Genomic DNA, 72,089 nt, shown 5'->3' on the forward strand with positions numbered 1-72,089 from the left:
CTTGCGCTCCTCCACCTTCCACTTGAGGATGCCCCACAGGTGCTCAATTGGGTTTAGTTCATCACCTTTACCTTCAGCTTCCTCAGCAAGGCAGTTGTCATTCGAAGTTTTCGAAGGGAGGGGATCATGCTCTGCTTCAGAATGTCACAGTACATGTTGGAATTCATGTTTCCCTCAACGAACCGCAGCTCCCCAGTGCCGGCAACACCCATGCAGCCCAAGACCATGATGCTACCACCACCATGCTTGACTGTAGGCAAGAGACAGTTGTCTTGGTACTCCTCACCAGGGCGCCGCCACACATGCTGGACACCATCTGAGCCAAACAAGTTTATCTTGGTCTTGTCAGACCACAGGGCATTCCAGTAATCCATGTTCTTCGACTGCTTGTCTTCAGCAAACTGTTTGCGGGCTTTCTTGTGCGTCAGCTTCCTTCTGGGATGACGACCATGCAGACCCCCCACTTCTTTAACCTCTGCAGCAATGCTGGCAGCACTCATGTGTCTATTTTTTAAAGCCAACCTCTGGATATGACGCAGAACACGTGGACTCAACTTCTTTGGTCGACTCTGGCAAGGCCTTTTCCGAGTGGAACCTGTCCTGGAAAACCGCTGTATGACCTTGGCCACCGTGCTGTAGCTCAGTTTCAGGGTGTTACCAATCTTCTTATAGCCCAGGCCATCTTTGTGGAGAGCAACAATTCTATTTCTCACATCCTCAGAGAGTTCTTTGCCATGAGGTGCCATGTTGAATATCCAGTGGCCAGTATGGAAGAATTGTACCCAAAACACCAAATTGAACAGCCCTGCTCCCCATTCACAAGTGGGACCTTGACACATGACACCAGAGAGGGACAACGACACATTTGGGCACAATTTGGACATATTCACTGTGGGGTGTACTCACTTATGTTGCCAGCTATTTAGACATTAATGGCTGTGTGTTGAGTTATTTTCAGAAGACAGTAAATCTATACTGTTATATAAGCTGTACACTGACTACTCTAAGTAATATCCAAGTTTCATTTCTATAGTGTTGTCCCATGAAAAGATATAATGAATTATGTGAGGGGTGTACACATTTTTGTGAGATACTGTAAATTAGCAACTAAAGAATTAGGGCCACCCAGACCAAATTTAAACATCAAGCAAGTATCTACAAAGGGGGGGGAAATCATATACTAAGTTACAAGTAAATTACAAGTAAGTAATGTAATTTTTAAATTGTGAATTGTAATTGCACTTATTGTATCTCCCCAATTGTTTAATTGTACTTCTTTATTCATTGCACATCAGCCCCGATGCCAATCTTTATTCTGGATCTGCTGCACCTAAAATAAAATGCTATCTGATGAAGAATGAATTAAACTGTTAGTGAGAAGGCTTTACTTAATTTTATGATTAATGGTAAAGCTGGTCTCTCTCCATGTTCAAAGTTATTTGTGAGGACAAACTGACAGATGACTTAAGATGTTAATTATTTAAGCTTTAATTTACCCATTGAACGGGTCACCTTGGCCATCATCGCAACAATTGCCCCCCCTGAGAGATTTGGCAGGAGCCGCCACTGCCTGAATGTCATGAATGTAACCAAAGTGTGTAAAACATGGTGTTAAAATCGTAATAAATAATACAACTCTTTTGGGCAGCACAAGTATAAAATAAACACTGCTTAGTCAGAAGGAGGGTTATTTCTCTGTTTGCACACTGGAGTTTCTCCTAACCAAACTTGCCAAATAATGTGCTTTGCTTTATGCACAGAGAGACAGTATATTTGAAACAGGAAAGGCCTTTTCCAAACTTAGTTTCTTGGTGAACCATGAACCCTCTGCCCTGCAAATACCTTTGTTCCTGCCACATCACCGTACAATGCAATAAACAATTACAATCATAACCTGTAATACAATAAAACTTTACTCTCATATCTGTCAATATTTTACTAGCAATTTTTTTTACCTGTTAGTCATGTATGCATACATAAAAAATGCTGGTAATTGAGGAAACATAAGTGTAGATTGAGTCTGCTTGTATTTTTAGAAGAAAGGGTCATGGACAATCAGCGCAAAGTTATCTTAATGACCTAATCAATATGATTAATTTATATCCTGATGCTTGATGTCTATCATACTGATTGTGCCTCTATGTGCAGGATGTGACAAATCACTGATAAGTTTAATAAGTATTGAAATAAAACGAATCACTTAATATGGTAGCACAATGCTAATATGAGAATGACTATAGTTTTAGAGGGCTTTGTATCATGAATCCAGCCTCTGTGTGCTCCTGCTGGAGCTCCTGTGCACCTGCCATGCCCACCTTTCTAGGAGCACATGGTTGAAGAGTGTTTGTTTAGGGTGATGAGCCAATGCCCCTTTTATGATTGGTCCCCTCTACTAATTAGCCCCAGCTGCCCCTCATCTGAGGGTATTTAAGAGGGAGCTGGGGAACAGTCTTTGAAGACTATTTTGCCTTGCTTTTGTTTAGCCTTGTCTAGCTCTGTTTAGCCCAGTTTAGCTCTGTCTAGTCCTGTCTAGATCTTTTTTAGCTTAGGGTATAGTATAAGCATAGCATTGTTTGTGTGTAATTAGTTTAGATTAGCATTAGTGTTAGCATTAAGCTTAGTTCCTCTGTGTTTAGCTTTAGCAGTCTTAACATTGTTTGTGTGTGTGTCTTGTTCTAACCTGTTTTGTGTCCTTTATTATTATTAAATATCTTTTGTTATACATCTCTGCGTGTGTCCCTTAGACAAAGGTGTTTGCGTTCCAGTCATTTAGAGAGAAAAGAACTATTGCAGGAATCCTTGAAATCTTAAGACTGACAGTATGTCAATATTTATTAAGGTGTAATAGTAAGGTGTTTGATACAGATCTATCATTTATCTGTACAGCCTTAAACAACAAGTTAAAAAATGAGTTGACACATCATCTACATAAAATGAACCTCTGCATATTTTAAATGCAATATTACTGTTCTTCGCTGACTTTAAAATATTGGAAAAAATTGGAATTGGATAATGGGTGTCAACTTTTGCATAATACAGTGTCTGTATTTACTGTGACTAGAATCTGCCATCTAATGTACACTGTATAGTATATGACAATGATGCTCAGTGAGTAGATAATGTCAAGTGTGAGTATCTTCAGTTGTATCTAGAGACATGTGTGGACGGCAGGCTTGGAGAGGCAGTTGTCAATATCCAGTGGCATTTCTGAAGCTTGCCCATGTGCGTACAGCTGGGTGCCAGGCTGTGAGGAGAGCAAGGAATCTAGAGAGAAGAGAGAACACTGTGTTTAACACTGTAAATAAAATCCAATGACCTACGGCCATGCAAAACATGGAACAGAACTTCAGCAAAAGAGACAAAAATATTGGTCTTACTGAGCGTCTATATCACTCCTACTAGTTTGTTGGGTAAAATTTGAGTCAAAGTCATATTTTTCCATTTAAAGACCTAGAGAAAATATTTAGGCAGGGTGAAGTTTGCACCAGTCACATGTGTTGTTTGGAAGCTGGTTCATTAGCAACTATTAAGTCAGCTTGCCAGTTCACTATGTGCTTAAATTATCTACTTAATTAATTTTGGCTATAATAGTAGTGAATAAATAATGCTCTTGTTGCAGTGCCTGTGTGAGATTCAGTACACCTTGTACATTTAAAGGTCACATCATTGGCCCAAATCAACCCACAACTCAACTGACTGGAAACACCCGTGTACTCATGATTTGGCTAAACCAACATCACTCCAGTCCGTGAATCTAAGTAATAAGTTAAATATTCCAATAAACAAGCAGTTAAACACACTGGTGTTCGTTATGTGGCTGATTTTATGCACATGCTATTATTATTATTATTATTATTAGTAGTATTATTATTATTATTATTATTATTATTATTATTATTATTATTATTATTATTATTATTATTATTATTATTATTATTCATCAGTAGTAGCGGTATAGATTAGTAATGCAGCATATTTTCTTGTAAGCAAAACAACAACAAAATATAGTTATATATTTTATTATAACCCATCTGATTGGTAGGTGAGTCCACCCCCTCTCCCCCATGATCAAGATTCCACTTCCAAAAAGTGTCAACTTGTCACTGACACGAGAATTGTGAGGTGCCAAGAGAATTAAGAGAGAAGGATTTATTTACAGAAGATGAGTGCACGGAAGACAAGTGATATTTGGATGCATTTTCATGCAGTAAATCAATCGCAATCAAGATGTCAGTACAAGTGACTCAAGTAAACCGGATCACATTACTAAGTGACTCAGATTAACCCGAGTATCATAACTGCTGTTCAATAAGCAACTGAAAAAATTATACAATTTAAAACTTTATTCCACTGATTTTATACAAGGGATATTAAAAACATTTTCCACACTTTTATGTTTTCACTGGAAACAGTGAGGGTAGGAGGAGTAGTAATTGGTCGTGTCTGAGAGGCCGAGAGAGAGCTTATAGTCCGGATTTAGCGCCATCTGATTTCCACCTTTTTGGACCGCTTAAAGAAGCTTTAAAGGGGAAGAAGATTTTCATGTGATGATTATGTGAAAGCAGCGGTGCATCAGTGGCTACACGCTCAACCAAAAACAGTTTTTGCTGATGGCAGTGAAAAGTTGGTACAACGCTAGGAAAAATGCATTTGAAGGTGATTATGTAGAAAAGAGATATATAGTAAATAGAGTTAAAAAAGTGCAGAAACTTTTTGAAGAACCCTTATATCATTACTTTAACCTGACCTTTTGGGCATACTTTAAATATCTTAATCAATTTTTAATTTCAGTAAAAGGCATATTTTTTATAAAAAGGTTACCTACAGGTTGGTACAGGTAGAATAACCGATGTGAGGTTAGGCAGTGAGACGTGGTCTGGCTGTGTGTTCCCGTGCAGAACTGCTTCTGGAGCTGGGCTGAAACTCAGCACTTCCGAATTTAAGCCTGCAACGAATTACAGAGGTCAATTCATTGTCTACATTTTGACACCCAGCCAGTTATTTAAATAGCCAATTAACAAAAATATTCTTTCTAGTAGGCTGATGTGCGCAGATGTGAACAGATAGCTGTAGTAGGAGTAATAGGAGCTGGAGTCTATTATTATTAAACATAAAATATTTAAACTCTTTGATCTTAAGCCACAATCAAGGTTTTATTAAAATAAACCACTTATCCTTTCCCAAACCTTTTTATTAGTTTTAAATCTCTGGATTTTTTTAAGTGGACAAGATACATACATTATGACCACCTTCCTAATTTTGTGTTGGTCCCCCTTTTGCTGACCCATCAAGACATGTACTACACTAGACCCCTGAAGGTGTGATCTGGCACCAAGATTTTAGCAGCAGATCCTTTAACTCCTGTAAGTTGTGAGGTGGGCCTCCATGGATATGACTTGTTTGTCCAGCACATCCCCCAGATGCTCGATTGGATTGAGTTCTGGAAAATTTGCAGGCCAAGTCAACACCTCAAACTTGTTGTTGTGCTCCTCAAACCATCCCTGAAGCATTTTTTGCTTTGTGGCAGGGTGCATCATCCTGCTGAAAGAGGTCACAGCCATCAGGGAATACCGTTTCCATGAAAGAGTGTACATGGTCTGCAACAGTGGTTAAGTAGGTGGTACGTGTCAAAGTAACATCTACACGGATGGAAGGACCCAAGGTTTCCCAACAGGACATTGCCCGAAGCATCACACTGCTGGCACACTCTGCTGGCTTGCCTTCTTCCCATAGTGCATCCTGATGCCATGTGTTCCCCAGGTAAGCGTTGCACACGTGATGTAAAAGAAAACGTGATTCATCAGACCAGGCCACCTTCTTCCATTGCTCCGTGGTCCAGTTCCGATGCTCACATGCCCATTGTTGGTGCTTTCGGTGGTGGACAGGGGTCAGCATGGGCACCCTGACTGGTCTGTGGCTATGGAGCCCCATATGCAACAAACTGTGATGCACTGCGTGTTTGGACATCTTTCTATCAGAACCAGCATTAACTTCTTCAGCAATTTGAGCTACAGTAGCTCGTCTGTTGGATCGGACCACACGGGCCAGCCTTTGCTCCCTACGTGCATCAATGAGTCTTGGCCGCCCATGACCCTGTCGCCGGTTTACCGGTTTTAAATGATTTCTGTCACTATAATGTTGTGTTCAGATTTGATGACACAAAACGCTGATGGATAGTTGATTATGTGCCTTTACTTGTGTTGGCTTGTGAAGAGGTAGGTGCATGTATTTATTTTCTTATCCTTTCCATTCATTTTTGCACCAAGTTTCCAAACTCTCCCCTCAGTATTTTGGAAATGTGGTTTGGAGGACTCTGTAATGGCTGTGTCTTTAACTGAAAATACTAGTCTGGTAACCTTTGCCCTAAATAAAACCCCTAAACATTTAAACGGACCCTGGATTTAACAGCAGGTGTTATGCATATGTGCTGACATCTGGTACCTGTAGCTGACTCTCCCAGCAGCATCTCCTGCAGTAGGCTGTCCATATTGGCCTCTCCCAGGAGCCGGGCCAACTGGAGCTGCTCCACCATGTGCAAGGCCATGCTCTGTAACGGGGGCAGGAGCAACAGCAGCTCTCCGAAGCGTCCACGCTGCTCACAGGTTGCTTCATCCAGCAACACATGGGCTTGGAACCTCAGCCTGCGCACCATCTGAGAACACTCCAGCCCTGGGCAGTCTGTTGGAGTCCCAAAACACACCCAAGACAGATGAAGCACACAGATACTGAGAAGCTGCATGAGGTCTACTGCTAAGCATTACCAAATGCTTGACCGTGACACGATTTGTATATTGAAAATTTAAAGCATAAAATGAGCTGCTGTGTGAGTTTATGTAAGCGGTTCTCTCAGACAGAACCTGACAGTCCTCAGCTGTTTGGCTGGACTCTCCTACTGACCTGGCTCGGCTAATCAAACCTTATGGTCCAGAAATCTCCTACCTTTGCCAGACCCTTGACAGATAATAATAGTTTTCCACTGGACACCATAAACCAGGGTGTTTAAACTAGAAGGAATACGCTAAAGACAATGTTTTGGAAAAATGTGGTAATGGGCACATGACATTAACCTTTGACTGACCTGGGGCGAAGAAGATGATGGCTTTTAGACAAGCAAACTCTGTGTCAGTGATGTCCAGCTCTCTCAGGGGCCTGACCAGTTCCTCCAGCACACGCCCTGCAATTTTGGACATCTCCCGCTCCGGGCCACTCACGGGAATAATGAAATTATTGCCTGAGAGAAGAGATAACTGTCATTTGTAATGTTTTTGATCGAATGTGACATCACAAAACTAATAGCACAACTTTCAATTGTCCTGCTATGCTTTCTTTAGTGTGTAATGCACATGGGGTTAGAATTTAAAGGCTGCATTCCGCATGCGTAGTACGACTAATGCCAAGTTCACACTATACGACTTTCCAAGTCGTGGACGATAAGATCACAAAATACCATAAAGCTTGTGTGTGTGCTGATGTATTCGGAAACTATATTATGCCCCTGTCACATGTTTTTACACTCCTTCCCTGGGTTTCCCCTCACCCCGTATCTTGCATTCTCATTGGCTGTAGTTCCACATAGCACTCGCTGCCACTCGCAACCTGCTCACAACGCCTCCTTTCACATTACACGATTTTGAGTCTGCAACAGGTCCAGATATTTAACATACTAGATATTTTTCTTGAGTCGCCGAGACTCGGTAAGCTGATCGGATAGAGTTGTTGAACAGTTCACACATAGCGATCGAGAGCCGAGTTTTGATCCCCGATGAAATGCTGAGTTGCCAATAAGCGAAAGTCAGGGCAAAAATCGTGTAGTGTGAACTAGGCATTACTGCTAACAGCCTAACATCTGAAATATCCCTGACCGTGACATGAGGGGTTTTGGTCTGTTAGTCCTGGATTCTGTAAAGTTGCTTTGAGACAATGTCTATTGTAAAAAGCGCTATATAAATAAAGTTGACTTGACATCACACACCCTTTTGGCCAAAATTAATAGTATAAACTGAATCCTATAAGAAAATAATTAACGAAGCAGTTAATAAAATCTTGGATTTTGGATATCACTTAAAGAATATAGTTTTCAGTTTAAAAAACAATAAATTTTTTGATACTGAGCTTTTTCGCGGGCTCTCCTGTATTTTGGGGTCACCACAGTGGATCAGGTCCACATACCAGACTTGGCACAGTATTCATGCCGGATGTCCCTCCTGATGCGACCCTACTGTTTTTATCCAGGCTTGGGACCAACACTCTAAAGGTTGACCTTCCAATGTGTAGGCTATTATGGCCAAAACCCAACCCCCCAAACATTAGCCTATTATGTCAATGCAGATGTCTGACAGGCCGATAGCACCGCTGAGATTTGAACCCTTGGTCTTAGAATGGATAGGGTACTCAAAATCATCCTGCATTTTAGTATTAGGTATAAAAATCATAAATATACATACCAATACTCACACAAAGCAGATATTCGTTTAGTCTAAACTGTAGACATATATTGATACTAAATATTGATATTGGGGCCAATGCTGTCCTAAAACACTATATTAGATTAAATTTGCCACATTTCTCACTCACATCCTTTGAAATATCTCATTTTGGTAAAGGCACATCTTGTATGTACAGAATTACATCTCATTTATGGCAAGGATGTGGACATTGTATTAGTATCGTAAACAGCCAATGCTCAGACCGTATCGTTCAGAAATCTATACTTACCTAGCAAGATGACGTCATTGTAGGGAAGTGAACGACGAGCCACTCCAAGGATGAGGTGCTCAGCAGAGTGAGTTCGTAACAGGCATACCTACATGTAATAATCACACAAGCAAATAAATATTTATTCATATATATTTACCCATCTGTAATTAGTGTAAAAGCAGCCAAGAATGCAGATTACATAAATGCTAGATGTGCTAGATATCTAGCCTAACCATGTAACTGAGATGGAAGATAAATCAACAGGTCAAAGAAACACAAATATGGCATACCCTGTCCTCCACAGATAGCTCACAGAACTCAGGGATGTGTTTTGCCCATTCCACCAGGAGGAGCAGCTGCTGCTTTATGGATTCGCACACATCAGCTGGGCGTGCAATCTTCTTATTGCTAATGTTACACACTGCGGGAGCCAGGGGGGAGTACTGCGTAAAGCCCAAATACAGTGGGTTACCATCAGCAATTACAACATATGATGACAACAACTAACCTATTGTTAACTGGAGCATAAATCAGTTTTTTATTTCATTTTCATCAACCGATTTATCCTGGACAGGGAACCACCAGCCACCCCCAGACATTGGCAATTAAGTCTGTGTAGACAGTAGGCTGGCCAGTAGCGTGATGTCTTTCGTAATAGACCGCTGTCCAACTAGAACACTACTTAAATCAACTTTATAATATAAATTATACACAGTTTCCAAAAAATAAACCTTTGTACCTTTGCCCATATTTTGCTACAGCGGTAACACTGTTTCACAGTGTATGCTTCCAGCTTTGAGGCAACAGTCTGGCAAAGGTCCTTCACTGTTCCAAAGAAATGATTTGGGGAGTTTGGTGTGGAGAAACAGTGAACTAAACAAACACTGCTGATGATTTGTGATGAGCACTGATTGCGAGCCGGATCTTCAACATCATTGCCTGGCCTAAAAATTTGTCCTTTTGATTAAATGGTCCAATATTTCTACAGAAACACTTTAATATGTTGTGAAAAGCCTTCTCAAAAGAGTGGAGGCTGTTAGGGTGCATTCACGGCTGTGCCTTTGTTTTTTTATGGACTGTGGCGCAATTTTGCTGCATTGCACTCAAAGTCTTTGACCTTTTCACAGCGCCCCCAATGAGACGAACTGTTTGATACAATGTGGTAAAAGCGACCCAGTGACCTATTGTTTTAAAACAACACCCAAGAAACCACTGGTTGTAGCCTAGTGGTTAAGGTACTGGACTAGTAATCAGACGGTCGCTGGTTCAAACCCCACCTCTGCCAGGTTGCTGCTGCTGGGCCCTTGAGCAAGGCCCTTAACCCTCAATTGCTCAGACTGTATACTGTCACAGTACTGTCGCTTTGGATGAAGCTGATTCTCACAATTTCTCAGCATCCCGAGCTACAACACAAGTTTAAAAGTGAAACAGTGAGGAAAATACAGCTAAACACAGATCAGGTGGTGCTATTCATCTCAAATTCGCTCCAGCCCTGAGCAAAGTGGCAATTTGTGTCGAGACTTGTAGCGAGCAAAGCGCAAAATGCTTCTCATGTGAATGTGTCCTTGTGTCATGTGAGTTGCAAGAGAGACCACTATTAATGACACTGGTTTTAAAATAAGATACTATTGTCCTCATAGTATAACAGATGGTGCAGAAGGTTAGTCTAGTACACAGAAGGTTGCTTCTGCTTCTGAAGGTTCAAACCCCACCACTGCCAGGTTGCCATTGTTGGGCCCTTGAGCAAGGCCCTTAACCCTCAATTGCTTAGACTGTATAATGTAAGTCGCTTTGGATAAAGGCGTCTGCTAAATGCTGAAAATGTAATGTAAAATGTAAATGCAGGATTAGGTATGAGCTTGTTGTGATATAAGTTGAACCTGAGTCTCTATTTATTTCCTTGGCTGCTCCCGTTAGGGGTCGCCGGCAGATCGTGATCTGCATGATTGATTTGGCACCGTTTTTACTTCCTGACACAACCCTCCCTATTTATCCGGGCTTGGGACCGGCACTACAATGCACTGGTTTATGTATCCTAGTGGCTAGGTACCTATAGGACAATTCAGTGTCTCCAATTAGCCTGACTGCATGTTTTTGGACTGTGGGAGGAAACCCATGCAGACACAGGGAGAACATGCAAACTCTGCATAGAAAGGACCCGGACCGCTCCACCTGGGTATCGAACCCAGGACCTTCTTGCTGTGAGGCGACAGTGCTACCCATTAGCCACGTGCCGCCCATAAGTTGAACCTGAGTAGACCTTCTCATAATCTTGTGTGGTCTGTGTATAACAATTAGATCTCAATCTGTCTGTGCACTGCTCAGATAAAAAGACACACATGTGAACTAGACCCTGATGGGAAACATCCCACACTGATTTTATGCCTCATTAGTCAATCTTTCAATTAGTTTGCTTAGTGCTCTTTATGTGGATGCCTGGTTATTACATGCATAAACCCCACTAAAATCTGGCATCAGTTCTAAGCTTATCCACTTTAATTAAATAGACTCTGATTATCTGGAGTCCTGAGGCAATTCCACTGTTTACAGACGTAACCAGAAGCAGAGAACAGCCCTAAAAGCTGCTTCTTTTTCAGCTCTTAAATCATGATTTGGTATAATCAAGTCATTTTCTAGTGTTTCAGTAAAACAAACAAATGAAATTAGATGTTGTGTTATCTACCTGATGTGTGCTCTCCTCTGCTTTCAGTAATACGCCGATGGTCAGTGTGCCGACTCCCTGGCCTTCTCTACGGCAGCTGATTCTGTCTCGCTCATTCTGCACGGCTGAGTTAAACAAAAGAGACATCCAAATCTTAGGGCCATAATCCTTGGCTGGTTTTCTTTTTTTTATCATTAATGTATCCGAGTAAATAAAATGAAAAATGCAAATAATATAAAAATGCAGTGTTCCTTACATTTACTTTGACGTTTATTTGATTGCAGACAGGATGAACCTGAGATATTTCATGTTTTGTCTGCTCAACTTCATTTCATTTGTTAATATACCTCCATTCCTGCATTTAAGGGCTGCAACACATTTAAAAAAAAAGTTGGGACGGGGGCAATTTAGGGCTGGTAATGAGTAAAAAGCAATTTGGTAAAAAGCAGCATCCAGGAAAGGTTGAGTCTTTGATGAGCAAAGATGATCAGAGGATCTCCAGTTTGTCAACAAATGTGTAAAAAAATGATTGAAATGTTTAAAAACAATGTACCTCAAAGAAAGATTGGAAGGGATTTGCATATTTCTCCCTCTACAGTGCATAATATCATTAAACGATTCAAGAAATCTGGAGGAATTTCAGTGCGTAAAGGCCAAGGACGCAAGCTTAAGCTGAACGCCCGTGATCTTCGATCCCTCAGACGGCACTGCATCAAGAACCACCACTCAACAATAGCTGATATAACCACATGGGTAAGGGATTACTTTGGCAAACCTTTGTCAAGCACTACAATACAGAGTTACATGCACAAATGCCACTTAAACCTTTACTGTGCAAAAAAGAAGCCTTATGTTAACCATGTCCAGAAGCGGCGTCAACTTCTCTGGGCTCGGAGGCATCTAGGATGGACCATCACACAGTAAAAACGTGTATTGTGGTCAGATGAATCAGCATTCCAGGTCCTTTTTGAAAAAAATGGATGCTGTGTGCTCTGGACCAAAGACGAAAAGGACCATCCAGACTGTTAGTCCAAAAGCCAGGGTCTGTCATGGTATGGGGCGGTGTCAGTGCCCTTGGTAAAGGTCATTTACACTTCTGTAATGGCAGCATTAATTGAGATCTTAGAGCAACATATGCTGCCTTCAAGATGTCATCTTTTCCAGGGACGTCCATGCATTTTTCAACAAGACAATGCAAAACCACATGCTGCACACATTACAAAGGCATGGCTGTAGAAGAAGAGGGTACGGGTACTGGACTGGCCTGCCTGCGGTCCTGACCCGTCCCCAATAGAGAATGTGTGGAGAATTTTGAAAGGAAAAATGCAACAACAACGACCCAGTACTGTTACACATCTTAAGACGTGTTTGCAGGAAGAATGAGACAAAATAAAAGCTGAAACACTAAATCACTTGGTCTCCTCAGTGCCAAAACATCTTTTAAGTGTGGTGAAAAGGAATGGCAACATTACAAAGTGGTAAATGCTTTACTGTACCAACTTTTTTTTGGAATGTGTTGCAGGACTGATGCTGGAATGTTGAGCAGATAAAACATGAAATTTCTCAGGTTCATCCTGTCTGCAATAAAATTGCAAGGCATCATTAAACTGGCATGTGGGAGGTGAGATAAACTTCACTTGACATGGGTGTTCTAACACTGGAGACTCATGGATTTCTTTACCCATATTTCCAAGAAGGTTTTAGGATTTATTGAACACATCTGATTTGAATTAAAATATTGATTCGATGAACTATGAATAGAGCTGGAAAAACTGTGTAGAAAGTATTTCATAAATGACATACCACACTGCCAGATCTTTAGCAGAGGTTGAGGTATTAGGTGACTGAATAGTTTCTATGTTTTCTATGTTTCTAGTTTTCAATGGTTTCTATGGATCTATGTTTTCCCCTCTATGTTTACTCAAAAAAAAACAAGAGGATTTCCCTGAAAACTAATAGCCATTCCGTGGAATTGTAGTCACCTATAGAGATAACGGTCAAAATGCTCCAAGCACGACAGTAATTTAATAGAATTCTGTAGGGAAATATTTTGTATTCTGTTGAATGACCAACATATATTTTGTGTCAAACTCTGGGTTCTAAAAATCTAACCAAAATCTTTTCCACACTTAATAATTTATAAACTTTAGATAAGCAGCTATTATAAAATAACATTCTACCGGACAGTTTTCCTCAGACATGCTTTAGTAATCATTTGACTATGCTCAGGCATGTTAATTATTGATTTGAAAACATATGCTTGGCATTTGTTTATGTTCTGATGTGTTTATCTCACTGTCTTATCAGTAGCAACCAAAGATTGATAAGACTTGGCCTAGACAATCACAGATAACATGTTATTTATTCAGTCCTCCTATCACTATTATAAAAGTATACACTGATCAGCCATGACATTAAAACCACCTCCCTGTTTCTACACTCACTGTCAATTTTATCAGCTCCACTTATAATATAGAAGCACTTTGTAGTTCTACAATTACTGACTGTAGTCCATCTGTTTCTCTACATGCCTTTTTAGCCTGCTTTCACCCTGTTCTTTAATGGTCAGGACCCCAACAGAGTAGGTATTTTTTGGGTGTTGGATCAATTTCAGCACTGCAGTGACACTGACATGGTAGTGGTATGTTAGTGTGTGTTGTGCTGGTATGAGTGGATTAGTCTCACTCACTGTCCACTCTATTAGACACTCCTACCTAGTTGATCCACCTTGTAGATGTAAAGTCAGAGACGATCGCTCATCTATTGCTGCTGTTTGAGTTGGTCATCTTCTAGACCTTCATCAGTGGTCACAGGACGCTGCCCACAAGGCGCTGTTGACTGGATATGGTTTTGGTTGGTGGACTATTCTCAGTCCAGCAGTGACAGTGAGGTGTTTAAAAACTCCATCAGCGCTGCTGTCTTATTCACTCATACCAGCACAACACACACTAACACACCACCACCATGTCAGTATCACTGCAGTCCTGAGAATGATCCACCACCTAAATAATACCTACTCTGTGGTGGTCCTGTGGGGGTCCTGACCATTGACGAACAAGGTGAAAGCAGGCTAATGTATATGCAGTATATGTACAGTATGTATGTATGTAAGTGTTTATATATACAGTATATATATATATATATATATATATATATATATATACAGTGTATCACAAAAGTGAGTACACCCCTCACATTTCTGCAAATATTTTATTATATCTTTTCATGGGACAACACTATAGACATAAAACTTGGATATAACTTAGAGTAGTCAGTGTACAGCTTGTATAGCAGTGTAGATTTACTGTCTTCTGAAAATAACTCAACACACAGCCATTAATGTCTAAATAGCTGGCAACATAAGTGAGTACACCCCACAGTGAACATGTCCAAATTGTGCCCAAAGTGTCAATATTTTGTGTGACCACCATTATTATCCAGCACTGCCTTAACCCTCCTGGGCATGGAATTCACCAGAGCTGCACAGGTTTCTACTGGAATCCTCTTCCACTCCTCCATGATGACATCACGGAGCTGGTGGATGTTAGACACCTTGAACTCCTCCACCTTCCACTTGAGGATGCGCCACAGGTGCTCAATTGGGTTTAGTCCATCACCTTTACCTTCAGCTTCTTCAGCAGGGCAGTTGTCATCTTGGAGGTTGTGTTTGGGGTCGTTATCCTGTTGGAAAACTGCCATGAGGTCCAGTTTTCGAAGGGAGGGGATCATGCTCTGTTTCAGAATGTCACAGTACATGTTGGAATTCATGTTTCCCTCAATGAACTGCAGCTCCCCAGTGCCATTAACACTCATGCAGCCCAAGACCATGATGCTACCACCACCATGCTTGACTGTAGGCAAGATACAGTTGTCTTGGTACTTCTCACCAGGGCGCCGCCACACATGCTGGACACCATCTGAGCCAAACAAGTTTATCTTGGTCTCGTCAGACCACAGGGCATTCCAGTAATCCATGTTCTTGGACTGCTTGTCTTCAGCAAACTGTTAGCGGGCTTTCTTGTGCGTCAGCTTCCTTCTGGGATGACGACCATGCAGACCGAGTTGATGCAGTGTGCGGCGTATGGTCTGAGCACCGACAGGCTGACCTCCCACGTCTTCAACCTCTGCAGCAATGCTGGCAGCACTCATGTGTCTATTTTTTAAAGCCAACCTCTGGATATGACGCCGAACACGTGGACTCAACTTCTTTGGTCGACCCTGGCGAAGCCTGTTCCGAGTGGAACCTGTCCTGGAAAACCGCTGTATGACCTTGGCCACCATGCTGTAGCTCAGTTTCAGGGTGTTAGCAATCTTCTTATAGCCCAGGCCATCTTTGTGGAGAGCAACAATTCTATTTCTCACATCCTCAGAGAGTTCTTTGCCATGAGGTGCCATGTTGAATATCCAGTGGCCAGTATGAGAGAATTGTACCCAAAACACCAAATTTAACAGCCCTGCTCCCCATTTACACCTGGGACCTTGACACATGACACCAGGGAGGGACAACGACACATTTGGGCACAATTTGGACATGTTCACTGTGGGGTGTACTCACTTATGTTGCCAGCTATTTAGACATTAATGGCTGTGTGTTGAGTTATTTTCAGAAGACAGTAAATCTACACTGCTATACAAGCTGTACACTGACTACTCTAAGTTATATCCAAGTTTCATGTCTATAGTGTTGTCCCATGAAAAGATATAATGAAATATTTGCAGAAATGTGAGGGGTGTACTCACTTTTGTGATACACTGTATATACAGTGTATCACAAAAGTGAGTACACCCCTCACATTTCTGCAGATATTGAAGTATATCTTTTCATGGGACAACACTGACAAAATGACACTTTGACACAATGAAAAGTAGTCTGTGTGCAGCTTGTATAACAGTGTAAATTTATTCTTCCCTCAAAATAACTCAATATACAGCCATTAATGTCTAAACCACCGGCAACAAAAGTGAGTACACCCCTAAGAGACTACACCCCTAAATGTCCAAATTGAGCACTGCTTGTCATTTTCCCTCCAAAATGTCATGTGATTTGTTAGTGTTACTAGGTCTCAGGTGTGCATAGGGAGCAGGTGTGTTCAATTTAGTAGTACAGCTCTCACACTCTCTCATACTGGTCACTGAAAGTTCCAACATGGCACCTCATGGCAAAGAACTCTCTGAGGATCTAAAAAGACGAATTGTTGCGCTACATGAAGATGGCCAAGGCTACAAGAAGATTGCCAACACCCTGAAACTGAGCTGCAGCACAGTGGCCAAGATCATCCAGCGTTTTAAAAGAGCAGGGTCCACTCAGAACACACTCGCGTTGGTCGTCCAAAGAAGCTGAGTGCACGTGCTCAGCGTCACATCCAACTGCTGTCTTTGAAAGATAGGTGCAGGAGTGCTGTCAGCATTGCTGCAGAGATTGAAAAGGTGGGGGGTCAGCCTGTCAGTGCTCAGACCATACACCGCACACTACATCAAATTGGTCTGCATGGCTGTCACCCCAGAAGGAAGCCTCTTCTGAAGTCTCTACACAAGAAAGCCCGCAAACAGTTTGCTGAAGACATGTCAACAAAGGACATGGATTACTGGAACCATGTCCTATGGTCTGATGAGACCAAGATTAATTTGTTTGGTTCAGATGGTCTCAAGCATGTGTGGCGGCAATCAGGTGAGGAGTACAAAGATAAGTGTGTCATGCCTACAATCAAGCATGGTGGTGGGAATGCCATGGTCTGGGGCTGCATGAGTGCAGCAGGTGTTGGGGAGTTACATTTCATTGAGGGACACATGTGTACTCACTTGTGATACACTGTATATGTGTGTATATACTGTATATACTGTATATGTATGTTTATATATATATGTACCAGTATATATATATATATATATATATATATATATATATATATATATATATATATATATAAATATGTATATACTGTATATATACAGTATATACAGTATATGTGTGTGTTTTTCTCCATTTTCTTCCAATTTAGTGTGGTCAATTTTTCTTCTGCTGCTCGGGATCCATGATTTTTTGCAGTTGAGGAGGGTATATTGCTGCTCACGTCTCCTCCAATCATATAATGAAGTCGATAAGTAAAAACACTGGGAATCTTTTCTTTGCATTTTTATCAGAATTAAGAGAGTAGAATCTACAAAACACAGATTATTCTTTTTTATTGTATTTTACAAAACGCCCTACAATTAATTCTCATTTTATTGAGCTCCTCACCTTCTTTCCTCATGCCAGCCCTGAAGCATTTGCGTAGCCTGCAGTATCGACACTGGTTTCTCTTGTCTTTGTCCACCACACACTGCCTGCTGAACCTTCACATTAACACACATACACATTCAGCAGAACAATAGATGATGGTTCTTAGCTCAAGTGCTTAGTAAAGAGGTGGGTCTTAAATCATATTTGAAAGACAGTGAAGGACTCAGATGTTTAAACAGACAGGGGAAGTTTAGTTCCACCACTTATGCCAAGTTCACACTACACGACTTTCCAAGTCGTCAGGTCGCTGTACAGTTCACACTACACGACTGAATCTCTTGCACTCGGGAGTCTTTCAGTCGGTGTATATTTCACACTACACGACTGATCGGCAATAGGGGCTTTCACATTACACGATCCATCACCAACTGGAATCACAGGCGAGCTTCTCTGGTCTCCTTTTTTTTCTTCTTTACAAAGACACACGTGAGAAGTGACGAGGGTTTTAATGACACCACGTCCAAAAATGCACGTCAGCAAGTAGCGAGTGATCAAAGTGTTTGTGGTCTGATGTGCAGCGTAAAATCAAAGAGGAAAAATAAATGAATCTGAGTGGATTTGGCAACACAAACAGTATATGGCTTGTTCTGTAGTAAAGTGGATGTTAATTAATAATTTTGTAATGCAGCGTGGGTGTTATGTTTTGTAGAGGACGATCAAATCAGAAATACTACGTGTGTGTGCCGGTGTATCCTGATATAAACTATATCCTCTTCTGCATTTCCCTTCACGCTGTATCCTGCGTTCTCATTGGCTGTTCGACATGTCACTCATTCCCAGTTGCCCATCTGAGATCAGATATCTGACGTGCTAGAAATCTCGATCCGGTCGCCGAGCGGTCGGCGAGCCGGTCGGGTCGAGTTGTTGGATAGTTCACACTTAGCGACTGAGAGCCGAGTTTTGATCGCCGAGTGAACGCTGAGTTGCTCCCGACCCGGAAAATCAATCACCGACCAGTCGCCGAGCGAAAATCAGGGCAAAAATCGTGTAGTGTGAACTAGGCATTAGGTGTCAGTACAGAGAACAGCCCTGATGCGTGTTTTCCTTGAGTTCTGGGTGGAGGATCAAGACGAGCAAGACTTGTGGCTCGGAGGTTGTGTGGTACAGAGCTCAAATCTTACAAATTTTAATTCATAACTCTCACTCTTATTCTATTGAGGGTTTTTTTTTTTTTTAAATAAAAATATGGAACCAATTCCTTGTCAGTGATTACTATAGCTGTGGCATCTTTGTGACTTCTTTGTGACACTCTCCACAGTTAAGCACACTTTATATTGCCAGCTCTTACACTTTTTGTGAGCATAAGAACTGACCAAAGACCATTAGAACTGACCAAACGCCAGTCTTACCAGTTGCAAATTTAGAATAATGTATAAAAAGTATTGGGCATAAAGCATATACAGTGTAAGTATGAGATGCAACCCTTGAGAACCCCTGACGTAGAGGTGTGGTGTGCAAAAAAAGAAACCAACTGAAAGTCACTGACTCACTTAACCTCTTATCCAATTAGGGTCGTGTGTGTGTGTGTGTGTGGGGGGGGGGGGGTTGCTGGAGCCTGTCCCAGCTTTTCAATGGGCACAAGGCACACAGTAACACTCTGGATGGGGTGCCAGTCCATCGCAGGGCAGACACACATACACACACCCATTTACCTATAGGGCAATTCAGTGTCTCCAATTAACCTCACTTGCATGTTTTTGGACTGTGGGAGGAAACCGGAGCACCCAGAGGAAACCCACGCAGACAGGGAAGAACATTCAAACTCCGCACAGAAAGGACCTGGACCACTCCGCCTGGGGATCGAACCCAGGACCTTCTTGCTGTGTGGCGACAGTGCTACCCCCAACTGATACTTGTGAGTTTAATTAGCAAAAACCATAAATGTCCGGTTTCAAAGCAGGGGTTCTTTTCTTGCATGGCATCCTCTAAGCTTGCCTGACTGCGGACAGTTCCATCCTTGTTCTAACAGCAGGCGGCACAGTGGCTCGTCTTCTCACAGCAAGAAGGTCTGTGTTCAATTTTCAGACGGAGGGGTTCAGGTTCGTTCTGTGTGGAGTTTGCATGTTCTCCCTGTGTCTGTGTGGGTTTCCTCCCACAGTCCAAAGACGTAGTCAGGATAATTGGAGATATTAAGTTGTCCATGACTGTGTTTGACATTAAACTTGAACTGATGAATCTTGTGTAACCAGTAATTACCTGTCCTGTCATGAATGTAACCAAAAGTGTGTAAAACATGACATTAAAATCCAGCATTAAATTTCAGCAGCTGGATAACATCTGTCCATCCAGACAAGTTTCCTTTCAATACAAAGTAATCGCTTTGGTTTTCTTTCTGACCTTGGCAAGACACCACTGTTCCATAAGTGTTTTAAGTGTAGCCAAATTAGTGTTTTTTATTTTTGACCCAGCTAAGTTTCCCTCACCAGTGTATAGCAATATTGAATTCAGCTGTATGATGTAGTTTCAGTTATGACTTACTCTTACCTGCATGTGTAGGCATGGTTCTTGCGGACGCTCCGTCTGAAAAAGCCCTTGCAGCCGTCACAGCTTGAAGCACCGTAGTGTTTTCCGGTAGCCTTATCGGCGCAGATGGAGCAAAGGCTGCTGCTGGCCTGGGGCAGCCCAGCTGAGGCTACAGGTGAAGGCTCAGGCCTCAGTAGCTCTGTCATATAAAATGCATATTGCATTTGGTAGATTGGTAATGGGTTATATACTGAATTTTAAGTGAGTTAGAATGATAACACTAAGGTTATCTGTGGGATGTATTTACATGGCTTGGTATGATTTATTCATTAATATACACCGATCAGCCATAACATTAAACCACCTCCTTGTTTCTACACTCACTGTCCATTTTTTCAGCTCCACTTACCATATAGAAGCACTTAATAGTTCTACAATTACTGACTGTAGTCCATCTGTTTCTCTGCATGCTTTGTTAGCCCCCTTTTACCCTGTTCTTCAATGGTCAGGACCCCCACAAAGTAGGTATTATTTGTGACACTGACATGGTGGTGGTGTGTGAGTGGATAAGACACAGCAGCGCTGCTGGAGTTTTTAAACACCTCACTGTCACTGCTGGACTGAGAATAGTCCACCAACCAAAAATATATCCAGCCACAGTGACCACTGATGAAGGTCTAGAAGATGACCACCTCACACAGCAGCAATAGGTGAGTAATTGTCTCTGACTTTACATCTACAAGGTGGACCAACTAGGTAGGGGAGTCTAATAGAGTGGGCAGTGAGTGGACACTGATCAACACACACTAACACACCACCACCATGTCAGTGTCACTGCAGTGCTGAGAATGATCCACCACCTACATTAAACCTAATTTGTGGTGGTCCTGTGGGGGTCCTGACCATTGAAGAACAGGGTGAAAGCAGGCTAAAAATGTAAATAGAGAAATACAGTGTATCACAAAAGTGAGTACACCCCTCACATTTCTGCAAATATTTCATTATATCTTTTCATGGGACAACACTATAGACATGAAACTTGGATATAACTTAGAGTAGTCAGTGTACAACTTGTATAGCAGTGTAGATTTACTGTCTTCTGAAAATAACTCAACACACAGCCATTAATGTCTAAATGGCTGGCAACATAAGTGAGTACACCCCACAGTGAACATGTCCAAATTGTGCCCAAATATGTCGTTGTCCCTCCCTGGTGTCATGTGTCATGGTCCCAGGTGTAAATGGGGAGCAGGGCTGTTAAATTTGGTGTTTTGGGTACAATTCTCTGATACTGGCCACTGGATATTCAACATGGCACCTCATGGCAAAGAACTCTCTGAGGATGTGAGAAATAGAATTGTTGCTCTCCACAAAGATGGCCTGGGCTATAAGAAAATTGCTAACACCCTAAAACTGAGCTACAGCATGGTGGCCAAGGTCATACAGCGGTTTTCCAGGACAGGTTCCACTCGGAACAGGCTTCGCCAGGGTCGACCAAAGAAGTTGAGTCCACGTGTTCGGCGTCATATCCAGAGGTTGGCTTTAAAAAATAGACACATGAGTGCTGCCAGCATTGCGGCAGAGGTTGAAGACGTGGGAGGTCAGCCTGTCAGTGCTCAGACCATACGCCGCACACTGCATCAACTCGGTCTGCATGGTCGTCATCCCAGAAGGAAGCTGACGCACAAGAAAGCCCGCAAACAGTTTGCTGAAGACAAGCAGTCCAAGAACATGGATTACTGGAATGCCCTGTGGTCTGACGAGACCAAGATAAACTTGTTTGGCTCAGATGGTGTCCAGCATGTGTGGCAGTGCCCTGGTGAGAAGTACCAAGACAACTGTATCTTGCCTACAGTCAAGCATGGTGGTGGTAGCATCATGGTCTTGGGCTGCATGAGTGTTGCTGGCACTGGGGAGCTGCAGTTCATTGAGGGAAACATGAATTCCAACATGTACTGTGACTTTCTGAAACAGAGCATGATCCCCTCCCTTCGAAAACTTGGCCTCATGGCAGTTTTCCAACAGGATAACGACCCCAAACACAACCTCCAAGATGACAACTGCCTTGCTGAGGAAGCTGAAGGTAAAGGTGATGGACTAAACCCAATTGAGCACCTGTGGCGCATTTTCAAGTGGAAGGTGGAGCAGTTCAAGGTGTCTAACATCCACCAGCTCCGTGATGTCATCATGGAGGAGTGGAAGAGGATTCCAGTAGCAACCTGTGCAGCTCTGGTGAATTCCATGCCCAGGAGGGTTAAGGCAGTGATAATAATGGTGGTCACACAAAATATTGACACTTTGGGCACAATTTGGACATGTTCACTGTGGGGTGTACTCACTTATGTTGCCAGCCATTTAGACATTAATGACTGTGTGTTGAGTTATTTTAAGAAGACCAAAAATCTACACTGCTATACAAGTTGTACACTGACTACTCTAAGTTATATCCAAGTTTTATTTCTATAGTGTTGTCCCATGAAAAGATATAATAAAATATTTGCAGAAATGTGAGGGGTGTACTCACTTTTGTGATACACTGTAGATGGACTGCAGTCAGTAATTGTAGTCGCCTACCCTAATATATGATAAAGACAATATTAATCCAGCCATATCTTTGTTCCCCACCCCCTCACCAGTGCCTATAGTTAGTACCAAAACAGCAGTAAGTAGTATAGTATAGACTTTTGCCTGGGTATTACATTTCTTTAATAGGGCGGCACGGTGGCTGAGTTGGTAGCACTGTCGCACAGGTGGGACGGTCTGGGTCCTTTCTGTGCAGAGTTAGCATGTTCTCCCCATGTCTGCGTGGGTTTCCTCCGGGTGCTCCGGTTTCCTCCCACAGTCCAAAAACATGCGGCCAGGCTAATTGACACTGAATTGTCCTATAGGTATCTAGCCGCTAGGAGGCATAAACCAGTGCATTGTAGTGCCGGTCCCAAGCCCGGATAAATAGGGAGGCTTGTGTCAGGAAGGGCATCCGGCATAAAAGCTCAATAATGCGGATCATGATCCACCGGCGACCCCTAATGGGAGCAGCCGAGGAAATAGAGGGAAATAGAGATTACATTACAGTGTCTCCAATTAACCTGACTGCATGTTTTTGGACTGTGGGAGGGAACCGGAGATCCCGGAGGAAACCCAGGCAGACACGAAGAGAACATGTCATTTGGGGATTGAACCCAGGACCTTCTTGCTGTGAGGTGACAGTGCTGGCATATTAAAAAGTCATTCTGCTGCAATACAATAGTGATTTGAATAACTGTGTAGTCTGGTTTTTCTTCTCTATCATTGCTCACATATTTAAATATAAGGTAAATATACGGAGCGTCCAGCTGCTGCATCATTCACTGACATGCGGTTTTGCAAAAATGTTAGAAATCAGTGAAAGGAAAATGATATAGATATAGTTATACTTTATTTGTCATATATACATATACAGTTGTACAGTACAATGAAATTCTTTCTTCGCATATCCCAGCTTGTTTGGAAGCTGGGGTCAGAGCGCAGGGTCAGCCACCTTACGGCGCCCCTGGAGCAGACAGGGTTAAGGGTCTTGCTCAAGGACCTAACAGTGGCTGCATAGCAGAGCCTGGATTTGAACCACCAATCTTCCGGTTGATAGCCCAAAGCTCTACCCACTAGGCTACCACTGTCCCCTAAAAAAATACGGGACAACAAGAGTCCACGGCTGACACCAATGAAGTGTCTATAATTAAAAGACAGAGAAGTTTGCCTTTTGCTTATATAATGACGTTATGATTAAAGCTTATAGTCTCTGGCTTATCAGTCTACTTTTTCACTTGCTCATAGACACTATCACTTTTAACTTAAATTACATGAGCAAATATGTACAGATTATTAAACTTGTAGATAAAAACAACAACAAAAAGACTGTAAAGTTCACACACAACATTTTTTGATTAGATTTTAATCAAAGGATACATTATTTGGATTAACTTTACCTTGTTACACCCTGTCACTGCTCTGTTTTGACATCAACTCTTCTTAATGTATGTAAATTACACACATAGAAGAATTAAAAGGCAAGAATTAAATTCTGTGTGCATTTTGAGTTCAGTATTGAATTAAGTGATTACAATGCTTCCCTGCTCGCTATGCTTTTAAAGGACAGCCAAAAGACGCATCTCACTAAGTGCCAAAGAGTGGTCCTGATTCAGCAGAACCGTCTTTTAATGATAGCAGAAAATGAGATTATATAGTAAACCATGCATAGCAAGAAGCAATCGAGCCTTTTTAAGCTTTTAAAGACTTAGAGCGAGATACAGATAGAACAAGTTTTAACATTTTGTGACACCCAGGGGGGAGATGCAAGGTATAAAAAAATGACCTAAAATCTTTAAACTGTATGAGAGGTTGCATTTGATGGTTGCCAACAGCATGGTGTACTTGCTCAGTGACTCTAAAAGTCCAAATTCCTCAACTGTGGGCGTACAGACATACTATAAACAGTGTAAAACCTCAAACATGTGATGTTTAGTTAGTGTTTTAGATAGATAGACAGACAGCTAGAAAGAAAGATGGACAGATAGACAGAGGCAGATAGAGAGACAGACAGATAGAGAGATAGATAGAAAGATAGATAGACAGACAAACAGGCAGATAGATATAAAGATAGGCAGACAGGCAGATAGATAGATAGATAGTTCTACAATTACTGACTGTAGTCCATCTGTTTCTGTTCAATGGTCAGGACTCTCCCAGGACCACCACAGAGCAGGTATTATTTGGGTGGTGGGTCATTCTCAGCACTGCAGTGACACTGACATGGTGGTGGTGTGTTAGTGTGTGTTGTGCTGGTATGAGTGGATCAGACACAGCAGTGCTGCTGGAGTTTTGAAACACCTCACTGTCACTGCTGGACTGAGAATAGTCCACCAACCAAAAATATCCAGCCAACAGCGCCCCGTGGCGCCACTGATGAAGGTCTAGAAGATGACCAACTCAAATAGCAGCAATAGATCAGCGATCGAGTCTGACTTTACATCTACAAGGTGGACCAACTAGGTAGGAGTGTCTAATAGAGTCCACAGTGAGTGGACACGTTATTTAAAAACTCCAGCAGTGCTGCTGTGTCTGATCCACTCATACCAGCACAACACACACTAACACACCACCACCATGTCAGTGTCACTGCAGTGCTGAGAATGATCCACCACCTAAATAATACCTGCTCTGTAGCGGTCCTGTGGGGGTCCTGACCATTGAAGAACAGGGTGAAAGCAGGCTAAAAAGTATGTAAAGAAACAGATAGACTACAGTCAGTAATTGTATAACTACAAAGGGCTTCTATAGGGTAAATGGAGCTGATAAAATGGACAGTGAGTGTAGAAACAAGGAGGTGGTTTTAATGTTATGGCTGATTGGTGTATGTAAGCACAATGAACTCCACACTATAAACCACAGTGGACTACTTTATGATAAATAAGATGTACTGTATACCTGTGTCCACTGGCAGCACTCTCAGACTGTCAAACTCCAGCATGGTGTAGCTCGGGTCCAGGGTCACTGTGTAGTCCGTAGTGCCCAGGTCCAATACACCTTCTGAGATCTTCATGTTATCCTAAATCCTAAATCACCCAGTATGGATAATACGTAGCACTCAGCTTTCTATCACTCAGAAACTGGAATAGAAACCTCACCAAGGCTTCCTTACTTAGTATCCTTTCCCTCTGACTCACTGAATCACCATTCGTTCAGTTCAGGTGACTCAGGATCTTTTCCACTGCTTCCTCCAGGTTGTGGTACAGTTTTAATCAGACCTCAAGGCCTTCTTTTCCTGGTTAGCCCGGTCCTCGGCTGTAAATGGATTGCTTACAGGAACAAAACTACAATACACCGCCTTTTAAAAACGGTTCTATTCCAAAGTGATTCCGATAGCAAGAAGCTGAGATTTACCCCTGTGTTAATCTGTTTGCTATGTTCTTATCAGTGCAGAGAGAATCATAAAGGGGAGGGATCTGTCAGGTAAACATGACTTAATCAGCGATAGAAAATAGTAATAGATCTAAAAATTTCGACTCAATTTATTTTGTATCCTGCTTTTAATTACAGCATATGCTCTAATCTATAAGAATGATAGATTTAAAGAGTACACTTTCAGTTGTGACCACAAAACCATTGGTACTTGGTGTATTGCTTTGCCTGTTTTTTTTTTTTTTTTTAAAGATTTGACCTTTGCTCTGTGCTGTGTTTGTTATCAGGCAGTATTGATTAAAGACAAAATGATAACATGCCACCGCTTGCTGACCGTTTTCTTGTTTTATTTAAACAAATTACGCAATCAGCACTACTGTCAGCACAAAAATGATCATTTACAAACTGTATTTTGGGTTCACTTAGGTTGTCTTTGAAGAAAGAAGAAATTTAGAAGGCTTGCTTGTACTAGTAATCAAAAGGTAATTGGTTCAAGCCCCACCACTGCCAGGTTGCCACTGTTGAACCCTTGAGCAAGGGCCTTAACCCTCAATTGCTTAGACTGTGTACTGTCACAGTAATGTACATCAATCAGCCATAACATTAAAACCACCTCCTTGTTTCTACACTCACTGTCCATTTTATCAGCTCCACTTACCATATAGAAGCACTTTGTACTTCTACAATTACTGACTGTAGTCCATCTATTTCTCTACATACTTTTAGCCTGCTTTCACCCTGTTCTTCAATGATCAGGACCCTTCACAGAACTATCACAGAGCAGGTATTACTTAGGTGGTGGATCATTCTTAGCACTGCAGTGACACTGACATGGTGGTGGTGTGTTAGTGTGTGTTGTGCTGGTATGAGTGGATCAGTGTCCACTCACTGTCCACTCTATTAGACACTCCTACCTAGTTGGTCCACCTTGTAGATGTAAAGTCAGAGACGATCGCTCATCTATTGCGGCTGTTTGAGTTGGTCATTTTCTAGACCTTCATCAGTGGTTACAGGATGCTGCCCACGGGGAGCTGTTAACTGAATATTTTTGGTTGGTGGACTATTCTCAGTCCAGCAGTGACAGTAAGGTGTTTAAAAACTTCATCAGCGCTGCTGTGTCTGATCCACTCATACCAGCACAACACACACTAACACCACCACCACCATGTCAGTGTCACTGCAGTGCTGAGAATGATCCACCACCCAAATAATACCTGTTCTGTAGTGGTCCTGTAGGGGTCCTGACCATTAAAGAATGCAGAGAAACAGATGGACTACAGTAATTGTAGAACTACAAAGTGCTTCTATATGGTAAGTGGAGCTGATAAAATGGACAGTGAGAGTAAAAACAAGGAGGTGGTTTTAATCTTATGGTTGATCAGTGTATATTAAAATGACTATACATGTATAATCAATTGTTTATGACATAAAGGGCGTTCTCCCTAAACTTATGAGGGTCGTATGTTAAACAGCGTTGTCTGTGGAGTTCAGATATGAACTGGATCTCTTATTAATGTCCTTTATTTTTAAGAGCACAAATTCCCAGACATCTATAAATGTATCTGGCTCAAAGAGGAAAGAGCAGAGATTGGAGGCCGACTCGTTTTCCTTTTTTGTGCATGACAGACACACCACATAGCACAAACAACACTCTTTTGTACATGCCAAAGCACTGTGACTGTGTGCACCCTTGTCTAGTGTATTCCTGCCTTGCACCCAGTGTTACCCGGTGGAACTGGACCCACCGTGACTCCAGCCAGGATCTAGAAACTGATAAAAAATGCATAGGGTGAAAGAGAGAACTGGTTAAAAAAAGCTGCAAGTGATCGTAGGATTTCTATAAATTATAACAAATTATGTGTCAGGCCATATGTGAGCAGTTTTGGGGGCAATATCCATCATGCTTTGCTGTAATGGGCTTGCCTGGGTGATTGGCACTCCCAACTTGAATGTCACGCTAGGCCGCAGGTCAGACCTACCCCCCGAATACAGGCTCCACTTTTGATGATTGATAGCTCATAAAAACCTGTCCTGTCACAGCTCAGTATGAACGGTGGGTCAGAGTCTCCGAGGAAAATAGTTCTGACCCAGACTGCAAAAATGCTTCGAACATTCTTGATGGACTTTATTTATTTGTTTATTTATTTTGGAAGATAAATGCAAATATGTCTATATGCAGTACTGTATAGCCAAAAGTTTGTGGACATCGTTTTAAAAGTCTGAGTTAATTTTTTTAGCCACACTTCATGCCAAAAAGTGCATTAAATTATTTGAAATACATGCTTTTATATTGTTGGCAACAGTTACATAAATCCATAGTTTTCCACACATCTGTGCCCGACTGTAAGTAAGTAAGTAAGTAAGTAAATTTTATTTATAAAGCACTCTTAAAACAACTTACATTGACCAAAGTGCTGTACATCGAACAAGCATACATAAGACACCATTATGTTTAATAGACTAAACAATTATAATTACCACGGCTCCTCACTGTTCAAATGCCAGCTTATAAAGGTATGTTTTTAGGAGTGATTTAAAAACAGCGGCCGAAGGTGCTTGTCGAATAGTAGGAGTGTTCCATAGCCTCGGAGCATAAACTGCAAATGCACGATCACCTTTTAGCTTCAAACGAGCCCTAGGAACAGTCAACAAGTTCTGAGTGGCTGATCTTAAAGATCGCTGTGCGGTTGCGGGAGAAAGCATACCACTGAGATAAGCCGGGGCTTGACCATTAAGCGCTTTAAAAACAAATAAAAGCACTTTAAACTGAATCCTGTGCTGAACAGGCAGCCAATGTAGTGAGGCAAGGACGGGTGTAATATGGTTTCTTTTCTTGGTATTAGTCAGTAACCTTGCTGCTGCATTCTGGACCACCTGTAAGCGCCGCAACAAAGACTGACCAATCCCAATATACAGAGAATTACAGTAGTCAATTCTTGCAGAAATGAATGCATGAATAACTTTTTCCAGGTCAGAATAGCAGAGAAAAGGCTTAATCTTCGCAATATTTCTGAGCTGGAAGAAGCTATTCCTTACCACAGAGTTGATTTGTTTATCAAATCGGAGGTCAGAGTCAAAGATAACACCAAGATTTCTCACAGATGTTTTGACACATGTAGACAAGTGACCAAGGTTATTGGAGACACTATTGATGTGATGAGGACCCCCAAAAATGATAACCTCTGACTTACTTTCATTCAGCTGAAGAAAATTGTCAGCCATCCACCTCCTTATGTCCTCAAGACAACTGCTAAGAGACGTTAACGAGCCCTTGTCATTCGGTCTAATGGGAAGATAAAGCTGTATGTCATCAGCATACAGGTGAAAGCTGACATTGTGCTTCCTAATTATTTGACCCAATGGCAGCATATAGAGAGAAAAAAGGAGTGGCCCTAGTATGGACCCTTGTGGAACACCACAAGAGACATCAGCAGAAGAAGAGAAATAGCTGCTAATATTCACTGAAAAGGTTCTATTCTTAAAATAAGATATGAACCAATTCAGGGTTCCCTCAGGGAACCTCTCCCTGTAACCCCACCCAATTTTCCAGGCGACCAACAAGTATGTCATGGTCAACAGTATCAAAAGCAGAACTAAGGTCCAATAAAATGAGGATGGCACAATCTCCCTCATCAACAGTAAGTAGCAAGTCATTTGTCACCTTCAGAAGAGCAGATTCAGTGCTGTGCATAGGCTTAAAGCCAGATTGAAAAATCTCAAAAATACCATCTCTACTCAAAAATGGTAAAAGCTGAGAATATACAACCTTTTCCAGCAATTTAGCCAAGAATGGTAATTTAGAAACATTGTACATGAATTTGAATGAATTCCCACAAACACACTTTCTGTAAAAAGCCTTTCCAGAAGAGTAAAGACTTATCGCTGCACGTGAGGGACCAACCCAATACCAGTGGCCATGGTTTTGAAATGGGATGTCCAACAAACTCATGGTCAGGTGTCTACATACAGTACTTCATAACAAAGCTGTTTATGACCAGCTTACTGTTTGTGTAGTTGATTCACGTGCATAATCAATTGATTCAGATTCATATAATTGATGCATGTGCATAATCAATATTGCAACTTACTATTTGATATGCAAATGCACAATTGCACATCATACTATTTTAAATGACGTCATACTTCTTTAGTTCTTTTGTTTGTATGCACTATATACATATATACACACACACACACACCGATCAGCCATAACATTAAAACCACCGCCTTGTTGCTATGCTCACTGTTCATTTTATCAGCTCCACTTACCATATAGAAGCACTTTGTAGTTCTACAATTACTGACTGTAGTCCATCTGTTTCTCTGCATGCTTTGTTAGCCCCCTTTCATGCTGTTCTTCAATGGTCGGGACTCTTCCCGGACCATTACAGAGCAGGTGTTATTTGGGTGGTGGATCATTCTCAGCACTGCAGTGATTCTGACATTGTGGTGGTGTGTTAGTGTGTGTTGTGCTGTTATGAGTGGATAAGACACAGCAATGCTGATGGATTTTTTAAACACCTCACTGTCACTGCTGGACTGGGAATAGTTCACCAACCAAAAATATCCAGCCAACCGCGCCCCATGGGCAGCGTCCTGTGACCACTGATGAAAGTCTAGAAGATGACCAACTCAAACAGCAGCAATAGATGAGCGATCGTCTCTGACTTTACATCTACAAGGTGGACCAACTAGGTAGAGTATAATATAATAGAGTAAACAGTGAGTGAACACAATATTTAACAACTCCAGCAGCACTGCTGTGTCTGATCCACTCATACCAGGACAACACACACTAACACACCACCACCATGTTAGTGTCACTGCAGTGCTGACAATGATTCACCACATAAATAATACCTGCTCTGTAGTGGTCCTGTGGGGGGTCCTGAGCACTGAATATACAGTATATATATATATGAGTGAACATGGCTGAGAGGGGGGAACTGATGGGAACACAAGCATTTTGCAAATTAAGTGAGTGGAATGTGTTTGTTTGTCATTTTTACATCAGTATATTGGGGCATATCTGAATATTGGGGTGGACTTGTCCCCTCCAGTATATATTGTGATTACGAGCTTGACTGAAAAGTAAACATATTTCTTTTGTTTCTTGTTAATCTCTACAAAAATCCGTCACCGGGTTTTTATTTTCCACCACTAGGGGGAGACAGAGTACAGCATATATGTACACATGTCCATTGTCACGCCACTTCCTTCCATCTTGCTCAGGAAGACTAGTGAGATGGCTGCATACCTTTTCCTGAAAAGGACATTAAAGCATTTGCAAAAAAGATGGACACAAAAGTTCAAAAAGTCAAGATTTACTGCTTGTGCTACAACGGCTTACTGGCTCATAGTTGAGTGAGTTAGAAAAACCTGCTGTGAGGTCAGTCTTGCTGTCATTGAGGGTGATTTAACTCTTTAAATGTGTTTGAAAATCCCATATGTGTCAATGATCTCACTAATGGACAAAAGATGGATGTTTTTAAAGCCAGATTATTTGGAAGTTTGTTAAGGGAAAGAGTAAAGTGCAGTTAAATTGGCTTTGACTAACTTGATCTTGATCTGAATCAGGTGTATGGGTGGCACTTGAACATAACCTTGTTGGATATCCAACATGGACATGAGAACCATGGGCACTAGAATTAATTTTAAACAGCCTTTATAGATCTTTAGACAAGGCTTTGGGGTGTAACTGTTGGAAGTGTGTTTGTTAGCTCAGGCAGGAGTAATGTTAGATGAGAAAACCTCACACATTGTCACAGTCATTCTGGAACAAGATAGAGCTTTTTTCCAAAACTGCTACCACAAATTTGGATGAATTTAGTTTATTTTATGTATTTGTATGCACTTGTAAGTAATGGGCACAGCTAAAACACTTGAACTCAGTGATTAGCTGAAATTCTTCCTACTTTTAGGCATATAGAGTACACTGACTAGGCATAACATTTTAATTACTGACAGGTGAAGTGAATAACACTGATTAACCCTTCATCACTGCACCTGTTAGTGGGTGGGATATATTAGGCAGCAAGTGAACATTTTATCCTCAAAGTTGATGTGTTGGAAAAATGGGCAAATTTGACAAGGGCCAAATTGTGATGGCTAGACGACGGGTCAGAGCATCAAAACTGCAGCTCTTGTCGGGTGTTCCCCGTCTGCAGTGGTCAGTATCTATCAATAGTGGTCCAATGAAGGAATAGTGGTAAACTGGCGACAAGGTCATGGGCGGCCAAGGCTCATTGAAGCACGTAGGGAGCGAAGGCTGGCCTGTGTGGTCTGATCCAACAGACAAGCTAGTTGTAGCTCAAATTGCTGAAGAGGTTAATGCTGGTTCTAATAGAAAGGTGTCAATACACAGTGCATCACAATTTGTTGCGTGTGGGGCAGCAAAATGGGGACCAACACAATATTAGGAAGGTGGTCATAATGTTATGCCTGATCAGTGTATATACTTGGAGTTTACACACAGTGGTGGCTGATTCATAATTTCCTTATGTAGCTGGAAAAGATGCTGTGAAACAAAATGGAAAAATAGGAGAAAAATATGCCTAATATGTGTAATGTGCTTATTTATTCATTCAACTTCAAAAAACACTGGGTACAAATGTTGACATACAGTCTGGGCTGGATACCAATCCATTTAAATGTATGTACACACATAAAAGTTCAAAGGCAGTTGTGTCAATGGCCAAGTATTCTTTTGAATAAATTTAAAGCACTGTCGGGGTATTCTAGAACTCAGACTTTCCTTATCACACAACCTAAAATATATTAATTCTGTCATTCTTTCATCTTTGGTAACCATTTCACTGGAATCATGTTTGGCATGGGTGTGGTGCCAGTTGGTACACAGCCAATTGGTACACTTCATCCAGGTTCCCAGAACCCTGGAGCTGGTTGACTCCAACCCCACTTGAAATCTTAAACTGAAATATCGACTTCCCAGAAGTATGTAGCCCACTATGGATAAGCGGTGGTGGTTGTTTGTCGCAGCCTTATATTAATGTCCATATGACCAAACATCCTGCTGTTTTTGCACATGCCTCAGTTTTGCAAATTCTTAATTTTGCTTTTATGCAAATACAGTTGCAATTTTTGTTAATTTCTTTAAAACCCTTTTCAGGATTCCTGTGTGGATGGCTTTTTGTGGATGAGATGCTGGGAGAGAGCCTGCATGAATTACAAGAGATGGAGGAGAGACTCACTGCTCATTTCACCTGCAGCAGAGCTCACTATAGTTACAGGTAATAAGTTGCTAGATAGTATCATTATATTGAAGGGATATGAGGGGTGAAAGTACTGTATCATCCTCTGTATTACAGCCATGCTGAACATTTTATGTAGTCTTCACCAAATGCATTTTCATGAAAAGCAATAACTGAAATAATGTACTGTATCATTACCCCTGTAGTAGCCTAATGGTACCGGGATGGAGGATATAAATTGCTTTGTGGTGTTCAAGGGCACAAATCCTGTATCTTCTTACTACCCAATTTGGCAAATTTACTAATTATTAATGGCTGCTACTTTAAACATTCATTGAAGAAGATAGAAAGGAGGTAATACATGGTTTTCTGTCCCTTTGCATTTTTGGTCGACTATATACAGTACATTTAGAATTTCATTTCATTTTTTAGGTAGTTTTGCTTTGTATGATATTAAGCTGTTGTATTGTATGCATAAAGAAATACACTGATCATTAAACCACCTCTTTGTTTCTACACTCACTGTCCATGTTATCAGCTCCACTCACCATATAGAAGCACTTTGTAGTTCTACAATTACTGACTGTAGTCCATCAATTTCTCTACTTTGTTTTAGCCTGCTTTCACCCTGTTCTTCAATGGTCAGGACCCCCACAGGACCACCACAGATCAGGTATTATTTAGGTGGTGGATCAGTCTCAGCACTGCAGTGACACTGACATGGTGGTGGTGTGTTAATGTGTGTTGTGCTGGTATGAGTGGATCAGACACAGCAGCGCTGCTGGAGTTTTTAAATACAGTGTCCACTCACTGTCCACTCTATTAGACACTTCTACCTAGTCGGTCCACCTTGTAGATGTAAAGTCAGAGACGATCGCTCATCTATTGCTGCTGTTTGAATTGGTCATCTTCTAGACCTTCATCAGTGGTCACACGACGCTGCCCACAAGGTGCTGTTGGCTGGATTTTTTTTTGGTTGGTGGACTATTCTCAGTCCAGCAGTGACAGTGAGGTGTCAGCATTGCTGTGTCTTACCCACTCATACCAGCACAACACACACTAACACACCACCACCATGTCTGTGTCACTGCAGTGCTGAGAATGATCCACCACCCAAATAATACCTGCTCTGTAGTGGTCCTGGGAGAGTCCTGACCATTGAGGAACAGCATGAAAGGGGGCTAACAAAGCATGCAGAGAAAGAGATGGACTACAGTCAGTAATTGTAGAACTACAAAGTGCTTCTATATGGTAAGTGGAACTGATAAAATGGACAGTGAGTGTAGAAACAATGAGGTTGTTTTAATGTTATGGCTGATCAGTGTATACTTAAAATCAATCTCTGTTTGGTGTTCTGCCATTACCAATACTAGTATCAGTACAAAACTTATACAAATAGGTTCCAAAAGATCTGCATGTTTTCCATTAAAACAATCTTTGCAGGTTTTTTCCAAAAGAGGATAGGGATTAAAAAAGCAGTAACGATTGGTTATAAAAGCATGGCATGAGTATGATTTAGTGGGGCAATAAAGAACAGAAAGCTGGCCATTCATCATGGAAGCAAGCTCACCAGGAGAGAGGCCTGTCACAGACACCGCCAAGTTCAAGAAGCAGTTTGAAAATCGACCCCTAAAACTGACTTGGACCGCGGGCTTAAAATACGTCTATAGATGGAGAGGATCATCCTTGATAATTAGTGGCAGTGACAAGACACCTTGATAATTAGTTGTAAAAGCTTGCTGTTGGCTAATACATCTGCTGGTATTCACAAAAATAGAAAAATGTTTTATAGAATACCTGATTGATGGATTATGTACATGATGAGTATAGTATTAAGTGTTCTTAAAATATCAGTACCCAGTGTTGTACCTGTACCTCATTCTCCTTAGCTCTTTCTGAGAAGAGTGTCATGTTAGTACAACCCTGCTCCAATATGTTTCAATCCTTTTTTTTTTTTACTGACCAGCATGGGGTGTGTTCGAAAACCTAGTGAGCTGCCTTGCTGTCTTACTGCCTACATAGGCAGCTGCCTAAGTAGAGAGGATTGTCATTGACTTATAATGCAGGTTATTTGAACACACTACTTAGACAGTGATTCCATCAGTTTTCGCTAACTAAGCTAACACAGTTAGCCTCATGCCTTTCAAACCAATGAGATGGGGTGGCACGATACGCTAGCATGCCAACTAACATCTCCCTCTGTGCCGAAAACGGTTAAATTCTCTGACAAGCCCGAATTTGCAAATAAATGACACTTGTACACGTTTATACAAATTAAAAATCAATAATAATTTATTTACGTTTGAAAATAACTCTGCCATATTTTTTATTTTTCTGTGAGAAAAGTTGTGCCGCACTGAATGCTGGGATTGCCTTCACCGCTAAGGCAGCATCGGATGCTCACTCGTTCTTGAGTTAAAATACCATTTGAAATTTTAAGATACCTTACTAGTGAGCATAATAAAGCATCTAGGATTTCGAACAGCCTCCTTCTTGGGAGCGCGCATAGAATGATGTAAAATGCTGTCTGTGTAGAGAACTCCCTAGGTTTTTAAACACACCCAGAGAGTATCACTATGCACTCTGTATTCCTCCACCGTTTGCACGGGTGCCTCAGTAAAAATCACTGTTGAAGCAGCAAGAAGGTGGCAGAGGCTCCACCAACACTCCACACAAACACATCTAAGGTCTAAATGTCCAGAATACATTCACCAATTTCATAAGAACATGAATTGATACTGTTGTGTGAAAAAGTAATTGCCCCCCCAGTGCTGCTGTTATAGCATAATTGTCTTATTTAATATTACATACATGTGTGCAGTACAACCAATTCTTTGAGGTGAGCATGCATAGTCAGCTATGACATGGAGACCCTAGAGCTAAGAGGGTTTAGGGGCCCAACAGTGGCTGCCTGACAGAGCCAGCCTTCAAACCCCATACATTCTGGTTGTTTTTGACAAAAAAACTAAGCCATAATCTAAGTACACTGTAAATTAAAAAACGTTTTTAAAGTATATCAGTCAGAAAGGGTTACAAAACCTCTAAAAACCCACTGCTAACCAAAAGAAATCAGTGTTTTTGATGTTGGATGAGAAGGGCTGGCTCTCAGTGATGTTCTGATTAATTCCAAAGGTGTTCAAGAGTGTTGAGTTCAGAGTTTTGTGCAGGCGGCTGAAGTTTCTCCACACACAACTTGTTAAACCATGTTTTAAGGAGCTCTTTTTGTGCAGAGGGACACGGTCATGTGGAACAGAAAAGGGCCCTCCTGGAATAGGCATATCATTTATTGTATATCACTGATTTTCTATGTGAAATAAGCAAAATGAAATGATGTACCATTTATCAATGCTACTACTGGGCTGATAAAAAAAAACAAAAAAACACTACTTTGAAATACCTTAGAACTAGTGCAGTCTGTTGGATTGAAGTCTTTTTAAATGGTGCCTCTTTCCAAAAGCGTTCTATGCATGTGTATATTACTGCATGTAAATTTTTAACTCCAAGTTATTTGTTGTCTGTAGAAGCATCACTAAGATAAATTGAATTCACATTCTCTTTTAGGTCTGTGTGATTTTTAGGAGCGCTATACCCAGGCACAGAATTGAAATAGATTGTTTGATTACACCCATCTGTAGAATGTAACCTTTTCATTAGAGTTGAAAGGTCCCGGTGTCACAGACTTAAGCCAAAAATTAGTATGCCCGTACTGGGCGTTAACTCGTATAAAGTTCACTTCACTTCACAAAGTAGGAAAAGACGCCTGTTGGCATGAGACCATAAATTTTTCCCATGAAACTTTCAGCTCTGTTGGCGGCAATGTATGGTTTCGAGTGATTCTCACAGGAGGCTTTCATATGCCAGTCAGCCTGTTTAAACAATTTCTCATCATGAGCGTTTGAACCCCAGCGGTCCTTCTGAGTTCCCTGTACCCTGTTGCTCCTCATTCGCTGTTTACTTGCTGTTAAGTACTTAAAGTTAGTTGTTAAATGTGGTTCGAATTCTTGTGTTTAAAGAAAATGTGTAGCACCTTTTGTAAGTACTGGGTCTATCACTGCTAATAAAAGGAAAATGATATACAGACATCTTTGAAGAGAAGATAAACTTCAATTCAAGGCTCTTTGTAAAGCAGCTTTTAATTAAAACCACTTGTTCCCATACTTGTACTTAATGTTTCCCATTAGTCATGTTTGAGGGATTACAGACAGCTCCAATGAAAGTCAAGGATTAAATGGAAAACACAGATGTGCGAACAATGCGGCTTGTTTTATTGCGATCACGGTCGATTAATAATTATGAAAAATTGACTAGATTGGACATGGTGTTCTAATTCTTTCCACAATTAAAGTTGACACCCCAAACCGGTCCATGTGGTGCTACCAAGGCCCGAGAGATTGGATGACTTAAGTTCAAAAGTTCTGCTTTGTAGGGGGGTAAAACATATTTTCTTCCCACTCCTTTCCCATTATGTGTGTAATTTCTTAAAATTACAGTTTTGTTTTGCTTCATGCTTTTTCTTTTTGAGTTTCATTTAGTGTCTGTTGTTTTAATTGGAGATGACATGTGTATCCTTCGTGCCCACATGGATGATAGTCATTTCTGAAAGGGGGTAATTGAAAACATACAGTACTTTTCAAACAGTTTGCAGACACATTGTTTGTAGAGTCGTGATCACAAAGTGAGTGCTAAGCTCATTTAGAGTGCTTCCAAAATGCTTATATGGTTGGATTCACGTCCACGGCATATGTCCATAAAACTGAGAACACTTTGACTGACTACAAGATGGTTATGATTATCTTCTCCTTGCTTTAACCTGCTTGGACTAGTTTGAGTAGATGATTGACCTTTGGCTGGTAGGTTTTCCCTGGCATGGAGACTTTCCCATTTCTGTTCAAATCTCTTAAGTCAAAGGTGAGACTTCATGGATTCCTTAGCTTTTCCTTTATTACGATTGCCCACAGCTGGAGTTTGGTGTCCACACATGGTGAACTTGGCAGAAGATCAGTGAGCCGGGAGAGCATGGCTCTACATTAATTAGACCCCTCACGTATGCGCTGCCGTGCCGGGCGTATGTCTTTAATTATGTACCCCGAGTTTGACCTCTAAGTCGCGGTATTATTTTTCTTCTCGGTAATATCCTGCAGAGGATCATAAAAATTCACATGAAGTGATGCATGAGTTGTATTGTCTAGCTAGTTAAAATGCAGAGATGTATAATCCAGCCTTTGCAGAAAGTAGGAAAAAAAAATCCCCCGCCTCAGGTGCTTTCCTTTGGGATAGGACAAGTGAGGGGCTAAGCTGGAGATGAGCTGTGTTTCGAAAGCAGTGCAATGTAATGGCCAGGCCATAGTCCTGCTTAAATTATTATGAAACTTTTACAGGTAACCCATTACTATGAGCTATACGGTTGCACTGACAGTTTTAATTAATGTGCTGTTTGTGCTTCTGCAGCAGCCCAGCTTCATGCATACAAAAAGGATAATTTGTGGGGGGAAGAAAGAAAAAAAAGGAAGAAAAGTAGAAGAGCAAGGGGGCAGGCATCTAGAAGGGGGAGAGAAGAAAAATTATTCGGTGCTGTGGGCTCTGGAGAAGGTATGAAAGTAATTATTTTTGCTCTTCGGGATTTAGGCATATTTATGGGGCATTACAGTAGGAACGGGCTATTTAATGTTATTTGCAGAATGCACACATTGTTCGCATCAAGTGCATGAGAAGTTGAGGGCACAGCTGGAAGAGAGACATCAACATTGTTTCTACTGCTGCTCAGACGATGGTTCATTCCACTTGTGTAAGCTACTCATAAGTAACAATGAGACTTTTGCTCGTGGTTTCAAGTGCGACTGGGCTGCATTATGCCTAAAATGTTATGTAATACAGGGACAGTGATAGCCTAGTGGGTAGAGCTTTGGGCTATCAACTGAAAGGTTGAGAGTTTGAATCACAGCTCTGCCATGCAGCCACTGTTGGGCCCTTGAGCAAGGCCCTTAACCCTCAGTACGATGGCTGACCCTGCGCTTTGACCCCGGCTTATAAACAAGCTGGGATACGCAAAGAAAGTACGCAAATTTCATTGTACTGTACACCTGTATATGTATATATGACAAATAAAGGCATTCTATTCTATTTATGCAGTTTAAGGCAGTTGTAGCCTAGCAGTTAAGAGACTGGACTAATAATCTAAAAGTCACTGGTTCAAGCCCCACCATTGCCAGGTTGCTGCTGTTGGGCCCTTGAGCAAGGGCCTTAACCCTCAATTGCTAAGACTGTATACTGTCACACTATTGTAAGTCCCGTTGGACTTTGAACGTCAATGTAATAATGCTCATGAGTAGGGCTGAAACGTTTCCTTGAGAAACTCGAGTAATTTGATTACTAAAAATCATCGATGCAAATTTTTTGCATCAAGGCATCGTTTAATCCGTACAACTTTATACAGCTCATGGTGTTTCGCACGGACAACTTTCACTTTTGCACAATGCGTTCACGCTGTAGGCAGGTGACGTGAAGATGCAGAGGGCTGCATCCGAAATCTCATACCTAAACAGCACTTAACAGTACTTAAACCTGGTACTTTTCGAGTGCAGTTCAATAAATACTATTAGAGACACTAAATTGTCCATGACTGTGATATAACCTTGTGTAATGAGTAACTACTTGTCCTGTCATGAATGTAACCAAAAGTGTAAAACATGACGTTAAAATCCTAATAAACAAACAATCTACCTCATCTAGGAGATACAATCCTGACAGAACTTTTTTTTTTTTGCCTTCTACAAATACCACATTAAAGGTTTATGTTCTGTGTGAGCTGTAGCTAAAACTTTTAGTTCTGAAAGTTGCACAGATTTAAGGCGATGTTTATGTATTATTGTTTATTATTATTTATGCCTTAGTTTTAGGTTGCCTGAATACATTTTAAAAGAAATTTTATTTTATTTTTGATGTATTTGTTTTTGAATTTCAAAAATGTTCTTCTTAAACTGTACTGTATTCAAGGAATGAAAATGTGCAGTGTGTTTTAAGAGATGTCTTATTTAATCTTATATGTATTTATTTTTGCTCTTTATTAAAGCAAAAGTATTTCTTATTCGATTACTCGATTAATCGCTGGAATAATCGATAGAATACTCGATTACAAAAATAATCGATAGCTGCAGGCCCTACTCATGAGCTTCAGTATGTGGTTTACTTGTTATGTACTTGGCCTCATGCAAAGTGCTCCTCTCATCCTCTTACACAACAAAGGTAGAGATATTGGAAGTGTGGCTTATTTATAGGAACTAAACTTTGACCAATTAGTGGTGGTTGGTTTTGTGCCCAGTTTGTTGCACTATAGTAGACTATGTGGCCAAAAGTATGTGGACACCCAACCATTAGCTTGTTGGACAGCCCATTCCAAAACTATATGCATTAATGTTGAGTTGCCACTATTTTCGCAGCTATAACTGTCTTTTGGAATGTGCCTGTGCGTCTCTGACTTTACATCTACAAGGTGAACCAACTAGGTAGGAGTGTCTAATAGAGTGGACAGTGAGTGGACACGGTATTTAAAAACTCCAGCAGTGCTGCTGTGTCTGATCCACTCATACCAGCACAACACACACTAACACACCACCACCATGTCAGTGTTCCTGTGGGGGTCCTGACCATTGAAGAACAGGGTGAAAGCAGGCTAAAAAGGTATGTAGACAAATAGATGGACTACAGTCAGTAATTGTAGAACTACAAAGTGCTTCTATATGGTAAGTGGAGCTGATAAAATGGACAGTGAGTATAGAAACAAGGAGGTGGTTTTAATGGTATGGTTGATCAGTGTATGTAGTCTATGCAAGTCATTCATTTTCTATTTAAAGAAAAAGAGGGTGTTATGGAGGGAAGATGGTTTCTACACTGCGTACCTGTATTGCATCAGAAAAAGAGCTGATATTGCCTTGTAATTAAACCGGGAGGTAATTCAAGGTGAATTCAATTAGGTATACAATTCTCATTAGTACAAAATGAGAATCATCTACAAAGGTTTAGGTTTTCTTTTAAGTCGCTGTATATTATCAGACTTTTTAGTCAGTCTGTTGTTTTACCTTTTATTGCTCTTGGACAGTTAGGAAAGTTCATTCTAAATCTGTGGAAAAGATTTTCATTCCTTCTGTAAAGCATATTGTGCAATATTGAATCGTACAATAGCTGGCGTGGATGGCAGGGGCAGAAAAGCCCTTTTTCACCCCGACTCAAGTCCAGAATGTAAGTGCTGACTCGCGGGACCCACTTACAGCTAATACATGGTATGCTTTCATCCTGCCTGGCTGAATGGTAAAATAAATAAAAAGAATGGAAAATGGCTGCTCTCCGGGCTATACCTTTGCTCCCTGGCTCTTTGTTAAAACCCTATCTCTACTACTCCATCGCCCCTAGCTACATTAAATCCCATTAAATTCACCTTCATTAAAGCAGCTCCGTCTCCTCCTTGCAGCGGCCCTAATGCGGGGCCTCTCAAGGACAGAGCAGTAATGAGGGTGGACTGGATTTAACCTTGAAGAGTGCAGGTTTTCATTTCCAAATCAATAACTTATGCCTCAAAACCACCACTAGATCCAGGCTATAATTTTCAGGCATTAATTGTGTGGATTATGTTTCGCCCGCAAACTCTAGATGCCAAATAGGTATTTATATTTGAAGCTGTATTGCGTTTAACTCCGCTCTTTGCTCGGGCTGTCTCTGATGCATGATGTGAATTCACAGCTTGCAGATTCAATATCGGCAGGGCTTTGTGCAGGGGAATGCTCATCCTGGCGGGACGGCAGACGCAGGATACGCTTTCAAAGAGGCATTATCCTGTGTGTAAACAATTAACCGATAGGGGCCGTTTTTGAAAGTGTAAGCCAAGCAGCATGCAAAACCGGCTTGGATCTATTTTTTTTTTGCACAGATTTACAGGAAATTGCAGAACAGTGGCATCATGCATGATAAATAGGTGATAGAAAAAGGGACTTTTTTATTAGAGTTGATTGATTTACACACAGGCGGGCATTCTCTGGGGATAAATATGTTGAATTATGAATTAAAATATTTAATAATGGGACATATAAAAGGACGAGCTTTACACTTTCACAACGTTGGTTTGTATGCCTCTCTAAAGCGGCAGCTCGTCATAGGATTTCTTTAGACAGTATTAATTTGTCCTGCGGTGCTAATTTCTTCCCGACATGTTCATAATGTAAAATATCGGAGCTCATCCTGAGATGGGGAGGGGGTAATCACGGCAGCTTAATTTTTTAATCAAATTCCCTCTTAAATGGGGTTTTATTAAATTACACACTGCACACTATGGGAGTTGTGCACCGGCAGCAGTAAAGTGTAAAAAGAGCTTCTCAGGATAATTAAATAAAATTAATAAAAAACTGTCGCCGAGTATGAAAAATGGGCAGGAGAAAACCCGCCGGCCATATACAGTGTATCACAAAAGTGAGTACACCCCTCACATTTCTGCAGATATTTAAGTATATCTTTTCATGGGACAACACTGACAAAATGACACTTTGACACAATGAAAAGTAGTCTGTGTGCAGCTTATATAACAGTGTAAATTTATTCTTCCCTCAAAATAACTCAATATACAGCCATTAATGTCTAAACCACCGGCAACAAAAGTGAGTACACCCCTAAGTGAAAGTTCCTGAAGTGTCAATATTTTGTGTGGCCACCATTATTTCCCAGAACTGCCTTAACTCTCCTGGGCGTGGAGTTTACCAGAGCTTCACAGGTTGCCACTGGAATGCTTTTCCACTCCTCCATGACGACATCACGGAGCTGGCGGATATTCGAGACTTTGTGCTCCTCCACCTTCCGCTTGAGGATGCCCCAAAGATGTTCTATTGGGTTTAGGTCTGGAGACATGCTTGGCCAGTCCATCACCTTTACCCTCAGCCTCTTCAATAAAGCAGTGGTCGTCTTAGAGGTGTGTTTGGGGTCATTATCATGCTGGAACACTGCCCTGCGACCCATTTTCCGGAGGGAGGGGATCATGCTCTGCTTCAGTATTTCACAGTACATATTGGAGTTCATGTGTCCCTCAATGAAATGTAACTCTCCAACACCTGCTGCACTCATGCAGCCCCAGACCATGGCATTCCCACCACCATGCTTGACTGTAGGCATGACACACTTATCTTTGTACTCCTCACCTGATTGCCGCCACACATGCTTGAGACCATCTAAACCAAACAAATTAATCTTGGTCTCATCAGACCATAGGACATGGTTCCAGTAATCCATGTCCTTTGTTGACATGTCTTCAGCAAACTGTTTGCGGGCTTTCTTGTGTAGAGACTTCAGAAGAGGCTTCCTTCTGGGGTGACAGCCATGCAGACCAATTTGATGTAGTGTGCGGCGTATGGTCTGAGCACTGACAGGCTGACCCCCCACCTTTTCAATCTCTGCAGCAATGCTGACAGCACTCCTGCGCCTATCTTTCAAAGACAGCGGTTGGATGTGACGCTGAGCACGTGCACTCAGCTTCTTTGGACGACCAACGCGAGGTCTGTTCTGAGTGGACCCTGCTCTTTTAAAACGCTGGATGATCTTGGCCACTGTGCTGCAGCTCAGTTTCAGGGTGTTGGCAATCTTCTTGTAGCCTTGGCCATCTTCATGTAGCGCAACAATTCGTCTTTTAAGATCCTCAGAGAGTTCTTTGCCATGAGGTGCCATGTTGGAAGTTTCAGTGACCAGTATGAGAGAGTGTGAGAGCTGTACTACTAAATTGAACACACCTGCTCCCTATGCACACCTGAGACCTAGTAACACTAACAAATCACATGACATTTTGGAGGGAAAATGACAAGCAGTGCTCAATTTGGACATTTAGGGGTGTAGTCTCTTAGGGGTGTACTCACTTTTGTTGCCGGTGGTTTAGACATTAATGGCTGTATATTGAGTTATTTTGAGGGAAGAATAAATTTACACTGTTATATAAGCTGCACACAGACTACTTTTCATTGTGTCAAAGTGTCATTTTGTCAGTGTTGTCCCATGAAAAGATATACTTAAATATCTGCAGAAATGTGAGGGGTGTACTCACTTTTGTGATACACTGTATATATGCCCGGATTCCTACTCGCTCATCCGTCTCCTTGGGAATGCCAGGCTAAAACGGAGAGGAGTGAACAGAACAGCTAAATGAAGAGCTGGAGTTTTTTCCGACTTATTAAAATGTGTTAGGCAACTTCGCATACTATCTCCAGTGTATGAGAATGGCCAGCGATGATGATAATGTTAATAAAGTGGCAAGATTATAAGAAACACAAATGAACTGGGGAGAATGAGTGGGAGGGTGAAATGAGAAAAGCGTGTTGACCTTTAGAAATCAAGTAAATGCTAGCTACACATATTAAAATACTAATATTCATTGTTGGCGCACAATGAAAAAAATTGAAACAATGAGAGCTGTAATGAACCTGTCGGGAAGTGGATTCAAATGTATATATAATATAATACAAGTCCAAATCAGAAAACGCTGGCAGCATGGAAAATGCAAATAATAAAAACACAGAGTTTCTTACATTTACTTTGACTTTTATTTCATTGCAGACATATTTCATGTTTTATCTGCTCAATTCCTGCATTTCAGGTCTGCAACACATTCCAAAAAAGGTTGGGACAGTAAAGCATTTACCACACTTATAGTGTTTCAGCTTTTATTTTGTCCCGTTCTTCCTGCAAACATGTGTAACAGTACGGGGTCGTCATTGTCACATTTTTCCTTTCATAATTCTCCACACATTCTCTATTGGGGACAGGTCAAGACTGCAGGCAGGCCAGTCCAGTACCCGTACCCTCTTCTTCTACAGCCATGCCTTTGTAATGTGTGCAGCATGTGGTTTTGCATTGTCTTGTTGAAAAATGCATGGACGTCCCTGGAAAAGATGACGTCTTGAAGTGTAATGACCTTTGCCAAGGGCACTGACACAGCCCCATACCATGACAGACCCTGGCTTTTGGACTTGTAGCTGATAACAGTCTGGATGGTTCTTTTCGTCTTTGATCCGGAGCACGCGGCGTCCATTTTTCCCCCCAAAAAACCTGGAATGCTGATTCATCTGACCACAATACACGTTTCCACTGTGATGGTCCATCCTAGATGCCTCAGAGCGCAGAGAAGTGGACGCTGCTTCTGGACATGGTAAACATAATGCTTCTTTTTAGTGGCATTTGTGCATGTATTTCTGTATTGTAGTGCTTGACAAAGGTTTAACAAAGTAATCCCTCACCCATTTGGTTACATCAGCTAATGTTGAGTCGCGGTTCTTGATGCAGTGCCGTCTGAGGGATCGAAGATCACGAGAATTCAGCTTAAGCTTGCGCACTTGGCCTTTACGCCCTGAAATTCCTCCCAATTCCTTAAATTGTTTAATGATATTAAGCACTGTAGAGGGAGAATATGCAAATCCCTTCCAATCTTTCTTTGAGGTTCATTGTTTTTAAACATTTTCTCACACATTTGTTGACAAACTGGAGATCCTCTGATCATCTTTGCTCATTAAAGACTCAACCTTTCCTGGATGCTGCTTTTGTACCGAACAATTATTACAATCTCCTGTTTGGAATTACATAATTATTTAGTTTTTTCACTTCATTACTAGCCCTAAATTGCCCCCGTCCCAACTTTATTTGGAATGTTTAAATATGTTAGTGATGAAGGCAAGCCTCATGAAGCCATTGTGTTTTGTTTTTAACCTTAAATTCAATTTACATTTTGTTCTTGAAATAAGTCTTTTTTTAATTTAGTTTTTTTTTTTAATGCGATGCAGATTGTTCTGACTCATGGTGTTTTTCACCCTGGTTCAAGATGTTATTTTTATTTTTAGACACTGACTCTTTAGTGTTCTATTCATTTACAGGGGGCCTTTCGTTCAAACCCCTCAGCCCCATATGGAGTTAGATGCAGAGCTTGTACGTTTAGTAATTTGCCCAGAGATTAAACCAATACGTCTGTAAAAGCATTACAGACGATCTGTGAGGCCCTGTGGTTTTCGGATGGACGTGAAGCACGGATGGACGTGAAGCACTCGTGCTCTCGCCACAAATTCCCTCTCTGGAGAAGAATGCCATCAGCTCCTTATGAGGCAGCAAGCATGATGGGATCTGCATGTTTAACACACATGTAAACAAACTCCAAACTGAATTAGGTTTAAGGTTTCTAGACACACAATATGTCCAAAAGTATGCAGACACCTTACACTAGGCATTGGTAAATTGCTTTCATACTTCATTGTGGGATGACTTTTTCAAAGATTTTGAAGTATACTTTTGGAAATTTGTGCTGATTTATTAGAAATAACATTTGTAAGGTCAGTTGCTGATGAACTAAAGGTACCTGGTTCATAACCAATGTTACAATTTATTCCAAAAATGATAACGAGGGTTCCCTCAGCTTTGTACACTGTATTGGAACAGTGATCGTGGAACAGGACAGGACCTCTTCTAGCTGCTGTCCCAAAGTTCACAGCAGATTAATGACTGTATACACCTATTATCAATAGGTATGACTGAAATAACTGAACTTTAATTAAGAGTTGCGTCCATATACACTATATTGCCAAAAGTATTCGCTCGTCTGCCTTCACACGCATATGAACTTGAGTGACATCCCATTCTTAATCCATAGTGTTTAATATCATGTCGGTCCACCCTTTGCAGCTATAACAGCTTCTGGGAAGGCTTTCCACAAGGGTTAGGAGTGTTTATGGAAATTTTTTACCATTCTTCCAGAAGCGCATTTGTGAGGTCAGACACTGATGTTTGACGAGAAGGCCTGGCTCACAGTCTCCGCTCTAATTCATCCCAAAGGTGTTTTATCGGTTGAGGTCAGGACTCTGTGCAGGCCAGTCAAGTTCTTCCACACCAAACTCGCTCATTCATGTCTTTATGGACCTTGATTTGTGCACTGGTTGGAACCATGTTGGAACAGGAAGGGACCATCCCCTACAAAGTTGGAAGCATGAAATTGTCCAAAGTCTCTTGGTATGCTGAAGCATTAAGAGTTCCTTTCACTGGAACTAAGAGGCCGAGCCCAACTCCTGAAAAACAACCCCACACCATAATCCCCCCTCCACCAAACTTTACACTTGGCACAATGCAGTCAGACAAGTACCGTTCTCCTGGCAACCGCCAAGAGTTGCTGTCGTTCCCAATTGCTTCCACTTTGTTATAATACCACTGACAGTTGACTGTGGAATATTTAGTAGCGAGGAAATTTCACAACTGGACTTGTTACACAGGTGGCATCTTATCACGGTACCACGCTGGAATTTACTGAGCTCCTGAGAGCGACCCATTTTTTCACTAATGTTTGTAGAAGCAGTCTGCATGCCTAGGTGCTTGGTTTTATACACATGTGACCATGTAAGTGATTGGAACACCTGAATTCAATGATTTGGATGGGTGAGTGAATACTTTTGGCAGTAAAGTGTACTTTTGTACCTGTGTGGTTATGTGCGCTGTGTGTTTCATAACTTTGCTCTTGCTCATTAGCTGTGCGAGTGTATAGTGTTACAGGCAGCACACGACCACTTTGAACCAAGGTTGTTAATGTTGAATCCATAACATAACATGACGGCTCGCAGCGCGCATGACGGTGAAGATGAGAATTCTAGGAGAAATGGAATCCAAATGAGAGTCTCTCTTTATTTTTCTCTTCATCTCTCAGGAGCACTCTGGCCCAGGCTTGCTGCGGTGAGGTCTTGTTTGAATTAGTTTATGGGCAGTGAAATGAAAAGTTCCCCACTGTGATATAAAGGGTCTAGCCTGAAGGTCTATTCAGACCATCTTTAGCTGAAAGGCATATTTATATCTTCCAGACCAGTAATTAATCACTCTTGGTTGCTTGTGCTGGTAAATACAGGAGGGTTGTTGGAAAATAGTGGAACGGTTCAATGGGTTACGCTGTGTATATCCTGTGTTTTGTACTTTGCAAATCAAGGACAGAATGTACAAAATAAAAGAATTTATTATGTGCAAAATGCTGCTATTACTTCTAACTCTAACACTACTTCTACAACCTTTAATACTAATACCGGTCAGGCATAACATTATAACCTTCCTAAGATTGTGTTGGTCCCACTTTTGCTGCCAAAACAGCCCTGACCCGTTGAGGCATGGACTCCACTAGACCCCTGAAGGTGTGCTGTGGTATCTGGCACCAAGATGTTAGCAGCAGATCCTTTAACTCCTGTAAGTTGTGAGGTGGGGCCTCCATGGATCCGACTTGTTTGTTCAGCACATTCCACCGATGCTCGATTGGACTGAGATCTGGGGAACTTGGACGCCAGGTCAACACCTCAAACTCGTTGTTGTGCTCCTCAAACCATCCCTGAAGCATTTTTGCTTTGTGGCAGGGCGCATTATCCTGCTGAAAGACGCCACAGCCACCAGGGAATACCGTTTCCATGAAAGGGGGTACATGGTCTGCAACAATGCTTAGGTAGGTGATACGTGTCAAAGGAACATCCACATGGCTGGCAGGACCCAAGGTTTCCCAGCAGAACATTGCCCAAAGCATCACACTGCCTCCGTTGCCTTGCCTTCTTCCCATAGTGCATCCTGGTGCCATGTGTTCCCCAGGTAAGCAACACACACGCATGATGTAAAAGAAAACATGATTCATTAGATCAGGCCACCTTCTTCAATTGCTCTGTGGTCCAGTTCCCATGCTCACGTGCCCATTGTTCCGCTTTCGATGGTGGACAGGCGTCAGCATGGGCACCCTGACTGGTCTGCATCTATGTAGCCCCGTATGCAACAAACTGTGATGCACTGTGTATTCTGACACCTTTCTATCAGAACCAGCATTAACATCTTCAGCATTTGAGCTACACTAGCTCGTCTGTTGGATCGGACCACACAGGCCAGTCTTCGTTCCCCACGTGCATCTATGAGCCTTGGCTGCCCATGACCCTGTTGCCGGTTTACCACTGTTCTTTCCTTGGACGACTTTTGATAGATACTGACCACTGCAGACTGGGAACACCCCACAAGAGCTGCAGTTTTGGAGATGCTCTGACCCAGTCATCTAGCCATCACAGTTTAGCCCTTGTCAAACTGGCTCAAATCCTTACGCTTGCCCATTTTTCCTGCTTCTAACACATCAACTTTGAGGATCAAATGTTCACTTGCTGCCTAATATATCCCGCCCACTAACAGGCGCTGTGATGAAGAGATAATCAGTGTTATTCACGTCACCCATCAGTGGTCATAATGTTATGCCTAGTCGGTTTATATAAATATGTAAGTAGTAAAGGCAAACCTCATGAAGCTATAATTGAAAGTATTGGATTCTTCATGTCAAACCATGTTTGACACAAAATGTGCATACAAAAAAAGAGGTTATGAAATGCATGCTTTTTAATGTAGTAGTTTTAACTTAGTTTATACTATATAGCTACAAGAAGTTATGTGAATAGAATACACAAAACCCCAAACAAACCAAAAACCAGTCATTAACCAGTGAACTACTGTTATTAACAAGTGAACTACTGTTATTAAATTAAGTTATTAGGGTAACTCTTTTAGACTGGCTTGCTCGAGGACCAAGTGGTTTATATTTCTTTTTCCTTTAAAAATAAATGTTTCATGTTTTCTGGCAGGCTAAGAGAAATGTCTTCCCCATCCTTTAAACCCACCTCACTCCTTATTATTATTATTTTTACAGTTCAGTTACAGAGTATGACCCAACACTAAAGGTCTTGCTGCAGAGTTGAGTTACAGTAGCTCTCAGACTTACCATCAGCTGTAATATTTCTTGGTTGACCCACAGCTGTGTGCGTTTTCAGATCTTTTTGTAGGGAAAATCATTGTTGAAAGTAATGGCTTGTTTTGCAGGCTAAGCATTGAACCTAAACCCAGCAGGCGTCTTCACATGCTCGTTCCTGGAAAGTCATTCTTTAATCTCCTTTGGATCTCAGAGGATGTAGTCCTGGATGACTGTAAACTAAACGGAACATACTGTTGCTAAGACGTATTCAAGGAGGACGTGTCAAAGTATTCAATGCTTTACAGTACTTTTTAGATCTGGACATTAGTAGCAGGGATGTTTACAAGTCACAAAATACGAGTCCAAGTCAAGTCACAAGTCTTCAGGCTAGAGTCTGAGTCAAGTCACAAGTCTTTAGGCTAGAGTCAAGTCACAAGTCTTTAGGCTAGAGTCTGAGTCAAGTCACGAGTCTTTAGGCTAGAGTCCGAGTCAAGTCACAAGTCTTTAGGCTAGAGTCCGAGTCAAGTCACAAGTCTTTAGGCTAGAGTCCGAGTCAAGTCACAAGTCTTTAGGCTAGAGTCCGAGTCAAGTCACAAATCTTTAGGCTAGAGTCCGAGTCGACTCCGAGTCAAGTCACGAGTCTTTAGACTAGAGTCCAAGTCAGGTCACGAGTCAATATAATATACACAAAACATATATTGGAAATGTAGCATGGAAATAAACAAATCATATGTAAGATCAGATAAAAAACAACAACAGAATTAGCAACTGTATTTTGCCGTTTTACTTAGTGCCTTTACTTTCCTAGTCATTGTGAAAATGAATGTAATTTCTGTAACAAGAAGGTACCAGTTAAAAGCTTAAACTGATACATTTTGTTTTCAGTGCAAAACAAAAGTGCGCGATATCACGGCACAGCGGCCAAAATCCAAAACACAGCAAAAAAATCATAACCACTGCTTACCTTAGCTTATGTTCTTCCAGATGCTATTAAATTTATAACTGTGTGTTGGGCCATTAGGAATATAATCAGTTATATTGTAAATGTGTGTTTACCAACTCAAACAGCAGCAATAGATGAGCCATCGTCTCTGACTTTACATCTACAAGGTGGACCAACGAGGTAGGAGTGTCTAATAGAGTGGACAGTGAGTGGACACAGTATTTAAAAACTTAAGCAGGGCTGCTGTGTCTGATCCACTCATTCCAGCACAACACACACTAACAGACCACCACCATGTTAGTGTCACTGCAGTGCTGAGAATCATCCACCACCTAAATAATACCTACTCTGTGGTGGTCCTGTGGGGGTCCTGACCATTGAAGAACAGGGTTAAAGCAGGCTAAAAATATATGTAGAGAAACAGATGGACTACAGTCAATAATTGTAGAACTACAAAGTGCTTCTATATGGTAAGTGGAGCTGATAAAATGGACAGTGAGTGTAGAAACAAGGAGGTGGTTTTAATATTATGGCTGATCATATATCGTATATATCGTATTGCTTTAAGAACATCGATGTTGAAGGTAGATGCCTAGCTCACAAATGACATTCTAGTTTATTCCACAAATGTTCAGGTTGATGTCAAGGCTCTGTGCAAGCCATTGGAGTTTTTCAACTCCAAATTTGCCGAACCATGTCTTTATATGCTTAAAGAATGTTTTAGTGTATAGTGATTGTAAATATTATATATTATGAGGTATATTACAGGTCCAGTGGGTGTGACTGGCAGGAGATCAACTGACATGTCAAGATGTTAACTCCTAACCTTACATTAGATCTTCTGTAAGTTATTTTAATAAAACACAGCAGTACAGTTTATCCTTGGAGTTCACAAAGCTAACACCTTTCAAATAATTTGGCATGACAGATAAAAAAAAGGCTGGCATCTCGTCCTGGACCAGTGCCGGGAAAAACAATAATCGTCGTGAAGAATAAACTTTGAAATATCATTATTACCGTGAGCCATGTTGCTTCCAATAACAATCTGACTTTTTATTTAGTCTGTTACAAATCTATAATTTACATTGAAAATAGGGCCTGTGTTTGAAAGGGCCGGCCAAGGAAAGCATGGGAGAAGTGAACAGCTGTAGGTGATTAGAGGAGGCCTTGGGATGGTCAGGGATTCAAAGTAAACATGGAGCCTTTCCACAGTCAACAACATTTACAAATGTAAAAAAAAAGGAAGCTACTGAATTTGTGAAGAATGTGCTAGGGGAATGGAAAGCGTGGAAGCATGAAGGCAGCAGATGGCAGAAATAAAAACCATGCTGAAAAGAGGCTAACAAGACTCTGGGTTTATTCTGCTGTAAGTGGCCCCTGCCATGCACTCGGGCCAAGGAAAGACTGTTTACATTTATCCTTCTTAATTCCCTGGTGTTTTTTGTATGCCTTTAGGGCAGGTGTACCTTTACTTCTCCATTGCTGTCGATCTTTTTGTAGCCATACTGCAGCAAAGTTAATTACATTAGTAATCCTGTAATACCTTCAGTTGAGACTCGCCAGCACAAACTTGTTTAAATTAGCTGTAAAAAATCCCTTTACAGTATTTGTGCACCATTATTTGACATTAGCCCTTCATTAGTCTGGTGTGCTAGTCTATTATTGTGAAGAACTAAGTTCTAGTCTTAGTGCTGTCACCTGCCTTGCTTTGGTACATTTAGCTGTGTCTGAGGGATGAAAGGCTGGATGGGGTGTGACTCTTGGGAGGTGTGTGCTAGACTCTGATCCACCTAGATTAGTGTGTGTAATGCTTACAGTGGTGGGATTTGTAAATGACCAAATAGGGGAAAAATAAAATGAAGACCTCTGACACTTGGTGACGTTTTGAAATTGAGGCTATGCAGCTTGCAGTAGATTTTTAACTGATTGCAGGAATTATACACTGATCAGCCATAACATTAGAACCACCTTGTTTCTACACCCATTGTCCATGTTATCAGCTCCACTCAGCACTTTAAGGTTCTACAATTACTGACTGTAGTCCATCTGTTTCTCTACATACCTTTTTATCCTGCTTTCACCCTGTTCTTCAATGGTCAGGACCCCCACAGGACCACCACAGAGCAGGTATTATTTAAGTGGTGGATCATTCTCAGCACTGCAGTTACAATGACATGGTGGTGGTGTGTTAGTGTGTGTTGTGCTGGTATGAGTGGATAAGACACAGCAATGCTGCTGGAGTTTTTAAATAGTGTGTTCACTCACTGTCCACTCTATTAGACACTCCTACCTAGTTGGTCCACCTTGTAGATGTAAGGTCAGAGACGATCACTCATCTATTGCTGCTGTTTGAGTTGGTCATCTTCTAGATCTTCATCGGTGGTCACAGGTGTTGGCTGGATTTTTTTTGGTTGGTGGACTATTCTCAGTCCAGCAGTGACAGTGAGGTGTTTATAAACTCCAGCAGCGCTGCTGTGTCTGATCCACTCATACCAGCACAACACACACTAACACACCACCACCATGTCAGTGTCACTGCAGTGCTGAGAATGATCCACCACCCAAATAATACCTACTCTGTAGTGGTCCTGGGAGAGTCCTGACCATTGAAGAACAGCATGAAATGAGGCTAACAAAGCATGCAGACAAACAGATGGACTACAGTCAGTAATTGTAGAACTACAAAGTGCTTCTATGTGATAAGTGGAGCTGATAAAATAGACTGTGAGTGTAGAAACAAGGAGGTGGTTTTAATCTTTTGGCTTATCAGTGTATGCCTTCAATGTTGACTCAGTGGTTAGAGGATAGTCCTTAGTAGCCCACTCCTCAGAACACATTGTCATTGTTTATGCTCAGTGATGATCAGTGCCAGACCTCACAAGACAGAATGGCCACAACTTGCCATAGATACACCTTAAAGTGAAAGGTTAAAGGGTAACAAAAGGGTCAACTTTGTACTTTAAAACATTATTGGTTTTAAAAAAGCATGACCAACAAGCTCACGTTCAGGTGGAGGAACGTTTTTGTAGTCTCTTATACAAATCTTTAGAAAATTCTAAAAATAGCCTCGTGTACCTAGTGTCATTTTTGTAATCTGGCCTCCGCTCTGAACCAATTGAATAGCCCTGATATAAATTGTAGGCATTTATTTCTATTGTTCTTATTGGGCAGAAAATTATCTTTTCCTATGACTTATAAAGACCTCTTTGTGGTCCCTAATGACTTTTTAATCCTCCAGACAAAAGTATATGAAGGGGAATTCGGACTTGTCTCTAATGGACCTTGTGTTAGTCATTAAGAGGATGTCCTGGAGGAATGGATAATGCAAGAAGAACAATTATTACTGAAATGAACTGGTCCTCTGTAATTAGTGGTTCTATAGAAGTCCATGACATCTCAGAATAGAGAAAGACAGATAAGAGAGCTCAGCCTTCTCATACAGAGATAACTGTCACCAGACTGTCCTGCTATAAGACAAAAGAAACCACAACACAATGTGTCCATTTATAATGGGACAGTTTGGTGGTGGTAAGAGAAATGTACAGTGTATCACAAAAGTGAGTACACCCCTCACATTTCTGCAGATATTTAAGTATATCTTTTCATGGGACAACACTGACAAAATGACACTTTGACACAATGAAAAGTAGTCTGTGTGCAGCTTATATAACAGTGTAAATTTATTCTTCCCTCAAAATAACTCAATATACAGCCATTAATGTCTAAACCACCGGCAACAAAAGTGAGTACACCCCTTAGTGAAAGTTCCTGAAGTGTCAATATTTTGTGTGGCCACCATTATTTCCCAGAACTGCCTTAACTCTCCTGGGCATGGAGTTTACCAGAGCTTCACAGGTTGCCACTGGAATGCTTTTCCACTCCTCCATGACGACATCACGGAGCTGGCGGATATTCGAGACTTTGCACTCCTCCACCTTCCGCTTGAGGATGCCCCAAAGATGTTCTATTGGGTTTAGGTCTGGAGACATGCTTGGCCAGTCAATCACCTTTACCCTCAGCCTCTTCAATAAAGCAGTGGTCGTCTTAGAGGTGTGTTTGGGGTCATTATCATGCTGGAACACTGCCCTGCGACCCAGTTTCCGGAGGGAGGGGATCATGCTCTGCTTCAGTATTTCACAGTACATATTGGAGTTCATGTGTCCCTCAATGAAATGTAACTCCCCAACACCTGCTGCACCCATGCAGCCCCAGACCATGACATTCCCACCACCATGCTTGACTGTAGGCATGACACACTTATCTTTGTACTCCTCACCTGATTGCCGCCACACATGCTTGAGACCATCTGAACCAAACAAATTAATCTTGGTCTCATCAGACCATAGGACATGGTTCCAGTAATCCATGTCCTTTGTTGACATGTCTTCAGCAAACTGTTTGCGGGCTTTCTTGTGTAGAGACTTCAGAAGAGGCTTCCTTCTGGGGTGACAGCCATGCAGACCAATTTGATGTAGTGTGCGGCGTATGGTCTGAGCACTGACAGGCTGACCCCCCACCTTTTCAATCTCTGCAGCAATACTGACAGCACTCCTGCGCCTATCTTTCAAAGACAGCAGTTGGATGTGACGCTGAGCACGTGCACTCAGCTTCTTTGGACGACCAACGCGAGGTCTGTTCTGAGTGGACCCTGCTCTTTTAAAACGCTGGATGATCTTGGCAACTGTGCTGCAGCTCAGTTTCAGGGTGTTGGCACTCTTCTTGTAGCCTTGGCAATCTTCTTGTAGCGCAACAATTCGTCTTTTAAGATCCTCAGAGAGTTCTTTGCCATGAGGTGCCATGTTGGAACTTTCAGTGACCAGTATGAGAGAGCGTGAGAGCTGTACTACTAAATTGAACACACCTGCTCCCTATGCACACCTGAGACCTAGTAACACTAACAAATCACATGACATTTTGGAGGGAAAATGACAAGCAGTGCTCAATTTGGACATTTAGGGGTGTAGTCTCTTAGGGGTGTACTCACTTTTGTTGCTGGTGGTTTAGACATTAATGGCTGTATATTGAGTTATTTTGAGGGAAGAATAAATGTACACTGTTATATAAGCTGCACACAGACTACTTTTCATTGTGTCAAAGTGTCATTTTGTCAGTGTTGTCCCATGAAAAGATATAATTAAATATCTGCAGAAATGTGAGGGGTGTACTCACTTTTGTGATACACTGTATGTGGAAACTTGACCATAAGCTTGTTGGACAATTTATTTCAAATGTATTAGCATTGATATGAAGTTGGCCCTACATTTGCTGCTTTTTGCTTGCATTTTGGAAGGTTGCAGATTGAGTGTCTGGCAGTGTTCCAGTTCATCCCAAAGATTTTTAATGTGGTTAAGGTCAGGGCACTGTACAGGCCACTTGAACTCCTCTACATCAAACTTGTCGAACCATGTCTTTATGTACATTGTCTTGTGGTTATTCATGCTGAAACCAGAAAGGGCCTTCCCAAAACTGTTGCCACAAGGTAATCATATACTTTATATACTGGCAATCAATGTTCCAGATAATCCCAAAGATGTTCAATGTGGTTAAGGTCAAGGCACTGTACAGGCAACTGGAGCTCCTCTTTACCAAATATATCAAACTGTGTCTTTATGTACATTGTCTTGTGCTTACTCATGCTGAAACCAGAAAGGGCCTTCCCAAAACTGTTGCCACAAGGTAATCATATACTCTATTTACTGGCAATCAATGTTCCAGATCATCCCCAAAGATGTTCAATGTGGTTAAGGTCAAGGCACTGTACAGGCAACTGGAGCTCCTCCACATCCAACTTGTCAAACCATGTTTTTATGTACAACCCCAAATCAGAAAAAGTTGGAACAGTATGGAAAATGCAGTGTTCCTTACATTTACTTTGACTTTTATTTGATTGCAGACAGTTTGAACCCAAGATATTTCGTGTTTGTTTCTGCTCAACTCTTATTGTTAATATACCTCTATTCCTGCATTTCAGGCCTGCAACACATTCCAAAAAAGTTGGGATGGGGGCAATTTAGGGCTAGTAATGAGGTGAAAAAAACTAAATAATGATGTGATTCCAAACAGGTGATATCAACAGGTGATTGTAATCATGGTTTAGTACGAAAGCAGCATCCAGGAAAGGCTGTGTCTTTGATGAGCAAAGATGATCAGAGGATCTCCAGTTTGTCAACAAATGTGTGAGAAAATGATTGAAATGTTTAAAAACAATGAACCTCAAAGAAAGATTGAAAGGGATTTGCATATTTCTCCCTCTACAGTGCTTAATATCACTAAACTATTCAAGGAATCGGGAGGAATTTTAGTGGGTAAAGGCTAAAGAAGCAAGCTTAAGCTGAATGCCTGTGATCTTCAATCCCTCAGACAGCACTGCATCAAGAATCGCCACTCAACAATAGCTGATATAACCACATGGGAGAGGGATTACTTTGGCAAACCTTTGTCAAGCACTACAATACAGAGTTAAAACTTTACTGGGCAAAAAAAAAACTTATATTAACCATGTCCAGAAGCGACTTCCCTGGGCTTGGAGGCATCTATGATGGACCATCACACAGTGGAAATGTGTATTGTGGTCAGATGAATCAGCATGCCAGGTCTTTATTGGAAAAAATGGACGCTGTGTGCTCCAGATCAAAGACAACAAGTAGGAACATCAGCAACAAGTTCAAATGCCAGGGTCTGTCAGGAATGACAAAACATGAAATATCTCAGGTTCATCCTGTCTGCAATTAAATTAAAGTCAAAGTAAATGGAAGAACCTCTGTGTAGTATTTGCGTTTTCCACGTTGTCCCAACTTTTTCTGATTTGGGGTTGTAGATCATTCTAGTTCTTTGTAATTGTAATGAATTTTGAGGGCTGCAATGTGATCATTCAATTTGACTTGTAAAACTGTTGGCTAGGCTAGGTGACAGAACATGGGTTTTATTTTTCAAAGTCCAGCACAAGTTCAAAAGAACCAGGCTTAACATTTGCTTTTTGTTTAACCCCAAAGTTTAAAAAGTTCCCAACACACAGTCTTTAATTGGAGGCTGAATCAGCTTACATAAAAGAGAGGGAAATATGGCACGCCATACTGTGCCCATTAATTTCACTTTTAATATTTCAAAATGTCACTAATGTGGGTCGGCCTCTTTTTTTAAGCGGTGCCTGATGTTTCTGCTCCAGATTGGTTATGGCATGTTTAAAAGAACTGAGTTGGTTAGGCTTACCGCACATAGCCGCACATTTAAATGCATAATTTGAAATGTATTGGCTTACAGAATCTTGGAAAGCTATGTACAGTGTACGACCAAAAGTATGTGGACATCTGTCTATAAGATGTTGGACATCCCATTTTAAAACCACATTTGTTTGGAGCTGGTTCCTCCTATTGTGGCTAAAACGGACATTATTTGCAAATCTTTAATGAAACGTCCATTCTGTATTTGACGGCTGCAACACATTCCAAAAGTTTCAAAGATTACGGATTTAGGGGACGTCGAGTTACAAGGTAATACTCTATTGATTATTTGTTACAGTAGCATGTTGCTTTTAAATGCAGTACTGCTGAGGGATTAAAGATCACTTTTATTAAATAAGTGATTAAATAATTGTTTTGAAAAAAATTTTCCCACTTTTTTCCCCCAATTTTCTCCACTAATCTAGTCGTGTCCAATTACCCTGATTGCGTCCTCTGTACTGATTCGACCCTTCACCGCTGACTGAGGACGCCTCTCAACTGACATATGCCCCCTCCGGCACGTACAGTCAGTACAGACTGCATTTTTCACCTGCACGAGTCGAGTTCATACACCGACGGGCACTGTGTACGGAGGGCCACACCCCCATCAGCATTATTCCTCAGCCCTGTGCAGGCGCCATCAGTCAGCCAGCAGGGGCCACACTTGCACCGGTTATGGACCTACGATCCGACTTTTTACCCCTAACCCTGAACAACAGCCAATTGTTGTTCATGCAGCCGCCCAGCCCAGTCGGAAGTCGGATGTATTCGAAACCCCAACTCTGGTGCGCTAGCGTACTTCACCGCTGTGCCACCTGAACGGCAACTAAATAATAGTTTTTAGACTTGTACCTCATGCAGCAAATTTTATTCTTTGAATGATCTGGATTTTCATCGAGATGCCAAATTGATCCTTCTAGAGCCCAAAGAAGCTTAATCAGAAATGATCTAAACCAGAGATGGGGACTCGAGTCTGCTCGGACTCATTTCAAATGATTTGGACTTGCAAAAAATTACTTGTATACAACGAAAGTCAGCATGTGTTAACATTAGTTATGTGTGACAATTATAATTATATATATATTATATACAGTATATTATTCTGATCGTGTCATTTTCTGCTCTCTAATAACGCTCTAGCCATGATGAAGCATCGCTCCCTACTCCCTCCTCTGGATTGGAATCTCACTTGAAATGGTGGAATACCCTATGTAGTGCACTTCACTGGAACAGCTGGTGTGAATGTAACACACTGAATTGGCGCTAATGGTTGAAAGACCGCTTTCTGAACCAATCAGACCTTCTGATTTTAATTTTTAGTAAGAAATGCTGTTATTTGCATTTATTCAGTTTTTATTCAGTGATTTGCTTTCTAATGAGTTCCTGTTTTACTTCACAACCGGGAAAAGTTTCGAGGTTTTTAATAATAAGCACATTTTCAAAATAACGGATTATATTCCTAATGGGACACACGGTTATAATTTTTATAGCATCTGGAAGAACATAAGCTAAGGTAGGCAGTGGTTATGATTTTTTTTTTTGCTGTGTTTTGGATTTTGGCCGCTGTGTCGTGATTTATCGCGCGCTTTTGTTTTGCACTGAAAACAAAATGTCAGTTTAAGCTTTTAACTGGTACCTAGGAAAGTAAAGGCACTAAGTAAAACGGCAAAATACAGTCGCTAATCTGTTGTTTTTTATCTGAACTTACATATTATTTGTTTTTACGCTACATTTCCAATATATGTTTTGTGTAGATTATACGTGACTTGACTCAGACTTGTATTTTGTGACTTGTGAACATCTTTGCCCTAAACTCAAAATCTTTGAAACTTTTTCAATGTGTTGCAGCTGTCAAATACAGAATGGATGTTTCATTAAACATGGTTCAAAAAGATTGAAAAACAAATGTGGTTTTGAAATGGGATGTCCAACAAGCTTACGGACAGATGTCCACATACTTCTGGTCATACACTGTACATAGCTTTTCAAGATTCTCAGTCTCTATGTGAAAGCAGCAGTGCATCAGTGGCTACACGCTCAACCAAAAACAACTTTTGCTGGTGGCATTAAAATGTGTATACGAAGCTGGGAAAAATGCATCGGAAAGTGACTAGAAAAGTGATGTCATTTGTTTTTGAAATTCTTAATAAATAGAGTTAAAAAAGTGTGGAAGCTTTTTGAAAAACCCTCGTAGGAAGAGTGTCCATGAAACATTTCTTCCAATAAATTAATTATTTCTTCTTGATATAGAGGAACGTTTACTTACTCCTTACAGACACTGACCCTTACTGAACTGTCGAAATGTCTAGATCCCACACTACCCACTCACTGCACCACAGTAAAAGTTACGGTATTTTTATGATCTATGCCTCTCAGAAGGTCACCTACCTGACATGCTCCTGAAAACTCCTGACCTAAACCATGTGTTTCCCATGTGAAAGTGGACAGAGACAAATAATAGTCATAGAGTTTTATGTCTGTGGATCTAAGAACAATCATTTCTTCTGCATGCCGTGTATGGTCTTCATTTATTTAATTTAAAGCATTGTGCTGTTTGTCCAGACTTAAGCCCTTTGCCTCTCCCGGGGCTGAAGGTAACCCTTTCCTTTCTGCTCAGCTGTACTGCCACGCTAACTCAGCTCATCTGGAGTGTGGGAGTATATGCGGTTTTATGACTTAATGACTCCTGTCGGCTCTGATCAGGGAGTCGGTCTGAGTGTTGCCAGCTGTGATGCTTCCTTCGTATGCGAGGCAATGGTGCTGCACTTCCACTGGCCTCGTGGTGGGGATGGAGCCTTACTTTTGGACTCTTTGGGTGAAAAAAAGTCTGTCTGAACTTGGGTCAGTTCTGTATGGGTCACTAACCTCAAGGGCGATCTTAAGTCAGTGCCACAGGAGTACGGCTATATCCCCTGGACACTGTAGCCCCTGCGAGGTGTTAATGTTGAGGCTGACTAGGTGAAATTGACTTGTGAATGGATGAATCTGATTACAGCTCCCCTTCACTTTCCACTTGTAGCTTGATCTGTGGCACTAGACGTTGATGGCAGAATGCTTCGTCTGTTTCTCATTCCGTACTCTGTACTCAAGACGAGTCGAGGGAGCAGTGAAAATCCACATTTAAAGGACGGAAATCTTAGCCGGCCAGGATCTGAAGCCCGAAGAACTGCGTTAGCCCTTCTGCAGCACCCCCCTGTGGGTTGGCCGGGGTCATTAGTTTGAGTTTTGAAGTGTTTCGGCCTTTTGATGTTGCCCGTCCTCTTTAGGCAGCCTGGCTTGAAGGATATTTAATATCGCCCCAGCAAATTTCCAGTAAGGAATAATTTCAACTGAGCATCTGTCGAACGAGCAGGCATTTAAATACATTGGCCCCAGTTAAAGAGGCAGAAAATGAGGCAGGATTAGACTGAGTACCTTTTGCTGGTGTGCTAGGGGTCTGACAAGGGCCACTTTCAAATTTGGTGTACAAGATTTGATTTAAAATGCGTTTGCTTCTAATATTAATGTGGGGATATAAGGGTACAGCACGCCATTTTGCTCTTTTGAAGATTTTTACCTCAAACTCTATGTGCATTGTGTTCTGCTGGTAGGGATTTGTCTTTGGATTCTTGGCACATTAATATTTTAGTTAAAAAATCTTTAAATTTAAGCCCTGGCCTCTCCTTTGGCCTTCTCATGTTCCTACAGCATGTGCAGCTGAAACTTTTATCATGGTACACCATCTGAGACGATCAATGGTGCGGTGTTGAAGGAGCATGCTTTAAGATCTTTGACATCTTCTGTCAGGTTTTATTGGAACTGACTTGGCCAGTCTGTTGAAAATCGTTTTGTCTTTTTGTCTTGTCTTTTCTTCAGCTTACAATAAAAGGGAGAAGAGTCCTCGAATCACGGCTTGCACCCATCAGGTGTTTACTATCTGAGAGGCAGGAGATGATATGCCAGAGTCTGTGTGACAGATGACTACAGGTCTGACGTTCCTGTCACTTGGTGTTTTACCTCTGCTCAGAGGCTTGGACACTTCATTGACTTGAAGTTATTACAACTTGCTATTACAACCCCAAATCAGAAAAAGTTGGGACAGTATGGAAAATGCAAATTATAAAAAACACAGAGTTTCTTACATTTACTTTGACTTTTATTTCATTGCAGACAGGATGAACCTGAGATATTTTATGTTTTGTCTGGTCAACTTCATTTCATTTATTATAAACATCCACAGTTGGGACAGTAAAGCACTTACCATTTTGTAATGTTGTCATTCCTTTTCACCACACTTATAAGACGTTTTGGCACCGAGGATACCAAGTGATTTAGTGTTTCAGCTTTTATTTTGTCCCATTCTTCCTGCAAACACGTCTTGATATGCAACAGTACGGGGTTGTCGTTGTCGCATTTTACATTTCAAAATTCTCCACACATTCTCTATTGGGGAGAAGTCAGGCAGGCAGGCCAGTCCAGTACCCGTACCCTCTTCTTCCACAGCCATGCCTTTGTAATGTGTGCAGCATGTGGTTTTACATTGTCTTGTTGAAAAATGCATGGACGTCCCTGGAAAAGATGACGTCTTGAAGGCAGCATATGTTGCACTAAGATCTCAATGTACTTTTCTGCATTAATGCTGCCATCACAAAAGTGTAAATGACCTTTGCCAAGGGCACTGACACAGCCCCATACCATGACAGAATCTGGATTTTGAAACTGTTGCTGAGGACAGTCTGGATGGTCTTTTTCACTTTTGGTCTGGAGAACACGGCGTCCCTTTTTTTTTTTTTTTTCAAAAAAGACCTGGAATACTGATTCATCTGACCATAATACACGTTTCCACCCAGAGAAGTCGATGCTGCTTCTGGACATGGTTAACATGTGCATGTAACTCTGTATTGTAGTGCTTGACAAAGGTTTGCCAAAGTAATCCCTTACCCATGTGGTTATTTCAGCTATTGTTGATTGGCGGTTCTTGATGCAGTGCTGTCTGAGAAATCGAAGATCACGGATGTTCAGTTTAAGCTTGCTTCCTTGGCCTTTATGCACTGAAATTCCTTCTGATTACTTAAATGGTTTAATGATATTATGCACTGTAGAGGGAAAAATATGCAAATCCCTTCCAATCTTTCTTTGCGGTACATTGTTTATAAACATTTCAATAATTTTCTCACACATTTGTTGACAAACTGGAGATCATCTGATCATCTTTGCTCATCAAAGACTCAGCCTTTCCTGGATGCTGCTTTTGTACCAAACCATGATCACAATCACCTGTTGACATCACCTGTTTAAAATCACATCATTATTGAGTTTTTTCACCTCATTACTAGCCCTAGATTCCCTTGTCCCAACTTTTTGAAATGCAGGAATTGAGGTATATTAACATGGTTCAAAACTCTGGTTCAAACTGTCTGCAATCAAATAAAAGTTAAAGTAAATGTAAGGAACACTGCATTTTTTTTTTTCTTGCATTTTCCATACTGTCCCAACTTGTTGATTTGGGATTGTAGATGCCAGACACTTTTAAAGGCTTTATTGTTATTTCAAAACAACAAGACATTTTTAGAATGTCCGGTAATGCTTTTATATTGTGGATTAAAACAATTATTAAAAATAGATGTGAATTATTTTGGAAGTAATGAGGACCATAATTATTCTAATCCCGTCTCTTCCCCTTCTGGCTCTTAGCGCCCCTCCACCTGTTTGTGGATGAAGACAGGTTGCGTGAGCTGGGCGGCCGACGTGTAATCTTCTGGGGGAAATAAACAGCGCATTAGTTCCAGGTCATCTTGGAAGCATATGAAACGGACAAGAGCAGTGGAGAGGTTCTGGGAAATCCACCCTCAGGGGGGACGGTGAAGGCTGAAGAATATTACCGAGTAGAGGCCCATCCTTTTCTTTCCTTTCTCTTGTTCTTTCTCCTTCTCTTCATCCATCTTAACTCCTCTGCTTTTGCCATGTGTTGCAAATTAAAAGCGCTTCTTATTCCAGCCCCAGTCTAGAACGTTCCTTCTTTATTTTCCTAATGCACAGTGAAGTATGTGTAGGTGCCAGGTTCACATTTCTAGCTTGGTTTTGATTTATTTTTACCCCTGTAAAGAACATTTTTGGATAAAGTGGTCTCTAAGAGACTGTATGCAGAAAAAATAAGGAATGTTTTACTCTTGCACCTTTGTTATTGATCTAAGCCAGTTTTCGAGCAAGGTTTTCACAGATCAACCAAAAATGGTGGTCTGGCGTTTGTATCAAGTTTGCGTGGGTACAAACCACACCATGAGTAAAAATGAATGGTTACTAAAGCCAGCCATTGAATGCAACACATTCCAAAAAAGTTGGGATGGGGGCAATTAAGGGCTCGTAATGAGGTGGTGAAAACTAAATAATGATGTGATTCCAAACAGGTGATGTCAACAGGTGATTGTGATCATGGTTTGGTACAAAAGCAGCATCCAGGAAAGACTGAGTCTTTATTGAGGATCTTCAGTTTGTCAACAAATGTGTGAGGAAAATTACAGAAATGTTTAAAAACAATGTACCTCAAAGAAAGATTGGAAGGGATTTGCATATTTCTCCCTGTACAGTGCATAATATCATTAAACCATTCAAGGAAGGCCAAGGGCGCAAACTTAAGCTGAACGCCCGTGATCTTCGATTCCTCAGACGACACTGCATCAAGAACCGCCACTCAACAATAGCTGATATAACCACATGGGTAAGAGATTACATTGGCAAACCTTTGTCAAGCACTACAATACAGTTTTACATGCACAAATGCCACTTAAAACTTTACTGTGCAAAAAAGAAATGTTAACTATGTCCAGAAGCGGTGTCGACTTCTCTGGGCTTGGAGGCATCTAGGATGGACCATCACACAGTGGAAAAGTGTATTATGGTTAGATGAATTAGCTTTCTAGGTCTTTTTTTTTGGAAAAAATGGACGCCATGTGCTTCGGACCAAAGATGAAAAGGACCATCCAGACTGTTATCAGCAACACGTCTAAAAGTCAGGGTCTGTCAGGGTATGGGGCTGTGTCAGTGCCCTTGGCAAAGGTCATTTACACTTCTGTAATGGCAGCATTAATGCAGAAAAGTACATTGAGATCTTAGAGCAACATGTGCTGCCTTCAAGACGTCATCTTTTCCAGGGACGTCAATGCAAAACCACATGCTGCACACATTACAAAGGCATGGCTGTGGAAGAAGAGGGTACGGGTACTGGACTGGCCTGCCTGCAGCCCTGACCTGTCCCCAATAGAGAATGTGTGGAGAATTTCGAAATGGAAAATACGACAACGACGACCCCGTACTGTTGCACATCTTAAGACGTGTTTGGTGAAAAGGAATGGCAACATTACAGAGTGGTAAATGCTTTACTGTCCCAACTTTTTCTGATTTCTGAAACTGTGGATGCTTGGTTCAAAACAGTCTGTGGTTGCTATTGTTTGATTTTTCTCTTCAAGACGCGCTAAACATTTTCCATAGAAGACTGCAGGCAGGCCAATCAAGCATATGCACTCAGTGTCTACAATGTCACACCATTGTAGTCTGTTATTGTCTTGTTGATATGTCAGCATGTGACTCTCTTAAATCCCAATATCTCTCCATGTCAGTGGTACTTTTACACATATTCAAGTCACCCATGTTGTGGGCACTAATACACCCCTATGCCATGACAGATGTTGACTACATGTTGCATCATTTTCTGATAACAGTCTAAATGGTCCTTTTCGTGTTTGGCCCAGAAAACTCTACATCTGTTTTTCTGAAAAACAAGCTGACACGTGGACTCATTTGACCACTGCACAGGTTTCCTCTCCTTCAGATCGTATGAGATGAGCTCAGGCTCAGAGAACTCTGCAGCATTCCTCCATGTAATTGATGTACGGCTTTCTCTTTGTGTAACGGAGTTTCAGGTTGTATTTTTTGACGTCCAGCAGGCTGTTTAAAGATTGTGTTCAGATTTTCTGAATTACTTCCAAGCCCAGTGGTTACATACACCGGCAAGGCATAACATTATGACCACTGATGGGTGAAGTGAATATCACTGATTATCTCTTCATCACGGCACCTGTTAGTGGGGGGGATATATTAGGCAGCAAGTGAACATTTCATCCTCAACGTTGATGTGTTAGAAGCATGAAAAATGGGCTAGCGTAAGGATTTGAGCGAGTTTGACAAGGGCGAAATTGTGATGGCTAGACGACTGGATCAGAGCATTGAAACGGCAGCTCTTCGGGGTGTTCCCGGTCTGCAGCGCTCACTATCTATCAAAAGTGGTCCAAGAAAGGAACAGTGGTAAACCGGTGACAAGGCTCATTGATGCACGTGGGGAGCGAAGGCTGGTCCAACAGACGAGCTACTGTAGCTTAAATTGCTGAAGAAGTTAATGCTGGTTCTGATAGAAAGGTGTCAGAATACACAGTGCATCACAGTTGCAGGGCTGTTTTGTCAGCAAAAGGGGGACCAACACAATATTAGGAAGGTGGTCATAATGTTATGCCTGATCAGTGTATATCACATGCACATTCAACAGTGGTTTTTGGCTTTGCTCTACACAAACCGAGATTTCCCAGAATCTTCTCACAATATTATGCATGGTAGATGGTGAAAATCATTTGCAGTCTTGCATTGAAAAGATTTGGCATTTGTTGTTTGCAAGCAATGATGGGTCATGGCTCACCACTTTGTGCCTTTAGAGGGCCCTCCTTTTACTCCTTTTGTGTAGTTTTAAAACACTGTAACTTGAAAATTCATGTCCAATTTTTACCCAATTGCATTACTGTTCCTCTCTACTGGTGCTGTCCCCCGTCCCGATCAAGGAGAGCAAACTGACACACGTCCCCTCCGACACGTGTGCAGTAGCCGGCTGCATCTTCTTACCTGCATGATGCGAGTTCATATGCAGATCAGCTTTGTGTATGGAGAGTCACACCCTGAATCAGCCAGCAGAGGTGTAATTGCATCAGCTATGAGGTCCTTATCCGGTTCCCAACCTGTATGAACAACAAGCCAACCATTGTTTGTATAGGGCACGGTGGCTAAGTGTGTAGTACTGTCACCTCACAGCAAGAAGGTCCTGAGTTTGATTCCTTAGATTGGGCGGTTTGGATCCTTTCTACGGGTAGTTTGCATGTTCTCCCCGTGTCTGTGTAGGTTTCCTCCAGGAGCTCCGGTTTCCTCCCACAGTCAAAAGACATGCAAGTGAGGTGAATTGGAGATACTAAATTGTCTGTGACACTGTTCTATATTAAATTTGTGAACTGATGAATATTGTGTAATGAGTAACTACATGTTCTGTCATGAATGTAACCAAAGAGTGTAAACATGACGTTAAAATCCTAATAAATAAATAAATATAAATTAATTCATACAAATGTTTAGTTCTCCCGGATTCAGCTCAGACCTTCAGTATCTACTTCAGCAAGATTCATTTCATTTCCGCCTGTGGTCCCGTCTGGGACATAGGCCGCCGACAAGCTCTCTCCAGGCATCACGATTCCGGGCGAGTCTCTCCAGCTGTCCCCACGTCTTGCCCATCTGCTTGGCGTCTGCATCCAGGTCTCGGCGCCAGGTATTTCTAGGCCGTCCTCTCTTCCTCTTCCCTTGGGGGTTCCAGGTGAGGGATTGTTTGGTGATGTTGGATGTAGGTTTGCGGAGGGTGTGGCCAATCCATCGCCAGCGTCTCTGAAGGATGTCTTGGTCAACAGGCTGCTGCTTTGTTCGTTGCCACAGTTCTACATTGCTGATCTTATCGGGCCAGCGGATCTTTATGATCTTCCTGAGGCAGGTGTTAATAAAGACCTGGATTTTCTTCATGGTGGTGACGGTGGTTCTCCAGGTCTCTGCTCCGTAGAGTAATACTGGCTTTACTATGGTGTTGAAGAGCCTGATCTTGGTGGTGGTGCTGATCTCGCTGGATCCCCAGATGTTCTTCAGCTGATGGAAGGCTGTTCGTGCTTTACCGATGCGGGTTCTGACATCTGCATCTGTTCCTCCATGGCTGTCCAGGATGCTGCCGAGATAGGTGAAACTATCCACCTCTTCCAGCGCCTCACCCTGGACTGCGATGGGTGTCTCGTTAGATGCATTTGTCTTGAACACCTTGCTCTTCCCTCTGTTGATACTAAGGCCCAGTCTAGCTGAGTTGTCCACAACGATGCTGGTCTTTTCCTGCATCTGTTGTTGGGTATGGGAGAGGAGAGCCAGGTCATCGGCAAAGTCGAGATCGTCCAACTGCTTCCAAAGTGTCCACTGAATGCCGTTACGCTTCTGGTCTGTAGATGTCTTCATGATCCAGTCTATGGCCAGCAGAAACAGGAAGGGCGAGAGTAAGCAGCCTTGCCTCACTCCGGTTCTTACTTTGAAGGCGTTGGTGAGCTGTCTGCCATGCACTTCATATGACTTCCTGATGATGTTGGTAATCTTCTCTGGCACTCCGTAGTGTCTCAGTAGTCTCCAGAGGGTCTGCCTATCAACGCTGTCAAACGCCTTCTCGTAGTCGATGAAGTTGACGTAGAGAGGCGAGTTCCATTCCAGGGACTGCTCCAGAATGATGCGCAGGGTTGCGATCTGGTCCGTGCACGATCTTCCCTTACGGAAACCAGCTTGTTGGTCACGAAGCTGCGAGTCAACAGCGTCTTCCATTCTGTTAAGCAGGATGCGGTTAAACACCTTCCCTGGGATGGACAACAGCGTTATCCCTCGGTAATTGGAGCAAGAACTGAGGTCACCTTTCTTGGGGAGTTTAATGAGGTAGCCTTCTTTCCACTCAGTTGGTTCTTCTTCATCTTCCCAGATTTTGCAGAAGAGTGGGTGGAGGAGCTCCACACTGGTCTCGACATCCGCCTTTAGCGCTTCTGCCGGGATGCTGTCAGGTCCTGCAGACTTGCCGTTCTTCAATTGCTTGATGGCGCTTCGGATCTCTTCCTTCGTGGGTGCACAGCACCTGATTGGTAGGTCGCTTTCGGCTGGCGGTATCTCCGGTGGGTTTGCAGGAGCTGGCCTGTTGAGTAACTCCTGAAAGTGCTCGATCCACCTCTTCTTCTGTCCTTCTTCGTCTGCTATTGCCTCTCCATTCTTGTTCTTTACTGGCCTCTCTGGCTTGGCAAACTTTCCAGATAGTTTCCTGATGATGGAATACAGGTCCTTGGTGCTATTCTGATGCACTGCTTCTTCTGCTTCTATTGCCAGTGACTCTATGTAGCTCCGCTTGTCTACTCTGATGCTTTGCTTGACAATTCTATTAGCTTCTGTATATTCTTCTTGTGCTTTTACTTTTGTTGCTCTTGTTCTGCTGTTGTTCACCATTGCTTTCTTTTCTCTTCTTTCTTCTATCTTCTGTAGCGTCTCTGCTGAGATCCATTCCTTGTGTGTGTAAGATTTGAAGCCCAGAACTTCTTGGCATGTTGAAGTCACCGCTTCTTTCACTTTCTGCCACTTCTGTTCTATCGTCTCATCTTCGAGCAGCTCTTCTAGGACCTGGAACTTCTTGGAGAGGGTGACCTTGAACTCGTCTTTCTTCTTGCTGTTTTTCAGCGTAGCGATGTTATAGCGCTGTCGATGACCAGGTTACTTGCGGCGCATAGATCGGCAAATCTCTCCCCGTTATCGTTCATCTCGCCCAGCCCTTGCTGCCTAATGATCTCCTCGTACCCTCGGTTGTCGTTGCCGATCTTGGCGTTGAAGTCACCCATTATGATGACGATGTTCCTCTTTGGTCTGTCTTGTATGGTGGTTGACAGTCTGTTGTAAAAGTTCTCCTTCTCCTCTTCTTCACTGTCGTTCGTCGGGGCGTAGCACTGGATTATGTCCATATTGATCCTCTTCCTCTTTGTATGGAAGGAGGCTGTCATGATCCGTGGTCCGTGCGCCTCCCACCCAATGAGCGCTCTCTGTGCCGACTTGGAAAGCATCAGGGCCACTCCATGGGTGTGTGCGGCTTCTTCCTGTTCGTGTCCCGAGTACAACAGTAACTCGCCGGAAGTCAGTCGCTTCTGCCCGGAGCCAGTCCATCTTGACTCGCTGATTCCTAGGACGGTGAGGTTAAACTTCCTCATCTCTGCGGCCACTTGCGCTGTCTTTCCAGTCTCATACATGGTCCGGACGTTCCATGTAGCGATGGTAGTGGTGGTCCTGGTGGAGACGATGGTCATCGGCCCGACGGCTTCCAGATGACTCTGGCTTTCACCGTCCGACGTCATATGCCTTCCAGCTGGAGGTCCATCTTCTCCCAGGTCCGTGGTGTCTGTTAGTATTCTTGTTGGCGTTTCTGTAGCTAGGGTTTTTTTTACAGGGTGGGGTAGCTAGCCCCACGCCCAACCCTCCTCCTTTTGCAGCCGGGCTTGGGACCGTCCTTGGCGGAGTTTCAGCAAGATTAGCTTAGGTAAAAATAAACAATAGGTTTTCTGTGAAAGTGGTGCATTTATAAAAGTATGTCCTTATTATTCTTCCTCTATTTTATAACTTCAGACTCAACTCGGAGTCGTTTAAAATAACTCGATTCCTGACTCGCAAAAAAATGACTTGTAAACAACTAGAGTCCCTAGCGTCAGCATGTGTTAACATTAGTTACCTGTGACAATTATATATATCTAATTATTATTATTATAACTATTCTGATCTCTAATAACGCTCCGCCTGTCTTAACCTGCAATGCACGCAATCAGTAAATGTTACAGCCAGCTTCTGGCGTAGTGATGAAGCGTCGCTCCCTACTCCCTACACAGTTTGAAGTTCACTTCATTAGAACATTTTCATTACCTTTGCACAATGATATTATTTGTTTATTTCTACACTACATTTCCAATATATGTTTTGTGTAGATTATATTGACTCGTGACTTGACTCGGACTCTAGCCTAAAGACTCGTGACTTGACTCAGACTCTAGCCCAAAGACTCGCGACTTGACTCTGACTCGTATTTTGTGACTTGTAAACATCTCTGGTAGTCATATGGGTGTTTAGTGTCAAAGGGGCAAAAGCCAGTCTAGCACAGAAGAGCTGGTGTGTTTGAAGTTGAGTGAATCATGTTGCTATTAGGGCTTTAATGAGAGTTTGGATGTTAAACAAACAGGAAATGGGCAGTAGTTGTCCCTCTATACTTTCCTTGTTTGTAGTGGCATGCTGTAGTGGAGCTGGACGAGTCAGCGACACAGGTAGAACTGAATCTGCTCTAAGCCCTGACTCGCTCTGAAATGGGCTGTCAGGCTTCATTAGTAAAACTTGTCTCCTGGTCTGCTGAGAGGAACTTGGCCAGTGATTTAAAAGTCTATTACCTGGCCTTCTTTTTGTTAACTTCAAAGCAATTACCACATACTTTCACTCCTGATTTTGCCTTGCAGTAGTTAAAATCTTTTTTTTTGTGGTTCTAAGAATTGGGGGCTGAAATGTACAAAAATATTTTAATGTTCTAAATGGAATGAAACTAATTTGGCAGAGGTTTTTCCATGATTGTAAAGCCTTCAGCCTTGAATCTGTGAGAGATCCATTAAAGATTGTAAAGGTCTAGGACTGGAATTTGTAAAAGTTCTTTTCTTGGTTGTTAAGCTGTGTGCCTGGAATCTGTGAGAGATGTTATGCTTGTTGTAAGGTTTTAAGTCTGAAATTGTTAACATCTTTTCCAAACAGTGAAGCTTTGGGCCGGTAAACTAATACCTAATTCACACTACATGGCATTTGCCCTGATTAATCGCCGACAGATGAGCCAGCTCGGAGTGTGAACTGTTCAACGACTAGATTCGAGCGACTCGCTGATCACTCACAGACTCAGTAAAAATATCTTGCATGCTTAATGTCTGGACTGGTCAGCGACTCAAAATCCTTTTGTCTGAAGGTGTTGTGATCAGGTTGTGATTGGCAGCGAGTGCAAAGTCAAGCTACAGTCCAGGGGCGTAACTACCGGGGTGGGGGGGCAGGTGCACTCGGGCCCATGCCGGAGCGGGGCCCTCCACGACGTGA

At 41.8% G+C, this 72,089-nt stretch overlaps 1 protein-coding gene across 1 annotated transcript; it reads right to left on the reverse strand.

Annotated features, from left to right (window-relative positions):
• Nucleotides 1-2,799: 2,799 nt before the first annotated feature.
• On the reverse strand, nt 2,800-26,007 carry hnf4b (hepatic nuclear factor 4, beta). The gene is made up of 10 exons (XM_063012680.1): nt 25,563-26,007; nt 20,124-20,301; nt 17,598-17,692; nt 11,381-11,484; nt 8,988-9,140; nt 8,716-8,803; nt 7,079-7,231; nt 6,442-6,678; nt 4,826-4,945; nt 2,800-3,264 (listed from the first exon to the last, which is right to left on the reverse strand). The coding sequence occupies exons 1-10, from the start codon at nt 25,675-25,677 to the stop codon at nt 3,149-3,151; spliced, it is 1,359 nt and encodes a 452-aa protein (XP_062868750.1). The 5' UTR covers nt 25,678-26,007; the 3' UTR covers nt 2,800-3,148.
• Between the last annotated feature and the right edge of the window lie 46,082 nt (nt 26,008-72,089).

This window comes from Trichomycterus rosablanca, chromosome 17, assembly GCF_030014385.1.
Source record: "Trichomycterus rosablanca isolate fTriRos1 chromosome 17, fTriRos1.hap1, whole genome shotgun sequence".
NCBI classification, from domain to species: domain Eukaryota; kingdom Metazoa; phylum Chordata; class Actinopteri; order Siluriformes; family Trichomycteridae; genus Trichomycterus; species Trichomycterus rosablanca.

Excerpts from the sequence above, each read along its gene's own strand:
- hnf4b (XM_063012680.1), bottom strand. The coding sequence starts at position 25,677 with ATGAAGATCTCAGAAGGTGTATTGGACCTGGGCACTACGGACTACACA. Across the intron at positions 20,302-25,562 it reads AGTGCTGCCAGTGGACACAG|AGCTACTGAGGCCTGAGCCT; the intron begins GTATACAGTACA and ends TTTATATGACAG. Across the intron at positions 9,141-11,380 it reads CAGAGGAGAGCACACATCAG|TACTCCCCCCTGGCTCCCGC; the intron begins GTAGATAACACA and ends GGCTTTACGCAG.